The sequence below is a fragment of the Netta rufina genome (genome assembly GCF_964035555.1).
Source record: "Netta rufina genome assembly, chromosome: 23".
NCBI lineage: Eukaryota > Metazoa > Chordata > Aves > Anseriformes > Anatidae > Netta > Netta rufina.
The window spans coordinates 1917403-1985802 of NC_140147.1; the positions used below are offsets into that span (position 1 = coordinate 1917403).

At 61.3% G+C, this 68400-nt stretch overlaps 5 protein-coding genes across 5 annotated transcripts; 3 read left to right on the plus strand and 2 right to left on the minus strand.

Moving 5' to 3' along the window:
- Positions 1-20518: 20518 nt before the first annotated feature.
- LOC311218097 (gap junction beta-5 protein-like) lies at positions 20519-21745 on the plus strand (the record flags this gene model as incomplete). The annotated part of the gene is made up of 1 exon (XM_084300584.1): positions 20519-21745. One exon carries the CDS (start codon positions 20519-20521, stop codon positions 21743-21745), a length of 1227 nt encoding a protein of 408 aa, XP_084156710.1.
- Positions 21746-28994: 7249 nt separating this feature from the next.
- On the plus strand, positions 28995-29801 carry GJB3 (gap junction protein beta 3; the record flags this gene model as incomplete). The annotated part of the gene is made up of 1 exon (XM_084300585.1): positions 28995-29801. The coding sequence occupies one exon, from the start codon at positions 28995-28997 to the stop codon at positions 29799-29801; it is 807 nt and encodes a 268-aa protein (XP_084156711.1).
- Positions 29802-33061: 3260 nt separating this feature from the next.
- On the plus strand, positions 33062-35979 carry GJA4 (gap junction protein alpha 4). Its single transcript, XM_084300838.1, has 2 exons — positions 33062-33096; positions 34000-35979. The coding sequence occupies exon 2, from the start codon at positions 34021-34023 to the stop codon at positions 35047-35049; it is 1029 nt and encodes a 342-aa protein (XP_084156964.1). The 5' UTR covers positions 33062-33096; positions 34000-34020; the 3' UTR covers positions 35050-35979.
- Positions 35980-41532: 5553 nt separating this feature from the next.
- SMIM12 (small integral membrane protein 12) lies at positions 41533-42751 on the minus strand. Its single transcript, XM_084300625.1, has one exon. The coding sequence runs from the start codon at positions 42494-42496 to the stop codon at positions 42215-42217; it is 282 nt and encodes a 93-aa protein (XP_084156751.1). The 5' UTR covers positions 42497-42751; the 3' UTR covers positions 41533-42214.
- Positions 42752-45740: 2989 nt separating this feature from the next.
- Positions 45741-52468, minus strand: DLGAP3 (DLG associated protein 3; the record flags this gene model as incomplete). The annotated part of the gene is made up of 10 exons (XM_084300537.1): positions 45741-45959; positions 46341-46484; positions 46593-46684; positions 46916-47340; positions 48062-48147; positions 48398-48738; positions 49235-49469; positions 49614-49680; positions 50421-50626; positions 51446-52468. The coding sequence occupies 10 exons, from the start codon at positions 52466-52468 to the stop codon at positions 45741-45743; spliced, it is 2838 nt and encodes a 945-aa protein (XP_084156663.1).
- Positions 52469-68400: the final 15932 nt, after the last annotated feature.

Sequence of the window (68400 nt, forward strand, 5' to 3'; positions counted from 1 at the left end):
TCTCCAAAGCTGGGGAATTTCTTTGGTGCCCAGTGGAAGCATTGGGGGTGCAGAGCGCATCTGGCACCACACCAGGTGGTGGTGGTGGTGGGGACACATCCCACCAGGATGAAGGCAGCATCGCTGCCAGCACGTGGTTGCCATGGCGATTTGTTTCTGCAGAGGCCCGAGCGGGCGATTATTGTTATTTATTATTTTAATCTGGCCCCAGTCCCTGCTGCTGGAGGTGGACTGGGATGCTTGCCCACTCGGGAGGGCGGAGGGTGATGTCCACACCAGTTCTTTGGTCCGGGAGGGTTGGAGAGGGCCTGCACCCACCGTGCAGCCCAGGAAAGAGGGTCCCGGTTTGGGGCACCCCATGCCCCTGCCTCCCAGGGACGGGGACCAGGCTGGGCTGGGACCTCGTGGTGCAGGATGCTGAGGTTGTCTTGCCCATCAGCTGAGCACAGGGGAGCTGGTGGCTGTCCCCTCCCTGCTCCCACAAAGCAGCACCACAGCTCTGCCGCCTGCCCCGTCCCTTTGCCTCTCTCCTCTTCCCATTTTCTTCTCAACCTTTCCAAGTTGAAGTTTTTAATTAACCGCTGCTGAACTTTATCTGACAAAAGCAAGTCCTGGGGATGGGGCTCTGGGTGGACGAGCTGCATTTCCCTTCTGTAAAGCCAGGATGAGCCCTTCTCCTTCGGGCAGCACAAAGGCCCTGTGACGGGGAGCGGGGCAGTGATGCCAGCCTGGCCTCTGGGTGCTCCGGGGACCCCTGTGTGCCGTGCCAGCACTGCCCAGCACAGAGAGGTGCAGGAGGGAAGTCAGGACTGCCTCCATCGGTGATTCAGGCTATGACATTATTTGTCTGCGTGCGTGGGACTGCTTCTGCCTGCAGCTGCTGCTCGGTCAGCTCAGAAGCAGCACGCAGCTGGTGGAGCGCGTTGCTCCTGCCGCTGTTCCTGCCCGGGCAGCAGAGCGCTCACAGGCAGCACGATGCATTCAGAGGCATGGGCACACGAAGCCCTGGATGCTTCAGTGTCATTGCATGCTTACCTCAGCACCTGGAGGATGCCCCCAGATTTGTCCTCACACAGATGCACGCAGGGCACGCGTGTGCCTGGTGGTGGGGTCCCAGCAAAGCCCACGGGCTGCTCCCGTGCTGAAAACCTCACCAAGTCCCGCGCTGCGCAGGGATCGGAGACCCCGGTGACAGCCCAAGGCCACGGGGAAGGTCACGGCAGACCTCGGAATTGAGATTTCATCTTCTCGAGCCGTTCGATGCTTTGCTCTCAAAGCCATCCTTCATCCTTCCTAAGGGAAGGCGCCGCCTCGCCCAGCGGCGCGCGGAGCTTTTCATACCCGCGGTATCAATCTCCACGAGGGAAGCACTTTTATATTGAAGATCTGATGGAGGAATAAATTCCCATAGAAGTAGGAAGCAGAAGCTAATAGGCTCTTTCACAATAAAAGAATAGATCTGCTGACAAAGGCATTGCCAGGGCATCAAAATAAACTGTATTTTTTGCAAAGGCAAGGGCTCCTCCAGGGCTCCTTCACCTCTGCAGGCAGCTCAGCCACAGGCAGCCCCTGGAGGCTGGGACCTGGCTCCTGATCCCAACCAGGGGTTACCCCAAGCTTTCACCCACGCGGAGCCATCCCATGCGTGGTGCATCTCGGCTCAGTTACCTTTGCTCCTAAGCTTTGGTCTGGTTTAATTTCTGATTTCTTTTATCCCGGCGCATTCCTCTGATTCCCTTTGCTGGCTTTCACTTTGCTTCTTTTTTTTTTTTTTTTTTTTTTTTTCGGGGGGTTGTTTCGCTTTTTTTTTTTTGAGGGCATTGTTTGCCCTGATTCTTGATCCCCAGCAGCACCCTCCTGCACCAGGTATGGGGTCCCGGTGCCCCTCTGTGCCCCTTCCCAGCTGGGGCTTTGCCTCGGGCACCACACCTGGGCTGTCCCAGCTCGAGCCTTGGGCCATGGCCCCTGTTCCCCTCCCTCTGCCCCAGACAGACCCCGTTTCCCCAGTCCCACTGCTCCCAAACTCAGGGCACTTCTCCCAGCGCCTCCTGTGCATGGCGCTGCTGCAGCAGCATCAGCATCGCCCCGGCGTGGGGAGCCATCTGCCCGTGGGGCCGGTGCCTGGTGCCCAGCTCTCTTCTTCATTTCCCCTTTTGAAAAAATACGCCTTAATTTGTCTTTTCAATCAATTGATTTTCCAGTTAAAACTGCTCTCTGCCTGCCCTTGATTCACACCCTCCAGGAAAATAAGCCCTATAAAAGAAATGGATACCCCCATTGCTTAAGAGACTAAAATTTACTGAAGACTTATGCGCTCCAGTCCCCAAAGGGGGCGAGAGGAAATGATTTGTTCAATTAATTATAAATGTTTTAATTTAAATGGCTAATGTAGAAGATAGTCAGATATAAAACAGCAAACTAGTGAAGTGTTTTATGGGTCCTTAAAGACCACTAAATGCTTGTTCTGATTCTGCTAAGATCACTCAAATGACTTTTCTTCCTGCGCTCAGGGTAGGGTGCAGGGGGAGGCAGAGGGGGAGGCGCGAAGGGGAGAGATTTCCTCTTGTATTTTACATACCTCCAGGCAAGTTGTGATCAATGTTCACCGATTCATTTCTTTGAAGCTGGAATTTGCCTTTGAAAAACAGAAATGTGTCCTGTACAGTGAAGAGGTGAAAAAAAGAGAACAAAGCACGAGCAATCGTGCTGGGTCAAGGTCGGTGCCTTGCAGCAGGAGTAGCCCCGCACCTGCTGCATCCCTGGTGTCCTCCCTGATGCCTCCCATAGCCCCAGCTGCAAAAAACAGTGCTGCCTTTAATTGCAAAGTGCAGATAATTCACATGTCTTTGCCTGCTGCTCCTCCACTGGTGTAAACCAGCGAGGCCCTACGTGTCTCACCAGGAGTGTGCCAGTTTGTACAGGAAGCCTCCCCAACCTGCCCTCTGTCTTGTCAGAAGCTATCGGCTGCAGAAACGTGGAATTATGAGGCTTATTGTGGGAAGAAATACTGCCTGAAAGAAGGAATCCCCAAAGGGGAGTTTTCTGAGGGCATGGGAGGGAGAAGGAGCGTGTCTGTGTGCACGTGTGTCTGTGTAGGAGCAGGACAGGCACAGGGAACCTCGCGGTGCTGCCACTGATTCTCCTTCGTGGTTCCTATTTTGGTGCTGGAAAGGAGCAGACATGGACTGGGAGGAAGCAAACTGGCTGCTCACCAAGCACATCGTCTCCATTTGTTTCTCCTTCCTCCTCTCCTTCTTCAAACTGCCCTGCCCTGAAAAGCATTTTCCTGGAGTTCGCAGCGTGTTGACCCCTGAAGCTTCGGAGCTATTACCAACTAAACGGCTTCGCTTTCCATGCCTCAGCAAAATCCCCTGCATCCAGCACAACCCATCTCCTCCCAGGCCGCACGAAAACAATTACAGCAGCAAAAGCTTTATACAGCTGTAATTAGGTGTCCTTGCCATGCAGCAGCAGGCTGTGCCCTGGGAAGGTCTGGGCTTTGGCTGCTGCTCTTTGGCGAGGAGCGGCTCCGGGTGGGTGCTCATCCGAGTGGGCATCGAGCCCTCCCTGCACCTCGTGCAGTACTGCCCTTGGCATTAAGGATAGAAGATGGGGCATCTAGAAGAAGGCTGGGGTGGGAAAAGAGACCTGTCCTTGAGCAGAGACCGCGGCATCGGGGGGGAGCTGGGGCTGAAAGGTGGGAGAGACGAGAGGTGGCAGGAAAGCGAAGGGAAATGGAGCAGTTACGTTTTATTGAGTGAAATGCAAAAAGTGGGAACGAGCACTGAGAAGCAAATGGGATTTGAGAAATTATTACTTTGGAGATTATTAAAATGGAAATGTTTGTGGCAGAGCGCGGAAATTGGTCTCTAAAAGCGATGCTCCCTTGAACCCGAGTGTCCTTGCGGGTAAGGGACTGATCCCCCCGTGCTTCGGCTGTGTGTGTAGATTTATTCACACTTAGGTCAGTGTTTGGGGTCTTCCCATTAAAAGCACCCTGAAATCCTGTTGGGGTGACATATTTTTCTCTTGCTGAGCATCACGATGAGCAGGGGGAGCTGCCCGGTGCCAAGGGTGCCGGTGGGACCGATTCGCCTGCAGAGTGCAGATGTGGGGCTGCTCAGAGCACGGGGGAGCTGCGACCCGTCTTGTTAGAAAGCAGAACGCCTCTCACAAATGGATTTCCAATTTCCCGTCCACCTGCTTAGCTGAGACAGATTTCTTGCTTTATAATTACTTTTTGGGTACTTACAGGATCCGGTATCCAGGCAACTTGATGCCTCCTAAATCCTCTTGCAAATCTGTTTGTTGGTTTGTTTGCGGGTTTGTTTTTTTTTCTGTTGATTTTAAGGTGATGGAAAAACATCAGCCATATTCTTAAAGCTTTTTTTCCCTGCTGCTTTCCTTCCCCAAGCCTCCTGGCTGGGCACCATGTCACGTCAATGTCTCGGGGCTGGGGTTCATGGTGTGGCAGCCCCATCAGGGCAGGGAGCTGAGCTCTTGCCTGGGCGCACTCAGCCCCGTTTCCAGTAAGGCTCCAGCCAAACCCAGCTCCTGTTAGCACTGCATCTTGGTGGCCAAGCAGCATCCTAAGGCAATGACCAGTGGGAATTCAGCTCTTGGGGGCTCGGCAGCTCTGGGTGTGCAGAAACCTGGGTGAAAGCCACCTGGGAGCCTGTGGCTCGCTGCCGGCACGCTACCAGAAAGCCCAGGCAAAGCCCGTGATTAAACCTGTCCCTGCTCAATAAACCATTTGGGCACATGCCCAAGACTGCTTCATTTCAGGTTTTGGGTTGTGTTTTTTTTCGGTGCCCTTCTGGACCAGGGCCCGTTTTTAGGTGCTTTCATTAAAAGGGACGGGTTTAATCAGGCAGGCAGGCTCCTCAGCACAGCTCCTCTTACCTTCCCGTGGGAGCTGGACACTGCTGGCCATGCATGGGCTGTCCCATGGGGCAGAGAGCTGTGGCCCCAGGAGATGTCGGGCATCACCCCGTAGCTTTGCTCAGCGCTTTTAGGGAGAAGCGGGAGGCATCAGCAGCACCTTCATGGAGAGGGGTCACCCCGGCACCGCTCTCAGCAGATGCAGGGCTGCACAGAGACCGAGCATCTGACCTTCCCCTCCTCCTGTTTATTTAAATGTTCATGGACAAATGAAGGAGGAAGAGGGGAGGGGAGGAACAGCAGCATTTGCTGTTGTTTACAGGCCCCAGCAGCCTCTTCATTACCATGCAGAGAGCAGGGGCGAGTCAACGCACCTCACTAAAGGTTACGCATCGAGACGCATTCGAAGGCTCCGACCTCTGTTGTGCAAAGTGTAATTTAATTAACTTTTGCCTGACTGTTCAAACGCTGGAATAATTTGGAAATCTGCATGTGGGTCGCCTCCCAGGTGCTTGCTGGATGCCCGTCCTGCCTGGCTCGGAGCCTCGGGGGAATTTTCTTTGTCCCTGTCCCCTCCGGCAGGCCAGGTGTCCTGCGGCACAACGCACCCAGGCTCCGAGCTCTCGCTCGTGGCCATGGTGGCAACAATTAGGCCATCAATCAATAAACTAATTCTCCCATTTACAGTCATTAGGGACTGTGGATCTAAGCATCTGCTTTTGCTAATGAGTTTAAAAGTTGGCTAAATATGGCAGGCCTGCTCTCGTGGAGAGGGAACAACAGGAGCTCGATGCGGAATTGGACTCTGGTGAACATGACATCAATTTTAATTAGCGAGCTTCCACGGTTTCCTAACTAAGCCAACGTACAGAGGGAAAGGGGCTGCGGGGCAGAGGGAAAGTGCCCCACAGGTACCCCTGCTGCTGCGTGCCCACCTCTGTCTTAAGGCAAAGAAAAAGCAGAAGCGAGGAGCCGTGCACCTAAATCTTTTCACTTATGACTTATGCTCCTAACTTTGACAAGTCCTTATATAACCGAAATTAAGCTTCAGCTGTATTAAATCTTCAGTGAGTTAGGCCTGCAGTTATCCTATTCCCTTGAAGATTTAATGAGTGTCCCCGTGCGCCTGAGCCGCCAGCGCCCCGGGCCCGCTCCTCTCAGCGCCTCCCGGCCTGGGGTCACCCCGTGATCCTTCAGGCTGGCTCTTCTTAGGTGGGAGCAAAAAGCAGAGGTGAAATTAAACTTCTCATAGCTCGTCAGTTTTGTGCCTGTTTTATATGATTTACCAGCTGCTGAGATGCCCCCAGGCCGCCCAGCTGGAGTTCCGGCAGCGCACGCAGCACAACGCGTCCCGTTTCCACCGACGAGCGTTTTCTGCTGAGAAAGGTGCTGGGCACCCGGGGGTCCTGGTGCTGGCTGCAGCCACACAGGCGTGCTCAGAGCTGAGTCCTGTTATCTGCCCAAAACAATGCTCTTCTTCCTCTGGGCAGGCTAACAGCATCCATCATGAAAGCAAAGCTAGTTTGGAAAGGTAATTATGCAAAGGCAAGTGTATTTTTAAGACAATGAGGAGCATTTGGAGCAGCAGTGCTGGCAGCTCACCCGCTCACAGCAATGTGTCTCCCCACAATTTGAGGGTGTGAGCTGCTCCGTGCCCTGCCTGCGTGTGCCATCCCCGCGCCGTGCCCTGTGCCCAGCCGTGCCATGAAGCATCCAGCCCAGGAATGTTCTCCGGGGTCTTGCCAGGCAGGGGATGAAAGACTGCTCCGTGCAGAGCTGAGCCCCTGGTCCTCTCAAAGCAGCGCCGTTATTTTCCTGATAGATCTATTTCTGCAGCACATCAGACATCACGTTTTCAGGAATCTCATGTTTCTCGGCGCGGGTTAAAACAGCAGATAAAAGGAGCCATTTGAAAAGTCCTTTCTCCTTTTCTTGTGCGCTCTTCGGTGAGTCAGATTGAGGCATTACCAGCTGTCAGAGGTGTTTTAAGGCCTGGCCTTCTCTGGATAAAAGCAAAGTCCAGGCAGAGGCTTTGGCTTTCAGTGAAGATTTCTGTTCCTGAGCTGTTCCCCCAGCGTGTTCCCATGTCTGTGCCCCGCGTTGTGCCAGCCGATGGGGATGAGGAGAAGGAACGGGCAGCCCAGTGCTGAGTGTGCTTTTGTTTTAGCTCCTCCAAGGATGTTTTGGCGAGTTGAAAAGGGCAAAAATCAGCCTTGTTTCATAAGGTGATTTTTTTTTTCAGTACCTGTAGTAATTTGCTGAACCTGAAAGGTCTTGGCACGGCTGAGGATAATTGCTGCACGTAGGGCACGGCTCCTGGCGCTGCTCCGTGACAGATGTGTGCAGCTGGTGGGGAGAGCAGGATGCAGGAATTCACATTAATTGCCTGGAAAGGTCAGAGCTGGTTGGGGGCTGGGGTATCCAGGCTGGGACCCCCAGAAAACAGCCTTGAAAGGGTGAACAAGCACGGCACGTGGAGAAGGCTGGGTGCTGGGTAGAGCTGCCGCAAGCCTCCTTAGCCAGCACTCTTGATGCTCTTTTTAATACATATATTAAAAGGGTGATAATAAGCAAATCCGTCAGTTATGCAAATGAGTGGCAATTGCATCTTGAAGAGCATCCCACAGTTTAATTACATCATAATTGCAATGTAACACTTTAATTACCATATGCATTACAAAATCATGAGCACTGTTTTTAATCTCTTCGCTAATATTTCAAATCAAACAGATTGCACGGGGCCCGCGCCGCAATCCTGCAAACAGCGGCACCGGCACCGGCCCCGCGCAGCAGCAGCAGCCTCACGGTGCCCTGGTGGTGGCCAGGAGGCTGCTGCCAGCAGGGCAGAGCTCTTGGCAGGTGGCTGGGTGAGCGCAGAGCCGAGCTGCAGCCCCCTTGGGACCCCTTTGGGTCTGCGGGAGGCAGCGCCGGGGCTGCGCACACCGGTGCTGTCCTCTAGTCTGGGAGCCCAGCACGGCACCTGCTGCACTGGAGGAGCGAGGACGCATCCATGCCAGGCTCTGTGGTGGTAGGCAAGACAGCAAATACGTGGTCGCTCGTTAGAAAGCCAGAATATTTTAAAAATGCTGCAGGATATTCGCTGGAGCCACTTGGCTGGGCGCGCCCTGGAGCCACACGGGTCCCCCCCATGCCCAGGGATGGCCGAGTGAGGTGGCTGCTCTGGGAAAGAGCTGGGGGGTTGAAAATGGCCTTTTTGGAAGAGGCGGTTTGATGAAACGCTGCCCTTGATCTTTGCTTCCCCTCGCAGCTCAGGAAAATGAATTTCGCATTCTCCTTCTCACCCCCGAGAGGGAAACAATAATGCTTTCTGGAACACAGCTTTAGCTGAAGACTTGTGGATTTGATTTAAACCAGTTTATTTCATAAATATTCCAAGTTTGCATGCTTCCCTTTTTCCTCCCATCCAGCTCCTTTCTTTCCCCCATAAAGGGACATCCAGTAAGTGACTTAAGAAAAATAACAGGCGGGCTTAACCAACGGACTGAAATTCATTCCTGGAGACTCCAGAGAGGACTGCTGGTACGCAGCGATGTGTGCGATCGAGTGATGGATGGATGGAGAAGAGCAGACAGGGGAGGTAAAACCACCGCTGTCGTTGTGGCCATGCCTTGGCTCCTTCAGCCCCAGCTTTCACCAGGCTGGGCGGTTTGGGGCTCCCCGTGCGTGGCCAAATTCCTGCTCCTTGGTACCAGCAGCCCCATGCTGCCTGCAGGCAGCTGCTGTGGTGTTTGCAAAAGGACAGCACCGACCCCTCGTCCCCTTCTTCTGCAGAGGGGCTGCGATCCGGGCAGGATTTGCAGCACTGACTCTGCTCCCTTCCCTGGCACACGGATCGGGGCTAAAGCCACCGCCGAGCCCTTCGCATCGCCGCCGCTTTTGCTGCGGATCTCTGGTGCGCTTTGCCGTGAGCTGGCAGTGATTTAAAATCATCCTGGGCTAATCCATATAAACTCTTTTAATCGCGGATTTAATCTCTTAAGCACGCAGTAATTAAATTACGTGCCAGCCAGAGCCACACCAACGTAACGCGTGAGGTTTGTGGCCCCGGGGGCAGTGGGGAGAGCTTCGGGAAGGAGCCCTGTGACATCTGGGTGGCCATTCCTGAGGCCTTAACCATCATTTCCTTGGTAGTGTTTCCCTGTTTGCTTTTCCCACTGCTTTGAGCTGCAGGGAGGGGTTGAGCTCCCAGACAGCTGAGGAGGGCTGGGCACCCAGCTCCAGCAGCATCGCCCCGGGCAGGAGCAGGGGCTGGCCAAGCTCCAGCAGGTTCCTTCCTCATGGTGGAGGCACAGCTCTCACTTTCCTTGTTCACAGACTCTGAAGGAAGAGGAAACGCAAGGGAGGAGAAGAAAAAGCCCCAGCACCAGCTAAGGGCTGGGGCAGGACCTGGAGCACAGCCCCGTGTCCTGCGTTACTCTCAGCAAACTGGAGCCAGAGAGCTGCCGAGCTCCCGGACAACTTGTGATCATCTGCGCCTCTCCTTTGCTCCGCTGCAGCCGTCCTCTTTCACCCAGCTGGACAGAGCCGTGCGTTTTAATGGGCTGGCATTAACGGAGGGAAGCGCTGTGACACGAGCAGCACATTAAGAGATTAAACTTTGTGGTGGGAAGGGGGAAGCGGAGATGAACTGCTGGGTGGAGAGATGACTGGCTTCGGGATTGTGACAATTACCGTACTTAATATTTTTTAACATTAAGAGCCAAATAGGGGCGTATATTTAATTCATTAAAACAGTGTGAAGTAGCTCCCTCCATCCCAACGCAGTTAATCGGTGCTCTATAGAGAAGTATCAGGGAATAAGTGTCTCCTAATGAAAGGGTCCCTGTAAGGTCAGCCTGCCGCTTGTTAGCTAATCGGAGACTTATTTGTTTTGCAAATTGCTCTCCCATTTTGAACCGCTGTGCAGTAATTTCCATGGCGGGGAAGCAGGAGAGAGTTCACGGGGCTGTTCTTGAAGCCCTCAATCTGTCACTGGGAGGAGGATAAAAATAGCCAGGAAAAGAAAAGGAGCAGGCTGCTGGGGCCGTGCCAGGCGTCCAGCCCTGCGCTGCGCAGCCGGGGACGTCGGGAGGCGGCGGTGGCACCGTCCTGCACGTGCCCAGGTCCCCTGCTCCTGCCATCCCACGATGAAAACCACATTTTTTCTGCACTGAAAACCACATTAACTGCAGTTTTACAGATGGAAGAAACCAAAATGCTGAGAGCAGCAGGCTCTGATGGAGGCCACTATGTGGGGAGGCCACCGCACGCCTGGGGACAGCTCAGACTGCAGTGGGTCGGAGTCATGCCACGATGTCCTGCATCATCTGTCCTATCCGTGTGTGTAAGGATGCAGTTATTTCACCCATGTGCACATGGAGATGAGCCAGATGTCACGGTGTCCCTTCATTTCACCATCCCGAGCCTTCCCCTGGTGAATGCAGCACCGAGCTTCCTCCCTGCTCCTTGGACATGGGCATTGCTTTGGGGAAAGAGGGAAGAAACCCCATTTTTTCAAGCAAAAATACAGAGTGATGCATAAATTGGGCTTTCATCCTTTCCTCAGCAGTCCACCAGCTCCAGTTCAGCAGTCCCCCCCTCTCCAGGCTGTGTGCGGCAGATGCCCAGCAACCTTTATTTCCCAATGTCATAGGTAAAAAATAGCCTTTGCTTTAATTTCCCCCTAATGTAATGTAGAGTAAGGGAACCTTCCAATGAGGCAGATTTTTATTTTTTTTTCTCTCAAATGTCATGGAAATGGAAGAATTTCAACAACTGTATTTGTGCGCAGGAGAGGTGGAAGCAGGTTAAGTGTCCAAGGCTGCACTGATCACAGCAAGATGGTGCGAGCCACCCTGCTCTCCACGGGCCCGTTTCCCCTTCAGCATCTCCCCTGGAGGCTGAAGCATCCCCAGCATGCCACGAGCTGGGTGTCCACAGGCTCTAAAACCCTAAAGGGAAAGAGGCGAGTGAGAGGATGGAGCACACAGTCCCTGGTGCCAGGGAGAGACCGGCGCTGGCTCCCCAAACACAGCGCATCCATCAGCAGGAGAGCAGAGCCTCGCTCAGGGGTCAGCACCGAGAAGATACCAGGGAATGAAGCCAGCAATGAACTTTTACTGGGTTTGTGTTTCTCTGCAGGAACCTTTGGGACTGCTTCTGGGATGGGTCCTGCACCCACCGACGCGGTGGGGATTGGCTGCGCCCACCCAGTTCTTCCTCCTGTCCGAAATTAGCGGTGGTCACATTGAGTTTGTGCGGTGCTGGGATCTGGTTAATTCCTGCAGGTTTGTAAGGACTGGAGACAGCCAAGCCTGAGACGGAGCCTTCTGGTCGCAGACGGGAGGAGTGAGCACCACCAGGTGAGGTTGGTTGCTTCCAGGTTTTCGTGGGTCCCAGCTCTGCTCGCTTGGCTTTGTCGGTACCGAAGGACAGCAGGCGGCAGCCCCGGGGGACATCATGGCACCGTAACCCACGGGGTCTCACTTCTCTCACAAGGACTAGAGCCTGGGGCAGAGTTGCCTGAGGACTAAAGGGACTCAGTCTCTCTCAGGAGAACAAATTGGGGGAGATTTTTAAACCCCAATGACCAAAATTTCCTCCCAGAACCCCTCTTCCTCGAGCACAACCTCCGGTGCCAACACAGACACATCTCCACTGCCCGCGGCCATCTGAGGGGATTTGTGATTCCCACACCAAGCGTGAACCAAGGCTGATCTTCCTCGGCGTGTGAGACCTGCCACGACTCCACACCTGCCCGTACAATTCCAGGCTCCCCGAACCTGAAATCCACCACGGCGGGGTCGTGCCCCGCAGCTGCACCACCATGCCCGCGCGACGCCGGGGCTGCCGGCATCAAGGGCAGGCGGAGGAAAGGCTTCGCCTTGATCCGGAGGGATAAGAATAGCGAGCGGCAGGCGGCGGCCGGTGGGGTGCAGATGAAAGGCGGCCGGCTCGCATTCTTCCCACGGCCGGGGCGAGCTGCCCCCGCTTTCTTCCAGCCGTAATTGCCTGCCAATGAGTGTCGCACTCCACCAAAGCCCAGGGCACGGCGAGGCCAAGGCTCCGGGCTCTCCGTCAATGAGCGGGGAGGCGGGGAGGACGCTTTGATCCCGCTCTTCTTCCTCCGAGGCACCGAGGAGTTGCGAGGCTGCGAGGAACGCGGCGCTTGGTACTCCGGCTTTTTGGGGACCGGCTGCTGCTCTGCCGTTTTGGGAGGGCTCTGGGCAGTGTGGTGCTGGGTGGTGGTGCTTAGCCAGCCGCTCTCGCAGGAGGCACTGCCCCAAATCACAAAGCCAACGTCCCCGAGCACGTTGCAGCCCCCAGCCGCGTGGCTCTTTGTGATGGCAGTCACCGATAACGCTGCGAGGGCTGAGCTACTCCGTGTGCAGGCGGTAATTAGATCAGTAATTAGGGATGGCTCGGAGCTGCTGGCTCCGTGTCTGCTTTGAACCCTTCTCCAGGCTGCTGGGCACCAGGAGGCAGGGCAGCAGGGCTGGCGGAGCAGACGGTGCTGGACGTCCTGGCTCTGGTGGTGCGAGTCCTCCAGGAGCTAGGCACAGCACAGCCATAACTGCTCACATCTGCAGACCATCCTGGTGGCATTTCTCAAATTAAACTCAGCTTTAAGAGCATCCTTGGAAGGGCTGAGTGGCTTCTGGTGGCTTCTGCTCACAGACATCCTGGATTATTGGGGCCCTGCGAGGCGTTGTGGTGCCCTAGCACCGAGATTTCCAAAACCAGCAGCTGTGGCAGGGTGCCGTGGCCTCTGACTTCCCTGTGTTGCTTTTTTTCAGGTGCTTTTCTGCCTTTGCTTTCATTAATTTGCCACACACACAGCATAAGGAGGCTCGAAGCTTCATCTCCAGCTGCGGCAATCCAATACTTGCCCAGCAGAACCCACCTGGAGAGCGTGCTCCGACGGCCAGCAAATTGTGGAGAAATTCACTGCATCCTTCAGAGCAAGAAATTATCCTGGAGTGGAAGTTATGGCTCTGGCAGCCTTACAGATACAGAAAAAAAATCCGAAATATAAAGGGTGGTTAAGGCAGGAGATTTAACGGGTGCACTAAAAAACTGTGAGCAGGAAACACCTCAATCTGGGAGAACTTCAGCTGTGCCTTTTCCCTTTACGTGAAGGTGACCTGGCAGCGGTGTCCGAAGGAGATGAAAGGCAAAACCTACAGCCACGGGGTTTGGAAGAGCCAACAAGTGCCAGAAAAGGCAAGGGAGCAAGGAGAAGGGGCCTGAAATGTCGGGAAGAGAGTGGGAGCAGGCAGGGGAGGAGGCAGACACTCAAGACCCCTCCAAAGGGCATTTACCGGAGTGAAAATGCGTAAATGTTCCCCAGAAATGCCAGGCTGGGGAATGAGCTCTGCAGGTTTTCTCCTGTTTTTAGGAAATGCCAATATGGGATGGGAATTTGGGGAGGGTCTCAGAGGCAAAAGGTCAGCTTGGACAAATTTCTCAGCCCGAACTAAAATCGGAAAGGGGCAAACCAGTTTGCTCGCCGATTTGCCAGGCAAAGCCGCTCCAGCTTCAGATGGCGGCTAATTAAAGTGCTGACATTTTCAGACACAACGATGCAAAGTCTCTTGCTGCAAGCCAAGTCTGGGCCCTTTTCAGAGTTCAGTTCATCAATTTGCTGCCCAGAGGGCCCGGGAGCGGCACGAGCAAGCCAAGCAGGCTGAGAGGGATTTTTGGTCTGGTTTTCCTAGGGTGCGAGCAAGCTTTTAGCCTTTGGAAGAATGCTGCAACGCTCCCCAGCACCTCTCACCTGTGCGAGCAGAGCAAGGTGAAGCCTGGCCGTGCTGCTTTGAAGCAGCCTCATTTCCAGAAGGCTGGGGGGGCTTTTGGGGGGATCTGAAGGCAGCGGGGGGCTGCGAGCGGTGCCGTGCCATCTGCCTGCTGACACCGCGGAGGGGAGACGCGGGCTGCGAGCACGGGGCTGGCTGGAAGAGAGCGAGCTGCAATCAAGAGACATATTGTGGCTGTTTGACTTCCTGCGCGATGCATAATTTAGGAGACAAAATGCAAAAGTCAGCTCGGCTCAGCGGGGATTCGGGAGTTGATTTGGGGGAGTGTAGGAGAGGAGACGCCGTCCCTGTGATCGCTCGGTGCGGGAGGAGGCTGACAGGTGATGGGGAGCAGTTGGAAGAGGGAAGATCCTGGCTCATCCTGGTGCTTTTAGGCAGGCTCCAGCTCCGGCTGGCGATGTCGGCTCACGGGGCACTGCTGCCAGTTGGCTTTTTGGTGCTGGGACGTTCAGCATTTCCCCAGGCTGTTCCCAGGAGGGGCCCCTCCTGCGGTGGCCTCGGGGATGCTGCAGAGAGATGAATAAATGGTGATGTACTCAATAAACAGCCAGGCGAGGGGGAGGGGAAGGCACGGGGCGCACCTGGAGCTTGGTGGGCTGCTGTGGAGGGGGGATTGATCGGGGCAGGGTGGTCAACAGCTGGAATGAAAGAGCAGGATGGCTGCAAGCACTGCCCCGTGGCAAAATGCTGGCACAGGGATGGGAGCACTGGGATGCCCTGGTGGGGGCATTTCAAGGCAAATCATCCCATGAGCAGCCTGCCCCGGCTGCAGGAGAAAAGCTTTCCGCTCCACGTGATGGAGCTGCAGCTTCAGTGGTCAGCAGGGCAGGGACGGGCCAGCAGCAGCTTTGGGCTTTGAGCTTGCTTTAAAGCCCCGCTCCTCCTCGCCGTGGTTCAGGCAGGGCACCTGGGTTTATGTGAACCGAGCAGAGCCCGAGAGCAGCAGCTTCCAGAAAGCCTCCTCCAAACCCAGCACCAGCCCTTCACCTTCCTGCAGCACAAATTTGGGAGGTGAAAGGAGGTTCCCAGGGCGAGCCAGACCTGACTTGGTGCTGCGGTGCTCCTGGAGCAGAGATGTCGGGGGCAAAATTCCCCCAGGACAGGCAGCTGCAGCGCTCCTGCTGCGGCCAGGGGCAGCTGAGCTGCAGGGAGCCGTGAGCGGCCGTGCAAGGTCCAGCCTGCAGCTCCTCAGAAAATAAATAACCCCACGCCAAGCTCTGCGTGAGCTCGGCTCAGAGGCCACGCGCCGTGAGCTCCCGCAGCGCTGCTTGGCCGCCGCGCTCCTCCCCGGGGCTGCAGCGCAAGGTTGGAGCGAGGGCTGAAGGTGAGCTCGCGTCCTCGCCCAGGCACAGACATTTTCTGCTCCGTCATCCTGAGTTTTCTGCTCTGCTTTGCCAGATTATTCCAGGGGAAGCCGGGGAAGGTGCGGGCGCCGCACGGCGCGTTCTTCCAATGCCATCTAGTGTCTGGCCGCAGCCCCGGCCAGCTGCGTGGTGGCACCAACCCTTATTTATGGCAGAAGGAGCTTTGAGGGCCAACGGGCTGCTCCGGGTGGTTATTAAAAGCAGTACCTGCAGCCTGGATAACTAACTGGTGGGTGCACAGGTTGGGTTTGATTATTTTTTTTTTCCTATCGCTTCCGTTTTGCAATAAAAGCTCACCCCAGCAGGATGGATGGCGAGGATCCGACGGCGTGCCTGGGGTGATTAAAGCCTCACAGCCTTCCACCGTTTGTGTTGTAGCCCCAACATCACCTGGGGCTTAATCACTCAGGAAAGTGCTGTCATGCCTTATCGTCACCATATTGGGAGCACGACCTCCTTCCCATTTAGCTGCCATTTCCAAATAATACGACTTGCCAGGGGACAGGCATGACTCAGGAGGCTGGTAATAGGATATAAAGACTTTGACCTGTGGGTTGGCCATTCGGACGCTGCCAAGGTCAGCAGCAAGGGCAAAGATGTTGTTCACACGACGATTATTTTGCCAAACGGCCCAATACACAAATAACCCGGCCCCTTTGCGACAACCAGCAGGGTCTGAAGGCTGGGTTATTCGTGTTTTGAAAGCATCCCTGGATGCCCACCCCTCTCTACCTGAGTTTTAGGATCCAATAACTGCCCGTGGCCCTGAGCTTCGCTTGCCATCACTGCAGGGACCTGTCTGGACAGACTGGGAGCTCGTAGATCTGCCCTGGCAGGGGCGATGTGCCCCGGCAGCATCCCCCTCTGTGCCCCTGATGTGCTTCCAGCACACAGCAAGCTTCCACAGGACAGCATTCCTCAGCACCCTGCTGGCCTCGTGCCCTTCTCTCCATCAGCTGCAGTGATTTAGGGCAGCACTGACCTCACTTCCATCTTCAGCCACCAGTGACCATGCGAATTTATCTCTTTGGTAGCAAACCGCCTCACCCAGTCCGTTTGATTCCGTGATTAATTAAGCTCTCACTAGAGATGAGGTTGCTCCCTCCAAACACGCTTATAAATATTAGCAGGCGAAGGGGGCCTGGCCGTGTGAGATGGCTGCAACCAGGCCGTGCCGTGGAGAGGTTGCCAGGGCACAACTGCTGCAGAAATGGGGCTGCTGCAAACCCTCTGCTTACCGAACCTCAGCGCCTTCGTGCTGCAGCTCATTAGCACACTGCCCTCACCCCACTGCTCCTCCAGCCAGGTCTTTAATTGCCGTCAGCCTCATTAGCAGTGCCACCTCCTCACCATTCCCTTTAATCGTGGGCTCCCTCCTTCCCCAGCCCCTGGAGCGCTGCGTGGAGCGCGTTGGGTGAGAACCTCCCAGGGCCCTCTGGGATCCATTAAAACGGGGCTGAAGCCCTATTGCCACTGCTTTGGGGTTCCCACTGGGGTTCCCAGGTGGCCCTGGGCTTTTTGCAAGGATCTTAAGGTGTACCCAGCAAGCCGAGGTCCTGACCACCCATGGGAGCCCCAGGGTAGGTGAAAGCCTCCTGCAGGGCAGCACTGGGGGCAGCAGCAGCAGGGCTGGGCTAGGCACAGAGCGCCTCGCCGCTCGCTTCGGCTGCACCAGCTCTGGATGCTCACCGGCTTTCCCAAGGGTTTAGGCAACATCCAGCCAGCTCCACGTGTTTGCCTTTCACTAATCTGTTTGCTTTTTTTTAATTGTCTGCAAACAAGGTGCCGCCTTCTTTGCATAACAAACGCATCGGGTGATGCCACCCCGTGCACCCAGTGACCCCGCTCGCAGGCTGGTGTGGGACCGTGCCCATTTCTGCTCTCAGGACCTGGGTTTCCTCAAGAAGTCCCCATTTTCCATCATTTCTCCCCACCTGCCTCTCCCCACCATGCTGACGGACGGCTGCCAGGGTCCAGAGAGCACCACGAGCTCAGAGCCCAGCGCCGCTTACACTCCATAATTTCACCCCCAGCCTGTTTTGCTGGATTTATCCAGCATCAATAATGGGATTCTGCCCTACTCAAAAGCATCTGCGTGCACCAGCGCTGAAAGCAGAAGCGATTCCCACTGAGTTGGTGTGTAAAAGCCTTTGCAATCATCTCGTGCTGCAGACCTGAAGGACGGTTTAAATACAAGGCTCTTTAATAAGATGAAAACAGCCTTTCCCCACCGGTACTCTGCCTGCTTTTTCATGCTGTGGGAATCCTCTGGTGAATGCCGGGCCAGCTGCTGGTGTGCTGAGGGGTTTCCCTGGTGTCCCACCGTGTCCTGCACCATCAGCACAGCACCGGAGAGGGGGCAGCAGCTCTGTGCCAGCCCCCAGCCCACCCAGGAGCAGCTGCTGGCTGCAGGTATTTGGGCTGTATCCCCCCAGACTTCCCTAGCTTGGCTTCTTAAAAAAATAAAAATAATAAAATAAAATAAAATAAAATAAAATAAAATAAAATAAAATAAAATAAAATAAAATAAAATAAAATAAAATAAAATAAAATAAAATATAAAATAAAATAAAATATCACAGGTGGTTTCAGATGGGTAAAAGTGAAGCAGGGGGCTCAGGACCCACCTTTTCTGGGTGCCCTGTGGAGTCCCTGGGGTTCGGGGACCTTGCCAAACAGGAGGTGCTTGCCCTTCACAGCACCATCGCCAAATGCTTTTCCTTCCTTGAATATCATTTCTAATCCAGGCAAAACAGCTCCCAAAACTGTGCTGGCAGCACCGGTGCTGCTTGCTTAGGGGGAAAGGAGCTCCGGCGGCCTCACCTATGGCAGAGGACAGCGCCGTGCCTCGGTGTGTGCAGCAGGAGGATGGGCAGAACCGCTCACCCACCGCCTCGCAGAGCTCCCTCCGCCGTGTGATTCATGTCAGGAGCTCGTTGGGTGGCTGCGGGATGAATGACGCTATATAAATGCAAAGCGTTGTTAATATTTCATGCGGTAGTGAAAGTGCACAACTGGGGCTCGTTCCTGCAAGACGAAGTGCTGCCGTCGGCGTGCCACCTCCCCGGCCCCGAGCTGCTTTCCTCCAGCAGAGGGTGCAGCCTGGGGCAGCTCCGTGCCCGTAAAAAACAAATCTGCAGCAAACTGGAGTGGGAGAGGCAGCTGTGGGATGCCACCATCCCTAATGGGCATCCTTCTGTCCTGTTTGGGGACGATGCAACAGTCCCATCCCTTCCCTGCTTCCACAGGACATCCACCTGACGTGGCTGCCCAAAAGAGAGGGTTTTAACCCAGAAAACAGCAAGCTGTGAGAGTCCCTTTGGATACCTGCAAGCCTGGGGCAGGGGGTCTCTGCTGGGTGCTGTGGGATGAGGGGGCTGCCCCGGGATCCCACTCCCAGGGGGGCTGGGAGCCCCCTTCCCATCACAGCCACTGCACCAGCGGGTTAAAAAAAAAAAAAAAAAAGTAAAATAAGAAAAAAAAGGGGCTTGTTTGATTTGAAACTGCAGAACTCTTCCCTGGAGCCATCGGCAAACAGTGGTAATTTACTTTACAGCTGTTTAGATTTGTTTCTCTCATTTTTTTTTGTAAAACCCAGCGGAATTGTAAATGAAACGTGTGTTTGCTCCTCAGATGACTCGGGCTCTACGTGAGCTCTCGCACCCCACACAGCAGCAGCCGCTCCCTGGACCCTCACCCACCCGATCCCTGCGCCTGCGGTGCCCCAGGGGGGGTCAGGCCTTAGAAATTGGCTCCTGTGGGAGGGGGTCCCCGTCCCGGGAGGGTCCTGGGCTCTGGGATGGGGGTGACAGGAAGGGGACTTGCACCGTCTTGCAGCACAGGTATGGGGAGCGTGGAGAAGGTGGTTAATTAATTCCCAGCGAAATAATCAGCTGCCACCTACTCATCAGAAGGCAGGGAGGGAAAAAACGCTCTTATTAAAGCGTTGGCACAGTGCAAAGTCTGAGTAAAAGGGGATTACGAAGGGTGGGGTTTGGCTCCCGGGGCTTTGGCCACGTCACCCCCCTGGGGGTCCAAGCAAGTGAAGATGGGGACGGGGAAGTGACACCCAGGCTGCCACCGGGTTGGGGGACCCTGGTGTCCCCAGGGCAGCCGGGGACAGGTGTCCCCAAGCCCCTGCCCTTCCCCGTGGTGGTGCAGGATTGGGTCCCACGCAGCGGGGCAGTGCTTGGCCTGACGGGACATGCAGGGATCTGCCTCGAAGGGCGAGGAGGAGATTCCCTTCCCCCGGGAATCTCCTCCTCACTCCCAGGAGCCCCAGGGTGACTCACGCGGCACCTCGGCACCGGGCGATGCGCTCCTGCCGCGGGCGAGCACCGAGCGAGCGGCGGCCTGGCCTCTGCTGGGACATCCCCAGGTAAGGGACAGCCCCAGGGGCTGGGGGATGCCCTCCCCTGCAGCAGCCCCCATCTCTGGCAGGCAGGGTGGGCTGGGGGGGGTCTCCCACCCTGGGTGCGCACGGCTGAGCTCGATGTGCCGCAGGGCGACCGGCGCTCCCTGGGCTGCTGCCGCGAGCTTGCACAGGAAAGGTGAAAGCTGGATTTTGTGTCCCCAGTCCTGAGTCCGAGCCTCCCTGGCTCTGTTCAACCCCGTGGATCAAGGCAGCGAGCTCCAGGTACGTGCATGGGATCGTGTTGGGGGGTCCCCACCTTATGGGCCAGCCCCACAAGCACGGGTATTGGGTGACATGGGCTGTGCAGAGCAGCAGGATCCGTGTGGCACTGCCAGCAAGGGCGAATCCTGTTATTTTATTGATAGAGAAGTTGTGTAAGGAGACTTGGTGCCAAACAGCCCCAGGAGACCTGCTTGGCCAGAGACCCACTCCATGTGCAGCGGGTTTATCAGGGTCGATGCAAGCCAGGGTCAAACTGTTTGGGGTCCTGGGGCTCCTATGGACTGAGATTATCTGAGCTGATGAAATTCGGTGAGAGTGCAGGGTTGGTGCTGGGCTGGTGCTGTGCTGCAGGGCGGGGGGAGCGGAGGAGCTGTCAGATTCCAGCGATGGGAGAGGACGACGTGGCGGTGCGGTGCTGCCGGGTGAGTCACGCCCTGGCCTGCTCCTGTTTGTTGTGCCGAGCCCGGCAACGTAAGAAAAAAGAAATAACAAATAGCTGGGCAGCCAGGCGAGAGATGGGGAGGATGGCATGGGACGGGAGGAGCTGAGCTGGGTATGGACCATGGAGAGATGTGGCTAAAGGACTTTTCATGGTCCCCAAGTCCCTACAGATGGGGACAGAGCCCTGCAGGGGGATTCCTCAGCCTTAGGTCAGTGCTGGGCATGTTTCGGTGTCTTGGGGCACATTTTGGTGCCTTGGTGCATGTTTTGGTGCCTTGGGGCATGCAGCTGCTCAAATGGGGACGTCCTGCTGCTTTTAGGGACAGCCACTGTCACCGTGTCCTCTCTCTTCCTAGATTAGCTAACAGGACCAGGGGACCATGAACTGGGGGGTATTCGAGGGGCTCCTCAGCGGGGTCAACAAGTACTCCACGGCCTTCGGCCGCATCTGGCTCTCCCTCGTCTTCATCTTCCGCCTGCTGGTCTACGTGGTGGCGGCCGAGCGCGTCTGGAGCGACGACCACAAGGACTTCGACTGCAACACGCGGCAGCCCGGCTGCACCAACGTCTGCTTCGACCACTTCTTCCCCGTCTCACACATCCGCCTCTGGGCCCTGCAGCTCATCCTGGTGACCTGTCCCTCCCTGCTGGTCATCATGCACGTGGCCTACCGCGAGGCCAAGCAGCAAAGGCGCCACGCCACCGCGGGGAGCGACTACCGCTGCCTCTACCCCAACCCCGGCAAGAAACGGGGTGGGCTGTGGTGGACCTACCTGCTCAGCCTCATCTTCAAGGCCGGCGTGGACATAATCTTCCTCTACATCTTCTACCGCTTGTACAGGAACTACACCCTGCCCTCCCTGGTGAAGTGCGAGCTGCGCCCGTGCCCCAACATCGTGGACTGCTTCATCTCTCGGCCCACCGAGAAGAACATCTTCACCATCTTCATGGTGGTCACCACCTGCATCTGCATCGCGCTCAGCCTGGTCGAGGCCACCTACCTGATCGGCAAGCGGTGCTGTGAGTGCCTCCAGGCCCGCAGCGGGGAGAGCTGCCAGCACAGCCGGGACTGCGCGCTGTCCTGCGCCGAGCCTGAGGACACAGAGGGGCAGGGTTTCCCCCCGGTGGACTGCAAGCCCCCCACGACCTCCATCCCCACAGCCTCCATCCCCAAAACCTCCATCCTCAAAACCCCCATCCCCACAGCCCCCATCCCCACGACCTCCATCTCCACAACCTCCATCTCCACAACCTCCATCCCCACAGACTCCATCCCCAAAACCTCCATCCCCACCGCCCCCATTCCCATGACCTCCATCCCCACAGCCCCCATCCCCACAGCCTCTGTCCCCACGACCTCCATCCCCACGACCTCCATCCCCACAGCCTCCGTCCCCACGACCTCCGTCCCCATGACCTCCATCCCCACAGCCCCCATTCCCACAGCCCCCACCCCCACAGCCTCCGTCCCCACTACCTCTATCTCCACAACCTCCATCCCCACGACCTCCATCTCCACAACTTCCATCCCCACAGCCCCCATCCCCACAACCTCCGTCCCCACAGCCTCCGTCCCCAAGCCCGAGCAGGAGCAGGTTCCTCCCTAGGGCTGCCCATAGCCACGTGCCTGCCCCAGCCTCTGCTCCTCCAGGAGGGACCCTTCAAAGTCCTGGTCGTGGGACTGCACCATGGAGCTGGGGTCAGCCTCTTCCCTCCAAGGGGCAAGGCGCTTTGCATTATTCTGATGAATTTAGGGTAAAAGGAGGTGCTGCAGGACGTGTGGGTGCTCTCTGAGAGCCAGCAGGTGCTACGAGGTGAGGGACGAGCAGCTCCATGGCAGCTGGGAGCCAGCACCGAGCGCTGAGCCTGAGCTTGTCCCAGCTGGGGCTGGCATAGCCAATCCTGAGTGTATCCCTGCAGTGAATAAAACTTTCTGTCTCTACATGACAGTCAAATTGGTGGTTTTCCTGCTTTTGGGGCACAAAACTGCATGGGAGATCTTGTGCTGAGAGGGGAGCAAGGACCGTGTCACCCCCTGAAACACACTGACCCCACTGCCAGCAAAGGGCTCGTCCTCGTGTCCAGGACCCAGATGCGGGCCACAGCACTGAGCAAGGTGGACAGCTTCTTTACCTCCCTCTAATCACAGTCCCTATAAAAAATTAATAAATTCTTGATGACCAAGTGGGACAAGAGCGTGTGCTTGGCAAGGCAGCGTGGGGCAAGGAGCTGGGTGGGGAGAGCCCGCTGTGGGCTGCTGGCTCTTTCTGCAAAGCCAGAGAAAAACACCCGAGCGAAACAGGCAAATAAAGGAGAGGAAAAACACCCCAGCCATTGATTAAACAATAACATTAAATGGCAGAATATGATCTCGTTTATTGCTGTAATATGTCGCGTTCTGCCGTGACTCAGGCTGCTCTGCAATTTCTAAGGCCATCAACAGTAACTGAACATTAGCTGGAATGAATAATTAACAATAATTTCATGGCGAATGCACTCATAAGTAACATTAACATCGAACAAGCAGCTCGATCTGTTACTGGTTTCGCTGTATTTAGAGGGTGCAATTATTATTTTTGCCATGTGCACAGAAAGCCCCGGTGCTCGCTGTGTTTGCTGCCGAGAAAAGGCACGGGGGGGATGCCAGCACCCGGCCCTTCAGAGCGGGTCTTTGCTCGGCAGCCCCCCCTTAGCAGCTCCTGCACTTTGCAGCACCTCTGAGCCCCTGACCCTGGTCTTGTCTGAGCCCCGAAACCGATCTCACCCGAGCCCCTGCCTCTGCAAAGCTGAGCCCCAGTGTGCCGGGGGGATGTGGAGGGACCCCCATGGCCAGGAGCCACAGAGGGCCACCAGCCTGGCCACACACAGGGTGGGGAAGCATGGGGGGGGCTCTGCCACCAGCCTGGGACCCCCTGAGCACCCAGCAGCTCCTTGCACCAACAGCGGTGAGTTTGGAGACCCTTGGGGTAATGAATGCAGTGAGTACAGGTGGGTTTCTTCCACCTCTTTTAAGGGAATTTGTTCTGATCTCTGGCTTCCCTCTGCCCTCTCTCCTTGCTGGATCATCCATCGGAAAATTTTCCTTCAGTGTCAGAGGACTGAAGCCGTTCTTTGTGTGAGAGCCCTCGCCTCTCATTTGAAGAGCTGGGGCTGGGCTGTTTGTTTTCACGCAGGGCTGACTGCTGCTGATCGAGGCTGTCGTCCAACGGCAAAACCCAGAGGTGTTCCCCAGCTGGAAGCGATAATCGCTGCAGGAATGGGACGCATCCAGCTCAGCCCAGCTCCAAACACCCCTGCCCCACTTCCAGACATCACAGACGAGACCTGACCGTCCGGGTGCCACTTGCTGGGCCGCGTTATCTCGCCCCGAGCAAGCGTTGCGGCAGCTCTGCAAAGCTCCGGGTGCCTTGCGCCATCCAGAATTAGGCTCAGCAGTGGCTGGCATCAGCCAGGCTACCAGCACAGGCACTGATCTTGTTATCTCAGGTGTGTTTCTACACCAAAGGGAGCCGAAATCACGCTGCAGGAGCTGGGGACTGTGGCACCTCGGTGGGGCACAGAGCGCGTGGCGATGGGCAGGACCCATGTTGGTGGCACGATAAATAAGCTGGGGGATGTTAGAATAAAAGCTGAGTGTTTTCTACCCTTTGCATCATCATCCGGGGGACTGGCTTTGCTTGGGAGGGATGCCCAGAAGTCCCATGATTTTTTTGGGGAGGGAAGATTTAAAACAAAAGCTTTGCTAACCCCAGCTGAACCAGAAACACAGAGGGGCTCACACGCCCCGCGGTGCCAGGCAGGGCAGCCCGTCCTTCCCATCAGGGTCGTGTTTCTTCACGGTCTGAAATCCTCCTGCTTGCTGGGAATTGAGGAGAAATAGTCTGATTTATGGCCAAATTGCTGGAGTGAGCGGCCGCCCCGCTCCCACGCTCCCGGTGACTCCCGCGCCCCCAGCACCCGTGGGGAAGGTCGGGGCCCCAGGGATGTGACCGGGGCATGGATCAAAAACCGGGCCAGGTCCCAGCCCTGGCAGGCAACCGAACGCTTCCATCTCGCAAATTCAAGACCCTTTCAAAGAGACCTTGAGGGTTTTTTCCGACGGCATTCGGAGGCTGCGTGCTCCGCCGCTCGATTATTTCCTTTATGGAGGACCCGAGGTCAGGCCACGGGAAGTCACTGGGGGTTTCAGCGTTCACGTGTGGCACCGACGGGGACACACAGGGAGGATGGGGCACTTGGGGACCCTCCCAGGGATGCCAATGGATCTGGGCAGACTCCAAGGGCCCCACTCCAGCTTGGGCATGATTCACAGGGAGATCTCGGACACAAGGAGGGGAAGGGAACCCTCCTGCAGGGACTAGAAGCAATGCTGCTGCTCAGACCATGGCAAAGCCTGGCCACGGATGGGAGACTTGCTCACAGCAGGGCCGCCCAAATACCCGGCTGAGCGCTGCAAAACACGATGTGTTTTCCTTCCCCACCCAAGTGCCGTGGGGGAAATCTTCTGTCTGTGTCAAAAGGCGCTGAACTTTCTCACTGTAGCACATCACCGGCCAGGCTGGGAGCCCCGGGGCATGCAGCCCCTCCTGAAATACCCAAATTGCAGCCGAGGGGCTGCTGGGGTCTATGGGGTCTGGGGGAGGGAGGCAGGGGTTGCCCCAGGAAGGCACCAGACCTGCTGGGTGGCTCTCAGCTCCTTGCTTCTTCCGTCTCTCAGGCCACAGCCCCCAAATTCCTGCCCCGGCTTGTGGCTCGCTACAAAATAGCTCAAATTCCTGATCCTGCCGATAGGTGCCCAGGGCTGGGTGGGTTCCTGGCTGCTCCAGGAAAAGTGGGGAAACGGGTGCCTGCGGCTGCCCCTCTGGGCTGTGCGCCCCCAGACTCCCACCTAGCACCCCAGTGCCATTTCCCCTCTGCCTTTGGAAGAAGAGGGAAAAAATAAAGGAAGGGCTCAGGGCTGCGGATTTGGCACAGGGACTGCAGGCAGGTGCCGTGGTGCTGCAGCTCTGCAGGCGCAGGAGTGAGCCAACAGGACGGGGAGAGGTGCCCTGGAACCCCACTGGGGTTTTTTAGGGGTTCCCTGGCCTCCTGCTCCCCACCATGTCCCCAGCCTCCCCTCCTCCTCCAGCTTTGTTTCACCTCCTGGTGCAAAAAAAATGCTGCAGGGCTCTGGCATCTCAGGGAGCAGCTCCTTATCTGCCATGAGTGCCCTGAGCAAACCTCTCAGAGCATCAAGCACCCGCGGGGCTCCATCGCCACAGGGTGCTCAGCCCGGGGCGTGCCAGAGCGATGCCAGCAGGAGCCTTGGGCCAGCCACAAGGCCAGGTAAAAAGCAGATGAGAGGAAACACATTCCTGCCCGGGCCACATTAGCAGAGATGTGAAATGGGGCTGCTCAGTGGGGAGAGGTGCAGTGGGGACGCTCGGTGGCACTTGGCTGCCTGGACATGGAGGTCTGGCCTCCTAGGAGCCCCCCGGTGCTGAGTTCCCCTTAGGGACATGTCCCAGGTCCCCGAAGGATGGGACGGGTCGTGGTCAGCAGGGCAGGGTCTCTCTGCAGCCGGTCGCTGCCCTCGGGTTTGTGCCAGCTTTTGGGAAAGGTCCCGGCTGGCAGCACGTGGAGCAGGGCGGTGGCCGTAGGATGCCGTAGGTGGGAGATACCGATGTTCTCGGTATTAGTAAGGCAAAAGCGTTTTAAAAATAGGTTAGAGTTGCATAATTTGTGATTCTTAGCAACCGCTGCTGTTACCCCACTCACAGCGGGTGTGGCTGGGGCCAGGATACGGTGAGAGCCTGGTGCTGGCTCCCAGCCCCCTGCTCAATGCGGGACTGCTGCGGGTTCGCTGTGCTCAGAGCCCCCAGGGAAGGGGCATCGCCTGGAAGGAGCCACGGGTGTCACCGGGGGAGGAATCCGGCCCTGTCACTCTCTCTGCAGGATTTGACCTGCCTTTGTTGTTCAACCTGAGCGTGTGTGTGCATGTGCGCAGACAATCAGCTCCGCGGAGCTGTTTGCCAGACTCACCCAGGTGCTAGGAGCAGAACAACTCACCCGTCTCCTCCCGACACACACGCTCAGCGCTGCGGAGGAGACCCGAGCACGCAGGGAGGCTGCAGAACACGCAACCAGGAAAGGGTTTCCCCGCTCCAAAAGGAAGTCCTGCTCTCTCTGGCCACGTACCCGCAGGGCAGGTACCTCTACCATAGCCGGGGAGGAGGTTTTGGGGGGACATGAACCTATCCATGCTAAGGGAGTGCGGATGGGAGGTGTGTTACAGCTGTGGCTGGGGATGCAGTGATGTGGTGGCTCAAGATGGGGACTCTGAGCCATGCCAAGACCCCACAAGCAGTTCTGGGGACCCTGCCCCACGGGGCTGTGCATGGTGCTGCACCCACAGCCGAGCGCATGCACCCAGGGGAGCGATGCAAGGGGGCACGGCACCCTACGGAGCAGCAAAGGCCACCCCATCCCTGCTTCTCCATCCTGCCGCCTACCCCGGGGACCGAAAGGTGCAGAGCCCCTCTCCGATGCATTCGCACCCCAGGCAGAAGCCAGGCACTTTCGGGCCCAACGCCCTGCACCCACGCGGGGCAGCACCCGGCGGTGACGCAGCGGGCAGGCACGCAGCGGCGCTGGGTGCTGCCGAGGGAGCCGGGCTCTGGGGGAGGCAAACCAGGACATCGGGCAGAGCCCAGCACACCTGGAGAGCAGCCCCTGCTCCTCCTGGCCTCCAGCCAGCGCCGGCCGAGCCGTGGGGCTTGCACAACACTCAGCACCACGCCCCGCGGGGCTCAGCTCCCTGCCCTCTCCCTCCTGCCCCTTGCTGCGGACCCATGGCTGGAGCTGGCACCGGGCTGAGCCGGGAAGGTGGGTGCTGGGTGGGTGGGTGCTGGGTGGGTGGGTGCCGGGCGGTGTCACCCATGGAGCCCCAGGAATTTGGGGAATTTGCAGGTGGCCATCTAGGGGGCTGGCGACAGGGCTCTGGTCCTCGTGGGGTGTGCAGGGGTGACGGGCTCCAGTTTGCGCTCGGCAGCTTTTGGGTGCGGAGGGGAAAGTGACAGCTCCCTGCTCCTGGTCTTACAGCTGATGTGGAGGAAGGGCTGGGCTTGCCCCCACCCCGGTGGTGTGTGCTGCTGGGGGTGGAGGCTCTGCGGGGCTTAGACGTGGTGCTGAGGTATGCAGGGATGAGCAGAAGCACTGCCCTGCTGCAGGACCCCCGGCACAGCACCGTGCACCCCAGGCCGTGCTCCTTGGGGCGTCCCAGCACCAGCAGCACAGGTTGGCCACGCACACCCTCAGGGCTGGGCTCTCGGCAGCCCCACGGGCTCCGGGCAGCACTCGAGGCTCTAATCCTTCCCCACAGCCCCAGGACACCGTGCCACGCTGTGCAGCCCTGCCTGGATGTAAGAGAGCGGCGAGGGGACCCCAAACACCCGGCTGTGATCGCGCCACCAGCCATGCCCCGAGCTGGGCAGTTCCTGACCCCCAGCCCCCGGTAAGCGGGGAAGGAGCCGGATTCTCTTGCAGGTACGTCTCGGAGGGTGCTGGGTTGGCAAGGGCAGCGCTTCTTTGGGGTGTGGAGTGTGGAAATGTTGGGAAGGTGATACTGGGAAACGTCTCTACTGGAGCCATGGCTCCTGCAGGGCTGAGCTTGTCCCTGTGCCAGCCACACAGGCAGCGGCTGTTGCCAATCCCTGGGGGCTACCGTGGCTCGCAGCAGTGGGGCTGACCCCAGTAGGGCTGGCAGGGGACCCAGGGCAGCCCCAGGCTCTGCCATGGAGCCATTTCAGCCAGCACAGAGCCTCAGGGCTGCCGGCAGTGCCATCAGGCCCCTGCCTGTCCCAGGAGTGGGGTGACAGCCAGGCTGACATACGTAGGCTCTCGCTTTCAGCAGCTTTGCTCCCTCCCAGGCTTGGGTTCCCTTGCACATCACCTACGAGAAGAAAACTCACGTGTCCTGCCGTCCCCAGCAGCTGCTGCTGCTTTCCCTTGGGGCTCTCAGCTTTAGCAGGGCGCAGCAGCCGTTTAGCCCAATTCCCCCAGGTGGAAACTGGCCTGAGTAGGGCTGAGATCAGCAGGGTCAGAGCCTGACATCCCCTTGGGAAGGGCTGTGCCTCCCTGCTGTGCCCCATGGGGAGCCCTGCCAGCTCAGCCCCTCTCCTGCCAGGGAGCTTCCCCCGCTAAGTGACTAACGGCACCCGTGGGGCTCCCCGAAGCCTCCCCTCCTTCATACCAGGGCTCTGATGTGTCTCAGGCACACGCAGTGACGTGCCCTGGGTGATCACCCACATCACTCGGTGTCTGGGTGTCCCACAGCCAGGACAGGGGCTGGCAAGGCTCTGCAGGGCTGGTGCAGCGAAGGACATTGTGGATGGGGGTTGGAAATGCAAGGCAGGGTCCCCTCCTGCCCCCATCCCGAGGGATCTGCCAGCTCACGGGGCTGCTTTCTACTTAAGGCTTTATATCGCTGAAACACCCAGCACCACACACAGCCCCGTCATCCTCCAAGGGCACGGCCTCTCCTTATTTATCCTGGCCCATTCCGGGGGATTTTGTTGCCAATTTATACCAACACACGCAATTGGGGTCAGCGGGTGGCAGGGACTTTACCAGGCTGAGCATTTCTTACGGCAAAGCCTCTATCAGAGGGAAGTGCAGAGAGCTTGAGTCACATCTGAGCATCACCGTGAGACCGTGGGGTCGGCCACGAGTACACGAGTGGGGTCGTGCAACATCTACGGTAATGGATGGGGGAGAATTTGGGAGGTCAGTGGGGTTACGAGGGTCCGGGCCCTGCTGCGTCCTCCACCTGCTCTTTCTCCAGGTTCCTGACCCTGGCTGCCACCAGCACCGGTCCCCATGGATTGGAAAACGCTGCAGGCTCTCCTCAGTGGGGTCAACAAGTACTCCACGGCCTTCGGCCGCATCTGGCTCTCTGTGGTCTTCGTCTTCCGCGTGCTGGTCTACGTGGTGGCGGCCGAGCGCGTCTGGGGGGACGAGCAGAAGGACTTTGACTGCAACACGCGGCAGCCCGGCTGCACCAACGTCTGCTACGACCACTTCTTCCCCATCTCCCACATCCGCCTGTGGGCCCTGCAGCTCATCTTCGTCACTTGTCCCTCCCTGCTGGTCATCATGCACGTGGCCTACCGGGAGGACCGGGAGAAGAAGAACCGGGAGAAGAACGGGGAGAACTGCCCCAAGCTTTACAGCAACACGGGCAAGAAGCACGGCGGGCTGTGGTGGACCTACCTGCTGAGCCTCTTCTTCAAGCTTGTCATAGAGGTCCTCTTCCTCTACCTCCTGCACAAGATGTGGGACAGCTTCGACCTGCCGCGGCTGGTCAAGTGCTCCAACCTGGAGCCCTGCCCCAACACTGTGGACTGCTACATCGCTCGGCCCACAGAGAAGAGAGTCTTCACCTATTTCATGGTCGGGGCCTCCTCCATCTGCATTGTCCTCACCGTCTGTGAGATCTTCTACCTCATCTTCAAGCGGGTCGTGCAGAGGGTGCGCAAGTGGAAGAAGGCCACCAAGCGCTCCGTCAGCTACAGCAAGGCCTCCACCTGCCAGTGCCACCTCAAGATGGAGGAGAAGGAAAACAAGTCCCAGAATAGGTGTGTGGCAGCCCTGCGGGCCTCGGCTCCCAACCTGACCTCCATCTGAGGGGGTTGTGGAAGGGGAAGAGGGAGGGAGAAGTGTCCTGATGTCTGCTGGGGGTGACGGGTGGCCACCAGCAATGCCACCACCAGACTTTACAGCTTGGTGGCTCTGTAGGGGAGGGTGGCACGTCCATGGGATCTCTCCTGCTCAGTGGCCCCATGGGAACAGGACTGGTGTGAGGCCATTGGGGGCACAGGGCAGGTACTCAGATGGGCACAGGAGGAGCTGGGACACACAGTGACATGGGCAGTGGATGAGGGGTTCCCTGTCACCCACTGGACAGGACAGACACCACCAGGACTCATGACCATAGATGCCCCAGCAGCGAGGGTATGCATGGTGGTGGCCGGGTGCCTGCTGCCCTCGGGCACACCTGAGAGTGTCTGTTTTTTCCACAGAGGAGAGGAGCTCTGATCTCCCCTGCTCCAGCCAGCTCGCCTTCCCTTGGACCATGAGTTTTTCAAGCCTACACATTTCCCAAACCCTGGAGATTTGACCATTTTTGAAAAGTGACTGACCCCAAGAAGGTTCCCCAAGAGAGGAGCATGGGGTGCCGAGAAGATGCAGGTAAGGTGAGGGCAGCCCCTGAGCTCTGCTGGCTGCACACAGCAGTGCTGCAGGGCTCGGACACCACGCCGACACATGGACATGGGCCACGAGCTCCAAAAAACAGCCCCCAAGCTGTCCCCAGTGGGGACGAAGACTTTGCACTGGGAGGACACAGGAGACTGGGGCCAGCAGCGGGGAGCAGCCGGGGGCTCCCGTGTCCAAGAGCTTCTCTTGGGTCTTCCCATGGTGACAGTCCTGGCTTGCTGTGCCTCACATACACACAGTCCCAAGAGCTGTTCCATCCATCCTCCTTTTTTTTTGTACCAAGAAACCAAGAAAACCCTGGGCTCAGCTCCACGGCCAGAGCCTGCATCCTCCAGCAGCAGTAGGGCTGTCCCCGCTCGCTGCCTCCTTCGTGCTGCCAGCGTGAAGCTGCGAGCCTTGCTGGGAGCTCTCGGCGCACCCGAAGAAATCCCCGACGGGCAGGGCTCCGGGCTGCTGCCAACTGCTCATTCAGCCCCGTTTGCCTTTACCGGGGCAGGAGCAGCTTCCCTCTCTCTGCTCATGCAAGAGCCCTGCTGACGTCCTGCCCAAGTGGCTTTTCTGGCTCTGCTGCTTCCCTCGGTGCCTTTGTACCCAGCCCTCAGCTCGATAGATGTGTCACTCACGGCATTAGCTGTGTGAATCCAACGCTGTTTGTGGACATTGGGATCTGCTCTGCGTGCTGGAGGTTGCAGGGGGGGAGAGGTGAGGGCTGAAGAAATGGATTTGCAGAGCTTCCCCGTGGCCAGGGCTGGTGGCCTGGTGGCTGCCTGCTCCCCCAGCTCATCTTGTCACACCTTGTTACACTCAAATTCACCAGAACTGCATGCCGGCCCCCAAGGAAATCAAGGAGGGATCAGCATCAATTATTTACTAAACCTCGATAAATATTAAAATAAATAGCAATGATTTCTGCTTAATCTCTCCTTAAGCAGCTCTGTGCGGAGGGGCTGCTGGTGTTTCTCAGCCCCAGCTCCACAAACGTCTTGTGGCGTGTGCCACCACGGCTGGGGCTCGTGCTGCTGGCAGGGTGACGTGTCTCCGTGCTGGGACACGGGGCAAGTGCCCCCAGCACAGGCTGCTCGATGCTGTGTCACTTTTGGCACCTGCGGTGCCAGCCTTGGGCACGGGGTGCCCAGCACCAGAGGATGGGTGCTCTGAGAGAATGGATGGTGTGGGGTGTGTGACTGGGAGGCACAGGAACCAGTTGTGGGGTCTGTTTTGGGGCGTCCTCCCTGCGGCTGGCGTGGCTGAAGCACGTGCTGGGCACGGTCCTGACAGTGGGTAAAGCAACGTGGGAGCCGGTGCACCCAGAGGTGGCGGCAGCTCCATTTCCTCGGTGGTTCTGGAGCAACCAGAGGGGATCATTTCCTCCCACTGGGGGCTGGCAGGGTGCGGAGCGTCCCCGGGGACAGGAGCCAAGCAGGGACACGTCACAGCAGGGGCAGTGGGATGGGGTTAGCGGTAAACCTGGCGGGCTGGCTGGGCTTCAGAGCACCCCGGTGCCACGGGGCAGCACGTGGGTGTTCCCCGAGGCAGGGCAATTATGTCCTATTAAACATAACGATGCTGTTCCTGCTCCACCGCCCTCTGCTCAGACCTGTCTGCAGGAGGAAATGCCACGTCCCGCAGCAGCTCCCTGGCCTAGTTTCCGCTGGCATTGCCCAAGCCCAAATCCTGCCACCTCTGGCTGGCCCCGTGCAGCCTGTGGTGACCGCGCCAGCCCATCGCTGCTAGTGAGGGAGCACAAATGGGGTCCCCAGACCCACAGGACATCAATCAGTGCATAAAATTCCAGCTTCCACTCGCTGCTTTCCTGAAGCAGAGGCTCCACGCCAGCCCCACTCGGGTCCCCTTGCTCGGAACAAAGTCCCCGCTGCCACTCCAGGGGCTCCCCGGCCACCCGCCGTCCCCATCCCCACACCGGTGCCACCACATCCCCCAGCTCCAGCCCCGCTCCGCACCCTGGATGCCCCATCCCAAATCCTCCATCGAGCCCAACCTTTGCCTAAAACCCGTGCACCCTCCCTGGGTTTGCTCAGCACCAGGCAGGAGCTCGCTGAACCTCGGGGCTGGAGCTGCGGCGTGGCTCCAGCACCACCCAGTGCCCACGCAGAGCACGGCCCCAGTGCCCCACGGAGCCAAATCCCTCGGACACGGCCCCCCCCCCGGACACCCCTCGGCTTTGAGCATCCCCAGGGGTCCCCCGGCCCCGCGCCCTGCGCCCTCCGCCGCCTCCCGGTGCTGCCCCCGGGGGGATGCTCAGAGCCCAGCCGGGCACAGGGCACTCGCCCTCCCCGCTCCCCCCCCCCAGGATTTTGGGGGCACAACGGGGCTGGGGACACCCTGGCACGGCCGATCCCACCGCCCACCTCTCCCCCTACCCCCGCTGAGACAGCCGGACCCCCGCTTTGCCCCCCTCAGGTTTTGGCTCTCCACGACCACGGGGAGGTTTTCGCTCCCCCCCCAACCTCTTCTCCCCCCTGAAGCTCCCCAGGGAGGTGCTGGCGGTTCCCCCCCCCCCAAAAAAAAAAAATCCTGCTCCCCCGTCCCGGCCCCGCTGCCCACACCTGCGGCTCTGCGCTAAGCCCCGGCCCCCAGTTTCCTGCCCGTGCTCCTCCTCCGGCTCCCCCCGGTCCCCCCCCGGCCCTACACGGCCACAACCGCCCGGTCCCGGGACAGGCGGGACGCGCGCGGAGCTGCGAGGGTGAGCGGGTGGGTGCCTGGGGGGTACGTGGGTGAGCGGCCCCCCCCGAGCCCCCGACCCCCTCCCCGGGCGCTGCACCCCATTTAGGGTCACCCTTCCCTTCCCACCCGCTCCCTGCTTTGGGGTCTGGGGTCACTCCCTCTCTGCTTGCAGCCCCTTTTCTGCTTGGCTTCCCCCGGTGCCACCCGGGGGGATGTCCCTTTAACTGCCCAGCTGGCATCTCTGGGTGCTTAATTGGCAGGGGTTAATTAGGAGTCAGCGCTGGGGCCTCTTCCTCTCTCCCAGCTGGGCTGTAGGGCTGGGCTCCTGTGGGGCGATGAGGGACGGGCTGGCTGGTGGCCGGGGGTGACACTGGGACAACCAGGGGTCCCAGAGTGGGGCTGGGTCTGTGCACGGTGAGTGGTTTTGGGGTGCTCGGGCTGGTGGGTATGGGGGGAGCGATTTGGGGCTGGGGTGCATCACCCCATAGAAAGGGAGCTGGGTGGGGGCTGTTCCCTAGGTCTGAGGGGCAGCCCCCTGGGTGGTGGGGTGGCTGCTGTACCCCAGGGGTTCGTGTTCCTGACCCTACAGCTGTGCTGCTTGCTGGCTTTTAGCAGAAGGCTGTAGGGCAGCGAGGGATCCCCTGGTCCCTTGTGCAGCAGGGGGAGGTGAGATTAGGGACACCAGGGCTGGTGCAGCCCCGTGGAGGTGTCCCAGTGCCCCTCCTGGGAGGAGAAATCCTACTGGGCTCCTCCCTGTGGTGTGCCCCGTGTGGGATGCTCTGTAGTGGGCTGGCCGGGACACTGAGGAGTGGCTGTGTCCCAAGATCCCAAGAAAGCTTTGGGTTTGTGCAGCCTGAGCTGCCCAGTGTGAAAAAGGAGATTTTTAACTTTTTTCCCCCCCTCCTGTCCCTTCTTCCGCCAGAAGCACGAGGCTCCCTAGAAGATGGGTGACTGGGGGTTCCTGGAGAAGCTGCTGGACCAAGTCCAGGAGCACTCGACGGTGATCGGGAAGATCTGGCTCACCGTGCTCTTCATCTTCCGCATCCTCATCCTGGGCTTGGCCGGCGAGTCCGTGTGGGGGGACGAGCAGTCGGATTTCGTGTGTAACACCAAGCAGCCCGGCTGCACCAACGTCTGCTACGACAAAGCCTTCCCCATCTCCCACATCCGCTACTGGGTGCTCCAGTTCCTCTTCGTCAGCACCCCGACCCTCATCTACCTCGGCCACGTCGTTTATCTGTCCCGAAAGGAGGAGAAGCTGAAGCAGCAGGAGAGCGAGCTGCGGGCAATCCACAGCAAGGACCCAAAAATCGAGCAGGCTCTGGCAGCCGTGGAGAAGAAGATGTCCAAGATCTACGTGACCGAGGACGGGCGGCTCAAGATCCAAGGGGCGCTGATGTGGACGTACATCGTCAGCGTCATCTGCAAGAGCATCTTCGAGGCCGGCTTCCTTGTGGGGCAGTGGTACCTCTACGGCTTCTCCATGGTGCCCCGCTACGTGTGCAAGAGGGACCCCTGCCCGCACCAGGTCGACTGCTTCATCTCCCGCCCCACCGAGAAGAGCATCTTCATCATCTTCATGCTGGTGATGGGCCTGATCTCCTTGGTCCTCAACCTCCTGGAGCTCTTCCACCTGTGCTGCAAGCACCTCTTCAGCACCATCAAGAAGGTTTCGGTGCCGGCCGGCCCCAGCCGGGACACCTTTGCCGACGACCTGGTGTCGGGTCCGTACCCACCCAAGCACTACCCGTTCCTGCCCGTGGCCGACAGCCACACGCCGCCCTTCCAGGCCTACAACAAGCTCTCCAGCGAGCAGAACTGGGCCAACTTCCACAACGAGGAGAACCTGGCTCTCGGCGGCCCCAGGCCCCTCTCGGACCCCTACGTCCCCAAAATTCCCGAAGCCCCAGCCCTGGAGGAGAAGCTGTGCAGCCGGCCCGGGAGCTCAGCCTCCAAAAAGCAGTACGTGTAGTGCCGGGCTGGCCCCGGCGGGCTGGGGACCACCCGTTTTCCCCCAGCTGAGCCCTGCTCCGGAGGATGTGGCTGCCCACCTTTGGGACCTGATGCTCACGAACTCAGCCGGGTGCTCCCCGGCCCCGGAGCAGAGCCTCTGCTCTCTGTTTTCCCCATGTAGGCTGCGAGGAAGGAAACCACGCGGAAATTTTCGGGCTGTGCTGGGACGGCGCGTCCCGGGTGGAGGGGCCAGCTCCTGCCGTGGGAAAGGGAGCAAATCCCTGGGGATGGGATGAGATGGGGGCCACGGGCTGCCCCCAGGGCTGTTCCTTGGGGTCTCCTGCCCCTAAACTGCCCCGTGGGACTCGACGGACCCCCTGCCAGTGCGGGAGTGAGTGCACAGCCGTGGGAAGCCGCTCGTGCTGGCCGTCAGCCGTGTCCTCTTCCTGTGACCCCTGGCAGAAATCTGGAGCTGCCAGTGCCTTGTGGGGGGGTTTTGCTGCAGGAGCTGCCCCCGTCCCCATGGACCTCGGTGGGATTAACCCCGTGCAGCTCCGTGTTTTCACCCTGCGCACCCCAGGAGCGTGAACCCCCCCCGTGTCCTGTCCCCGGACCCTTTCCCACGTGATGTCTCTAAGTTATTTTTAACCCGCTGGCCCCAGCGTGGAGCTTTCTGCCTGACGGGTGCAGGGGAGCCGCGTCCAGCCCGGTGGAACTGGGGGAGGAATAATTAGCCTGGCAGTCGCTGCTTTGGGGGGGGGGGGTTCCTGTTTTAATTACTTTGCACTAGTCATCTCCTGCTGTGGGCTGGCGGGGGCAGAGGGGCTGAGCGCTTGTCCCGGCTCTCCCAGCCTGACAAAGCTGTGACACGAGCAGGTGCTGCGGGCTCCTGCCCCTCCTGGTGCTCAGGACCAGGATGTGGGCGCAGGACGTGGGCATCGCTCCTCTGTTCTCTTTCCTTTTTCCCCCCTCCTGCCCGGCTCGGAGTGTTGCGTTTTGCTGAATAAAGTTGGATGAATGAAAACCTGGAGAGTGCTGTGCCTGTGCTTGGTGGCTGGGGCAGGGATGCTGCTGTCCCCAGGATAACGGGATGGGGGTGAGGATGTGCCAGGTGAGCTCTGCTGATTGCTCATCACTGAGAGCCAAAACCTTCCCTGCTACATCACCCTGAGCCTCTGTGTGGTTTATCACGGGGCAGTGCAGGTTCTGGGTGAAGCAGAAGGGTTTTGGGTGGCCCAATTCGGAGCTTAACCCCATAGCAAAGGCCTCTCGCCCCCCTGCCCCAGCTCTGCTGCAGATAAACCTCGCTGAGGCTGCGGGGCTGCTGAATAATAGGTGGAAATGAGCTGCAGATAAAGGCACGCAACGTGCGCTGGGGCTGTGTTTAGTTTCCCTGGCCAAGTAAGCCCAGGGCAGAGCCTGCTTTCTGCTGAGGGCCTCTTCAGAGAGGGTGGGACAGACTAAAAATACCCTGGAGTAAATGAAATATGGGTGATACGGGGAGATATCGCTGCCATCGGCCACCAGAGGAAGCGGAGAGGGAGGCACCCTGCCCTGCTGCGCCCAGCTGGGGCTGTGCCCAAGCCTCTCCCTGGCTTCCCACCCCACACTGGGATGGGGGCACATCCCCAGAGGGTACCAAAACCCCAGCCTTGGGGTGCCAAAATCCTAGGCACGCTTCTCCCTGCACCCTCCATCCCGACACCAGGGCAGACCCCCAAATGGGGACCTTCCCATGTGGGGACCCCCTGGGCTGGCTCCCACCAGGCATCAGCAGAGCCACGAAACCCCGCAGCTCCCCGTGCTCAGCAGGGAGGAAATGCCAGTGTGAAAGGTAACGGCGCAGCCGTGCTGCAGCCCCGCAGCCTGTTTACCCGCCGGGCAGCCTCTGTTTTCTCCCCTCGCCTGTCCCGGGCTGATATTTTTGTTGGCACCGGGAGCGCAGCTCGCTTTTCCAAACAACCCCGCAAGGTGGAAAACAAGACGGCCGCGAGCCCCCTTGCCTGGAGGCAGCAGCCAGCGGGGCAGCTCGTGCCTGGCCGTGGGGGCTGCAACAACACGGCCCCGCACGCCGCTATTGTTCCCGTGTTGGGACGGGGGCAGCCGCGGTGACCCCGCGCCGCCGGGACCTGCCCTCGGCGCACGCCAACAACAACAGCCAGGGCTCACCTGCACCGCGGGGCCAGGGCGGCCACGGGGCCGGGGTAGGCACGAGACCCCCCCGAAGGTGGGCAGGCGGCCCTAAGGCAAATAAAAGTTTGGAGCTGATAAGAGCGCTGGCTGGCCCGGAGGAGCCCTTTCGCAGAGCCCGGGGACAGATAGCGGCGGGACGGACGCGCGCGGCCTTTCTCACACCTCCGCGCTGCCTCCTGAGTAAACAGGCTCCTCCGGTCCCTTTCTGGGAACTGCACTCGCTGGCCCAAAGCCCGTGCCATGGTGCTGAGCCCTGCAGGGGTAAGGGCAGGTGGGGGGCAGTGGGTGAGCAGCTCCCCGTGGGCACCCCTGGTGTGGCCGCTTTTTTAGGGTGCTCGCACCCAGCACCTCCCCTGGGGCTGCTGCCACTAGGATGGGTGTTGGTTTTTCCAAGCTGCCTTTGTACCCTCACCTAGGAGCCTGGGGGTTATCCCAATCCGAGGCTGGAGGGATTTTCAGAGGTGCAACCTCAAGAACTAACAGAGGGAGACCTGCCCGTGCCGTGCCCGACGTGCACGCTTTGCTCCATGGGCGCAGGCAGCAGCGTGGGGCTGTTTCTGCACACACTGAAAGAAAAGAGAGTGCCCAGAGAGCGATGTGAGGTGCTCAAGGACAGGAGACGGGGAGAGGGGACTGGCAGCAGGACGTGCACCTGAACTGACCTCCAACAACCTGAAGCTTGGGGTGCACAGACATGGGTATCCCTCGGGCACGTGGCCACGCACCTCCCAGTGCCGGGCCACTCAGAGCACCTCCTAATCCAGGAATAATTTAGGGGCAGCTTTCCAGCTCTGGGGACCCCAGTTCCTGCTGGGGCCATTGCACCAATGCCAGCCCCAGCCCCCAGAAGCACTGTACCTGTGACAGCCCCAGGAGCACGGGTTTGCAGGGAGCGTCCTGCCCTCTGCTTGGGGCCAGGCTGGGTTTCCCCGCACAGCCCAGCCTCGGACCGGGGAGAGGAGCAGTGTGAGGGCTGCCACAGCACGTCCCGCTGCAAGGATCTGCCTGAGGAGCTGGCTGAGCACCAAGGAGTTTATTTTTAAGCTTTCCCAGCATAGAGAAAAGATCAAGCTTCTAAATCCGACTTGCTCACAGGAAGAGCGGCGGCGGCGGGAGCAAAATTGCAGCTGGGAAGGGAGGAAGGGCAGAGGCTGGGCAAGGTGATGCCAACTGGGGCCACAGCACAGCACCCCCGGCCCATGGGGACCTGGAGATGGTCAGGGCAGGAGCAATCGGGCCTCGGGGGTGCTCAGTGGGGGCTCAGCTCAGCTGGGAGCACCCTCCTGAAGCACCCTGGAGCCCCAGCGCCCACCACGGAGGCAGCACCAAAGCCGGGCACCATCCTGCCCTTGTCGGCCCCGCCACCAACAATGCACAATGAAAGCAAAGCAGCCCCCAGACCCACTCCCTTCCTTCCCCTGGCGCGGGGCTATATTTAGCCCTCCACGCATGGGCATGGCAGACAATGCGGCCCCCTCACCCCGTGTGAGAACCGCGGGCGAGAGGAAATGCATTCGACAGCCCCAGCGAGTTCAGGCATCCTGACATTGTCCCTTCCCTCTGGCCACCTCCTGGTGCTCAAACAGCAGCACCAGCACGGCTGGCAGCACCCAGACCCCGTGCCCACCCCGGGATGGGGTCCGGGATCCAGCCCCGAGCTGTGGGCACACAAAGAGGTGACACAGAGAGGGTTGTGTCCACCAGAGCTGTCCCAGGCCAGGGCTCTGGGGAGGCAGCTTGATTTAAACCAGAGCTGCGCCTCTCCAAAAGCACTTCAGAGCTTTTGCTGGCTGTAAGAAAAGAGCCGGCAGTGGCAATTTGTGGGACTGTGGGCCCTGCAGTGAGCTGGGATGCTGGGAAAGGACAAAAACAGAGCCTGGGAACACAGCCTGGGCTTACTGGGACAGAGAGCAGCCGTCCCCAGGTGCTGCGGGGACACGCCGGGGAGGGACAAGCCATTTGCTAGCCAATGCCCCTGGGGAGAGCACACCTCTGAATCTCGGGGCTGCCGGCACGTCCCGGGTGCCCTGGGGTGACAGTGCTGCTCCAGGACGGGACACAGCAGTGAGAGTCCCTGAGGGCTCCCTCTTGTCCTGTCTCATCCCACAAAGCCACACGGCTCACTCAGGGCCTTGCTGGACGGGGAGCGAGGTGCTGAGCACCCCCCGTGCCACCGCACGGTCACGGTGTCCCCAGCCCCATGCAGCTGGCGCATCCCCGCGCTGATCTAAGCGGACATCCGCTGCGGCTGCCCAGGTGTTGAGCTGTGCCGAGCAGCTGGGGGGGGGCTCTGGGGTCCCCTTTCTCCCCCCTCTGCCTGCACACACAGCTGGGGAGCAGCGTGGGGAGGGCAGGAGAGCTGCCTGGCTCCCCGTCTGCATCCTGCCTCCGGAAAACACAACCTGCTCCTTGCTGCCAATGGACCCCCGGGAGCAAACACAGCCCTGGCCAAGCTCAGCTGCTCTCGGAGCTGATGGGGAGGAAAATGTGGACCAGGCAGGGACAGGGAGCCCCAAACCAGCCGGTGCCATTCCTGCCGGGTACGTGGTATCCTGGCAGCTGCTGGCTATTTTGGCAGTGGTATTTTGGCAGCCAGGCTGCTGCCACACAACTCCCTGAATTCAGACTCCTGGGCTGCTGACGGCGCAGCATCCTCCCGCAAAGCTCCAGCCCCTGGTCCACAGCAGCGCCTTGCACGTGAGCGGCTGTGCACGAGCTCCCGTGGCCAACTTTTGCCGTAATGGTTTATTCAACAACGCTTCCTCTCACTCCTAGAGAGCCCCTGTGTCTGCCTGCCCCGTCCCTCGGTGCTCGCCGGCTCCTATTCTTGTCCAGCGAGCGCTTCCCGGGCAGCACATTGTTGGGATTCAATGGGAGGAAGGGTGGGTGTGCGGTACCGAGAATTTAGGAGAGCTGGGGCACCTTCCCAAACCGCGGCTGCTCTTGGGGAAGCCCCAGCACCTACGGGGAGGCTGTGGCTCGTCCCCACTGCAGAAACCAGCTGGAAATGTGGAAGCACTGGCAAGGCAGCATGGTGGGCGCAGGGAGCAGCAGAGGTTGGGGCTGCCCAGCCGGGGTCCTCGGTACCTGCAGAGCCGCTGTTGGGGGGGCCCCGTCCTCTCCCAGCATTGTTTCAGCGAGCTGAGTGGGCTCGGGAAAGGAAACGGGCCAGCGAGGCCCCAACAAAGCTCGATTGTGCCCTGCGGAGCTGAGCCTGAGAACGGGCAGATCAATCGGCTATAAACAGCCGAGGGAGCCGCGCTGTCGCGGGGTGAACAAAGGGATTTCGGAAGAAGTTTCCGAGCTGGTCCCAGCTGGGAGGGGGGCGAGGGGACCGTTCCCACCCCTGAGCGCAGCAGGGCCCAGCATCACCCCAGCAGGGCTGGGAAATGCAGAGGCCAAGGGCTGCTGAGTGAGGGGACAGCGATGCATTTGAACCCCAGAACGGGGTGGCAGCAGGGCACGGGGCAGGTTTGGGGCAGCCCCAAATCCTCCTGCACCTTCTGGTCCGGGTAGCACTGAGCACTTGTCAACCAGGCAGCAGACACCCAGCTCCTCCCGGCTCTGCCTCAGCTCCCTCGCAAACAGCTCCGGCCACGAGTTCCTGGCGGCGAGCTCGGCCAGGGGGCAGCGAGCCAGCCCCGAGGAGAGCGGGTCCGGAGGTAAACAGCCGGGGAGCGCAGGCAGTAAAGCTGTCAGCGGGGCAGGCCGGAGCACGGCAAAACGCTGAACTGGCTGCTGACATCAGGGCTTTGCGCGAGACACAACAGATTTATCGGCCTCGGGAGGGGAAGGCCAGGCTGGGGCAGCGAGCGAGGCCTCGCTGCGGGACCAGGGAAAAAACAAAGCCGGGAGGGAGCGATAACCTCATCGAGGGCCCCGCAGCACGGAGGGGCAGCACGGGGGCTTGGTGGCACCGTGCTGGGAAGGCTCCTGAGGCTCGAGGGGACACCGCCAGCCCCGTGCTGGCTGCAGGTCCCCAGTGCTCGCTCCCCAGCACAGCACGTTCCTCCCCCTTGTCCCTCGGGCCCCCACCCAGCGCTGCCACCACCCTTCTGGTCTAGATAAGGAGGCTGAGGGGAAGCAGAGACGTGACCGGGGGAGCCAGGAGGGAGGCACAGCAGCAGCGTGGGCTGGTGTTTTGGTGCCCTCCCCTCCTTCCTGCCCACCACCCCTCCCTGGCTGTGCCAGGCACAGCCCAGCTACAGCCAGGACATCTCTTTATAGAAGGGGGTTTTCTGAAAACACCGGGATCTGAGGCAGGGTTTTGGCCTGGTGGCGATGCAGAAGAAGACACAGAGGCCCAGGACTCACAGAAGTTTAATCTGGCTAAGTACAGGGCAAGGGAGCTCCTCGTCCTCTACACATCTGAGCTTCACGTCGGGTGCAGCGCCAGGACGCCCACCTCCCCTGGCCCCCTTTCCTGCTGCAAAGTCCTGCGGAGAAGAGCTCCCAGATCTCCTTCAATGCTCAAGCTCGTGGTGACAGCTCGGTGCCGCGGTCTCTAGCAAGCCAGTCTGGGTTCACAAAGAGCACGGAGAGCTGGAGGCAGGACGGCAGGCCCTCCTCGCCCCCCATAGTCCGCCCCCGACCCCACGTCACTCAGGTCCAAGTCTCCTTCTGAAAGCAATTCCCTTCTGTTTTCATGCCCACGAAGAAACCGAACCGAAAGCGACGTGGGTGGAACCGGGCCAGGAGGGTTTCGTGCATCAGGGACCAGGCCAGGCCGAGGGCTGCCGGGCTCCACACCTCCAAAGCATCCCCCCCATCCCTGCAGGCGATGTGGGATGGGGGTCTGGCAGACCCCAAGCCCACCGAGGAGCCCAGGGAGGGTGAAATGCAGCGGTGGGGGCTGAAGTGCAGGTGCAGGGGGGCCGGTGGAAGCTGTGCAGGTGACAGAGAAACCCCCCAAGCACCACACTTGAGGGACGCGTCCCCCATCCAGCCGGGGGTCCTCAGCGAGCCCCCCACGGTGGGGACGAACACCTCCGTTAACTCTTCTCGGGTCGGTTCCTGTTGAGCACCGCCCGGGGGGCGAACTCCAGCTTGTCCTTGAGGCTCACCACCTTGGTGAGGTCCTGGCCGGCGATCTCCTGCAGCTTGCGGTCCTCGCGCCGCTCGGCGATGCTCTTCTCCTCTTCCTCGGGGGGCGGCGGGGGGCGGCCGCGGAGGAGTCGCTCGAGGTGGTAACCCACGGCCCCCACCACGAAAGCCACCGGGAAGGTGACGGAGGGCGCGTGGGTGCGCAGGGCCGTCCACAGCACGGACCACATGGCGACACGGGGCACGGGGCACGGCGCCTGGCACCACGGACACGAAGCTCCCCACCGAAACCCCCCCAAAATAAACCCAAAACCACCACGGCGCTACCCTTAAACACCACCTCCCCCCCCCACCTTGGACACCACCTCCCGGGGAGCTCCCGTTTAGAACCGCACCGAGCCCCAACCGGACCCGATCGCGACCCAACGACCACCGGGACCCCCCCAAACGGTGTCCCCCGGGGTCGGGTAACCGGGACCGGGGCCCCTCTCGGCAGGGCCCGGCCGCCGCCACCTCCCCTTCCGCTGCCGGAGGAGCGGGGCCCGGCGGGGCCGTGCTGCCCCCCGGCGGCCTCCCGAGGAGCCGCGGCTCTGGAGGAGCGGCCGGGGAGGGCCGGGAAGGGCTGAGGGGAGGGTTTAGGGGGTCGCCATGGCCGGCCCGTGAGGGGAGATGTGTTAAAGGAGGCTCGGGGGCAGCGCTGTGCTGGTCCCACAAGCTCAGGGGGATCTGCTCGTGCCTCAGACAGAGCCCGGCTCGCAGCCCGCAGACCCTAATCGTGACCCGCGGGCTGCTCTTCCACACTGTGGGCACCTCTCACACCCTACAGACACCTCTAGTAACCCACAAACCCCTCTCCCACCCCACAGACCCCTCTCATACCCATCAAACCCTTCTCCCACCCTAAAGGCCCCTCTCCCTTTCCGTGGACTCCTTCCCTACAGACCCCTCTCACATCCCACAGACCCCTCTCACACCTTGCAGACCCCTCTCATTCTCCACAGATCCTTCTCCCACCCCACAAACCCCTCTCCTGCTCCAAGGAGCCTTCTCCCACCCCATGGACCCCTTTTCTTCACCACAGACCCTTCTTGCGCTCCACAAACCCCTCTCCCACTCCATGGACCCCTCTCTTTCCCCACAGACCCCTCTCCCACCCCACAGACCATTCTCCCACTCCACAGACCCCTGTCTCACCCCACAAACCCCTCTCCCACCCTATAGACCCCTCTCCCATTCCATGGACCCCTCTCCCACCCCACAGACCCTTCTCACACCCTACAGATCCCTCTCCCACCCCACAGACCCCTCTTGCACCCCACAGACCACTCTCCCACTCCATGGACCCCCCTCCCACCCCACAGACCCTTCTCACACCTTATGGACCCCTCTCGCACCCTATAGACTCCTCTCCCACCCCACAACCCCCCCCCACAGCCACCCCACAGCCACCACGGGCACACAGACGGGGGAAAGGCGAGCCGGGCACCAGCCACGTCCCCGCGGGGAAGGTGGCCGCTGGCCCCGGAGTAACCAAAGTGGTCTTTTATTAATTCCGGCGGTTTTGTTACAATAAAAACAGAGCCACGTGTCACGGTCACTGTACAGTGCTGGCAGGGCCGGGGGGAGGCTCGGGGGGGCTCGGGGGCGTCCCTTTGCAGGCACATTGCTAAAAGCTACGGCGTGGAGGGTTGAGGGGGGCTCCGTCCCGGGGTAGACCCCCCCCCTTTTGTCACTAGCGTGTCCCTTGCAAGCTGCAGCCTGGCTTCTACCACCCTTATAGTGGCTTCTGTGTCCCCTGTCCCCCCCCCCCAGTAAGTGACACCCAGGGCTTTAGCACCGTCTTCCCCCCAGGGTACAAAGCAGCCCCCCCAAAAGCAGCGCCCTGCCGCCGAGCCACCCACACCCCACCCCGCTGCAGGGTGGGGGGCACAAGCTGAGCCTTACCCCACCCCAAAATCCTGTGGGGTTGCCCCAGGCCAAGGATGGCCACAGATTTTGGGAGGTGCCTGGCACCCTTGGGAGCTCGTGGGCAGGGTGCTGGCGTGGGTGGTGTCCTCCCCTCCTGCCACCCACCAGAAGGGGAGAAGGGGGCTCGGGGGGGGCAGCCCTTGAAGGGGTCACAGTGCAGGCAGGCGTCCTTTTGGGGCAGGGGCTTTGGGAGCGGGCAGCGAGGGCCGTGCCCCTTGGCAGCTGCTCTCTGAGGGCTGGCAGCGTGGATACACCGCGTCCCTGCCTTCTGCGGGCTGTGCTCGGGGTGGGGACACCACGAACGTGCCCAGGGATGGGGACAGATGCAGCAGCATCCCTGAATTCCCCCCCGGGAAGCTGCTCTCGGGGATCTCCCGGCTCTGCACACAGAGGAAACAGAGCTGGAGCATGAGGGCTGTACCCCAGGATGTCCCCTGTCCCCACGGGGCACCGGGGACATGATAACCCCATTTGGGGTGTCCCATCCCCGCCGAGCACCGGTGGCTTGGGGAGAAGGGGGGCACCCTGCAGGGAATTTCCATCAACCCCACACCGACAGCCCTGTCCCCGTGTGATGGGGACGCCGAGGCCAGCCCCGGCCGGCAGCTCAGTGCCCGGCGTGCCCGCTGTGGTGTCCCCAAACCAGGGCACTGCACGGCACCGGGGGAGTCCTGCGTGAGCGTGGGGAAGTCTCCCCGACACTACCACCTCGCTCGCACGCCCTGCACCAGCTCAGGGAGCCGAGGGGGAGCCGTCTGCCCTGTCCCCGAGGTGCTCCCAAGTGTGTGGGCAGACAGATGGACGGACAGACAGGGGAATAGGGCAGGACGCCGGTGCTGATGCGAGGGGAGCGGGGCTGGCGGGGGGGGGGGGGGTTCTGCTGATCTGATCCGTCCCGCCCGCCAGGACACAGCTCTGGTCGTGTGTAGTTTCTGTTTTATTCCTTAGGTTATATTTATATACGTGTATAGGTCAGGGACCCCTGGGTTCCCCACGCACCGGGGCAGGAGGCGGGGAGCGGAGCGGGGGCTCCGGCTGGGCACGGGGCTGGGGGGCTCGGGGGGGGGCCCGTCCCCACGGCCGCGGGATTGCACTGAGTTACAGAGAGGCTGGGGGGGGGCCTGCCTGCAGCCCCCTCCCCTCCCACCCAGCAGGGCTGGCGGCTGGGGTCACCTCTCCTTTGAACGGGACAGGGACCGAGGGGGGCCGAGGGACAGAAGAGCTGAGACACGGCCCCAAAAAGGGCAGGGGGGAAGGAAGAGCCCTGGACCCTGGCAGAGGCGGGCAGGGGCATGCGGGCGGGGTGGGAGGGAGGGGGGCTACGGGATGGGGCCGAACCGGGTTGGTGTTCATTCACCGTCGGATCCATGAAACGTCTAGGATAGAAAAAGAGAGAAGCTGTGAGTGGGCCAAGCGCTGCCCCCAGGGTGTCCCCGCGGTCCCCCGATCACAGTGAGCGATGGACGCGCCGTCCAGTCCGGGTAGAAAAGCCGAGGCTCCCCCCTGTCACAGCCGGGTCTGCGCCTCGGGGATGTAGATCTCGATGCTGTCCGCGCTCTCGGTGGCCGAGTTTTGGCGGAAGGAGGCGGCGCGTTTGGCTGCCAGGAGCCGCTTGCGAGCCTCCTGCCGCTGCCGGTCCACCGAGTCCAGCGAGCGCTCCTTCACCGGGTGCACCTTGGAGCGCGGCGGCTTCTTTGGTATCGGGGGAGGCACCTTCTTCTCCTCCTACACGGACAACGGGGAAGGCTCAGGGTGGGCGCGGGGACGGCTTTTTGTCCCCTTTATCCCCCCCTGCACGCGATGGAGAGGTGAGATGAGGCCACGTGTCCCTTCCTACATCTCCGTGGGGCTGCGTGCCCGCAGCGTGCACGTGCACAGGATTGTGCCTGGCCCTTTGCAGGCAGCGCTGCCCAGAATCCGGCTGCAACATCGCTGCAACAAGGAATGGCCTCGTTTTTTTTCCTGTTCTTTGTTTTTCAAGTGGTTGCTGAAAGCACCCGCTGGTGCTTTCTGCCGGCGGCAGCAGCGGTTTGGCCACAGATGCGTTGGGGGAAGGAGAAGGGAGGGACGCGCAGCAGCACCAGCCCCGTGCCCCCCTGCCCTTACCTTGGGCTCGATGATCTTCCACCCGTTGGCCTTGAGCTGCTGGAGCTCCGCGAACTTCATGCTGACGTCCTCGATGGAGAGCTGCAGCAGGTCCCAGAAGCCAGCCAGGTCTTGGAAGGTGGGAACTGGGAAGGCGTTGGGATCCTGCGGGGACAAAAAGGGCCACGTCATCCCACAGAGCATCGGCTCTGCTGCCCCCCAGCCCACCAGGCTGAGCCTCAGCCTGCCCCAGGAGGGTGGACGGGCACTCACCATGTTCTGCTGGCAGAGTCGGTAAAACTGCTGCACTTTCTGGGACATGAGGAGCTGGGCACTGCCCACGGCGCTCCGGATCTTCTCCAGGACTAAGGCAGGGCACAGGAGAAAGCAGACGGTCAGTTCTCCCACGGGGACATGAGAATCCCTTCCCCATCGCTTGGCAAGGACCCTGCTCCATCATTTGGGGTCCCCAAATCCTGACCCCAACCTCTTCAGCCAAGTGGCATCACAGGGGGGATGCCCCAAGGTGCTCTACAGGTGAGAACCGTGCCAATGCAGCCCTAGGGGACCCCGACCCCATAAACAGCCCCACTCACTCTCCTCCGGCAGGTCGTAGTCCTCAGCCTCCCGCTCCATCTGCTGGCACCAGCCCTCCATCTTCTCCACCTCGGCCTGCAGCAGTTTGATGAACCACTCGCCGTCGCGGTGGCACGGGGAGGCACGGCCGGAGTCGGGGAGGCTGCGGGAACCCCGCTCCACCCAGGCGTCGCGGCGGGGCACCTCCACCGCGTCGTACTGCATCTGGTAGTCCTCCCGGTACGCCCACTGGCCCTGCGTGTGCACCGTCTTGTACACCGCATACTGCCGGCCGGATTCGGGCTCCGAGGAGTGCCGCTGGAAGGGGCGCCCGAACTGCAGGGCTTTGTCCTCGGTGGCCACGGCCAGGCCGGCGAAACCCTCCAGCTCCAGGTCCGCCTGCACGCCCGCCGTCACGCTGTTGGAGCGCTTGAAGCGAGCTCGCCTGGGGGGAGAGAGGGCGCGTGGGGACCCTTAGGGTGCATACACCAAGGATTCTGAGGGTCCCGAGCCAGCCAGGATGTTCCTGCCACCCCTGTCCCCCCGTTAGTGCCATCGTGGGTGTGTGTGGGGTGAGGGCGGCTCGCAGGTGGGGCTGGAGATGCACGCTATCTGCGGGGACAGCCCTGAGCGGCTGCATCTTGCCAGGCCCTCATTTCCTGTGCTCTTAGCCCGTTTCCATGGCTACCAGTGCTGGACGGTGCTGGAGGATGCCGAGGAGCATGCAGCGGGGTGGGTGGGCACGGACCCAGAGCTGGCTTCCTGCGGGCTGTGCAGGTTCACAGGCTGTGAGGCTCACAGCACTCCCACCCCGGGCAAAAAAATCACATTTTTTTTTTGCAGAAAAACGCAGAGGTTTCACCTGGGTTCCAAGCCCAGGGCTGAATCCCAGCAAAGGAGCCCCCAGCACACTGTGGGAGCAGGAGAGCCCCTTCCCCGGGCTGTCCCTTTGCAGCAATGGGGTGTGAGTGCGAAGGCGAGATCCTGCCTGGGATGGGGATGGTGCTGAGCCCTGGGGGCATCAGCTGGGAGGAGAGAGGGAGAAGATGCTGCGGGCAGGAACCGGGGGGACAAAAAGCTTTGTAACTGGGGAAAGCCACAGCCAGGAGAGCTTGGCAGGGTTTGGCACAGTGCTCGGGGCACGGCACGGCCTGGCCCCTCGGTACCTTTTGTCTTCCTCCACCTGCACCCCGATGGAGTGGAACTCCCTCTGGCTCCGGCTCTCCGTGTCCGAGTCAGAGATGGCCTCAACCTGCCGGGGACAGAGGGGAAATGAGCAGGAGGGCAGCCCCACACCTCGGGCACTTCGGTGTGCAGCACCAGGAGGAGAAGGATGCACCCTTGGGTGAACAAGGGCGAGCTGGTGGGCACAGGGGTGGCGTTAGGGCCACCGTGGGGCCACCAGCAGCCAGGGGAGGTGCAGCAGCCACTCAGCATCACCCGCACGGCTTGGGCAGATTTGGGACGAGGGGCTCAAACCCGGAGAGAGGAGAGAAGCCCACCTGGACGCCGATGGAGGGACGCCACTTCCTCTGCCGAGCCAAGCTCCGCAGCTCCTCCCGGCCGGGGATGGCCTTGATGATGAGCGTGGAGGGTTTGGGGGCGGCGCGGGGCTGGACGGGCGGCAGGTCGAGGGACACGGCCGTCACCTTGGAGCTCTCCAGGCTCTCGGCCGAGTTGCAGCGGGCCGCGGCGTCTTTGGACCAGGCGGGGCTGCGGGCGACCTCGCCGGGCAGGTAGCTCTCGTGGGCAGATTCGGTGCTGCTCTGCGCCGTGACGGAGATGAGGGGCTTGGCTTTGGTTCCTGGAGGGATGGGAGGTGGAGCTTTTCTGTAACTGAAAGCTGTTGTGGGAGAGGCGCAGGATGAAAAGGCGCGTGAAAACACAGACACTTTCTCATTTCCGACCGCGAGCGAGGGTCCCGGGGAGCGGCGCCCACCTCCTCCCGCAGCGAAGGGCCCACGGCCCGGCTGGGTTTGCACCTCGGCTGGCACAGACCAGCAGGACGCAGACACCAGCTCGGGCCAGCATTTCGGGACCCCAAGTGGCCATTTGGCCAGCTTATCCCCAAAAAGGGATGGGAACCTTCCCCAACCCGTGCTGGATAAATTACCGCAGCATGCAGAAAGAAGGGGGAAAGAAGAAGGGTGAAGGACAGCAGATGGGTGCTGGGGACACACAGCAGACCCTAAAAGAGGGGCTGAGCCATGAGCAGGATGCTCGCACCCCATGCCGGGGGCTGCACGGGGGGCAAAAGGGGAGCAGCAGCCCTGGGGCGCGCAGGTTGGGGAGACGCGGGGACCCTCGCGCTGCGGTGCCCTGCCACCCCCGGGACTCACAGGTGCTGGGCTTCAGGATGCTGCTGGTGATGGGCGGCCCCGGGGGGGCCGACATGGAGAAGAGCGAGAGGCAGTCGTCGTCCTGGGAGCAGCCCGCCTGGATGGCCCGCAGGTAGCTGTGGCTCCGCATGCGGAAGCAGCCGGGCAGATCCAGTGCCTCCACCGCCTGCGACTCCACCTCGCCGAAAACGGACTCGCACACGGCCTCGAACTGGTGGTTGAGCTCGTCGTTGATCTGGGGAGAGCGGCGGGTGATGCTTGGGGTGGCGAGGGGTTGGACGGAGCCCGGCGGGGCAGGAGATGCTCGGGGGAGCATCTGCAGCATCCGCCCTCGGTCCCCACCTTGGGGACACGTCCCAGCCGGGACAGGGGGCCCTACCTGGCCGGTGGTGAAGGAGCGCCCGTAGCCCTGTCCCCGAGGGAGCATTCGAGGTGGCGTGCCGCAGCTGGGACAGTTACAGATATATGAATCAGAATAGTGCCTACTTGCAAACCTAATGAGAGACAGTGGGAATAGAAGGGATCGCACCACAAGCAACACATTCCAGCCGAGCGTTTGGAAATGCAGCCGCAGCAACGCCCCCGCAGGCCACCACTTGCCCCCCGAGCTCTTGTGAAGACCCCTTCCCACCTCCCCAACCTCCCAGGGCGGGCTGGGGGCTTCCCAGCTCCTGCCAGAGGTCGAGGCTGGATGCAGGTCTCCAAAATCATGCTACACCACGCCTGCCTGGTGCTTTGCTCTCTGGCACAGAGATGCTCAGAGTGGGGTCCCCGTGGCAGTCCCCCCCAGGTGGAGCTGCCCCTGGCACGGTGTCGCTGTGCGTGGCTGTGGGCTCTGGGCACAAGCGGTGGCAGCAGCACATGCAAGGTCCCCGCTGCAGCTCTGCACCCATGCACGCAGCGAGAAGCTGCAGCGAGCTCTCCTGGCAGCCTTGCAAAATCGGGGGGGTCCCCAGCAGGGCATCCTCACCACCCCAAAAAGCCATCCCGGAACCCCACCGGTACAGAGCCACCAGGAGAGGCGCAATTCCGCGCGACAGGCAGCAGGGACAGGGACAAGGACCCAGCCCGTTTTCCCCCTGGATCTGGATATTTTGCAGCCGCCTTGCGGTTTCACCTCTTCTCCCAGCCTTCGCACATGGCTGCGGCCCAGGATCCCTCCCCAGAGCCCGGCACCAGCCCTTACTTGCTCCTGGCCTGGTCGGCGCTGGAGGAGCGGCGGTAGCTGTCCCGCCGCGTGGCCGCCCGGGGCGGTATTTTGGCGCTGGCGTCCGAGTCGGCGCTGTCCTCGTCGCCCATGGCCTTGATGTAGCTGCCGCTGCGCATCCTCCGGCAGGGGATCTCCCCGTCCTTGCCCACCGCCGGGTACCCGCTCCACTCATCCTGCGGCACCTGGGGCAGGAGGCGAGCGTGGGCGCGCGCGGTGCCACGAGCCAGCCCGAGCCCGGCGTGCGGCGTGTGCGGCACCGCTCCTCTGCCCTCCCTGCCCCAAATCCCGGAGGGCTGCTCCTTCCTGGCAGCCCCGGCTGCGTTCCCTGCTTGCCCCGTGTGGGATTGTTTCCCAAAACTTGCTCCCACCTCGCAGCCCCCCCAGCAGGCACGGCTGGGCCAAATCCCCCCCATGCCAGCGCGGCCAGCCGGCTGGTGGCCGTGCCGCCGGCACCACGGGGTCCTTACCAGGCTGCGGTGGCAGGATGGTGTCCCTGGGCCATGCGGGGAGGGCGATGGGGCCGGCACCCTGCCCTGATCCCCCCGCCGCCGCCCGCCCTCGGATTGCCACTCACTGTCTCCTTCCCCCGGGAAAGGGAGCGAAGAGTTAATTAGCTTTTAATTGGAAGGGGGGTGACCTAGAAGGGAGCCTGGTGACGTGACGGGCCAGGCGGTGGCACTGGGCCAGGCACTAGAGGGATAAAAGCCCAGATGAGGGAGAGGGCACAGGGCTGCCAGGAGCCTGTGCAGGCAGCGCTGCTTCGACCCCAACCCAGAGGACTACGGGGCAAGAGACCGCAGAGGGGCTCTGCGAGGAGACCCTCAAGGACACGGGACAGCCGCAGCAGGACAGGATGGAGCTGTGCTGGGGACAGGGAGCAGAGCTGGCATTGCATGGCCCCACACCGCCAGGGCTGGCCAGGATGGAAGGACCCAGCCCCAGCTCATCCCACAGCATCACCAGCCGTGGTCCCGTGGGGCAGCCCTGCCCGGCCCCCTCACCTGCAGGTACTGGTAGGCTCTGTCTTTGGCCTTTGCCTCCTGAAGCATCAAGGTTTTCTCCGTGCCGCCGGCGCTGGGGTAGGCTTCGCGGGCTTGGCTGACAGTCATGGTGTGCCAGGCACTCCTCTTGAGCGTCTGGCCGTCCAGAGACATGGACATGCCGGCGCAGGCCAGGCATTTTCCTTCCCCACCGCTCTTTAGACTCTTCAAGGTCAAGTCTCTGAAGGCACTTTCGGGAGCGTCCACGCAGTACTGGGTGCCCTGGTCCACGGCGTGCCGGCCGGACACCATGTAGCTGCTGTCGCTGTCCAGGTTGTCGTCGGAGCTCCACCAGCCCATCATCTTGGACCGGTGCCGGGAGTCCACCTTGCGGTCCTTGCTCTTGCTGCGCTTGCCGTGGCGGGACTGGTGGTGGTGGTGGTGGTGGTGGTGGTGGTGGTGGTGGTAGCCGTCCCCGCGGCCGTCCATCTTGGTGCCGTTGTAGTCCCGCTTGGCCGGCGCCTCCAGGGAGTGCGACTTGGCGAAGAGCTTCTGGACGGAGTGGACGAGGTGGCGGATGCGGCTGGGGCTCTCGCTGCGCGGCTCGGCGCCGCCGGCCCGCGGGTACTGCAGGGTGTGGAAGCCGTCGTGGTGCAGCGGCAGCTGCTTCTCGAACTGGTCCAGCAGCGTCGGCGGCAGGCGGTTGATCTTGCCGGCGGGGTGGGCGGTCGCCATGCATTCGTCGCAGGAGTCGTAGGGCTGCTGCTGCGCGTGGTGCATCCTCGGGAAGGTGCTGCTGGCGCTGCCGGAGGGCGGCTCGCTCAAAGCACCGCCCGGGCACTCGCCGGTCGCTCCGGGGCTCCGAGCCGGGCAGAAGGGATGCTCCAGGGAACAGGGCTCGCTGGGGCTGAGGAGGTACGGCTGCCGGCCCTCGGGGCCGTGCGCGACGTAGTCCGCGGGATGCTCGCAGTCCTCTGGGATGCAGCGGCAGCGGTGGCCGGTGGAGTGCTGTGCCTGGCTACGCTCCCCATGGTAGCCCTTCATGGTGTCAGCACCCGCCCCGTAGCCTCGGCATCCTGCAGGGTTTTCCCTGCGGGCTCACCTGCGGGGACAGGCATGGGCACACCATCACAATCCCCTCCACCATCCCAAAACCCCCGTTCTTGTACAGGTGAAGTGTTTGGGCTGCGCTGTGTGAACAAACTGAGGTGGGGAGGAAGCTCCTGGGGCAGGATCTGGCCCCAGCTGAGCCCCTAAAATCCCACCTGGGGTGCTGGGGACCTGGACAACCCGGGGCATGGGCAGGCACCAGTGCCAAGCACGTACGGGGCTGCGGGGCTGCCCGGGTGGCTGCCAAAACGTGGGGATTTCTAAGGAGAAGCAGCAGCCGGCTACGAAGCATTCAAAGCAGATAGCTTGCAGACGGTGAGGGAGGACATTTCGACATCATCAGAAACTTGTTTTCTTCCCCGACACCAAATATTATGAAGTGTTTTTCCATTAGGAAAACGGTTCTGGCTGAGTTTTCCAGCCGTCGCGATTCACAGAGCCGCTAATGAGCTGGAGCGGGGAGCGGGACCGTGGGGGGGGGGGGCTGCCACGGCGCTGACATCTCCATCCAGCCCATCCTCACACCCAGCCACCCCCCCTCATTGACAGCAGCCCCCTCGACACCTCGTGTTCCCCCAGTGCCTCCATCCTGTGCCACCACGTGCCCGGGCAGCGCCACCACGCTCGTGTCGCTCTTGTTTAACCATTTCCTTAAGCAAGAGCCTCGCATCAGCCCTGCTGCTACCAAAGTGCCTCTGCCTGGTGGCTCCGGGGCTGGCTCTGTCCCCACCATGTCCCCAGCTGCGCCACGGGGCCGTGGGGATGCCCAGCCCTATAAGCACCCCAGGGGGGTTTGTCTTCCTACAGCCCCTCCAAGGCCCTGCCTTGGGTATGACTCTAAATGAGGAAAGTGCTTATTCTCCAGCGTAGCTTGGCTAATTAACAGGCATCAATTAATGCTTGTTATCATATTTAGCGAGGGCGACTTGGGCACTTTGTCTCTGGGATCAGAGTCTGACAAGGTGGCTTCGCACGGAGCCGGATCAGCCCCTGGCCACGGTGACGCGTCTGGGGACAGCCCCCAGGGGACGCAGCGGGGATGAGCAGCCCTGGGGGCCACATCCAGCCCGGGTAGAGCTTGGGAACGGAGCTGTTGGATGAGGAGCTGGGGGGGGGAAGGATGAGAGGATGAGGGACCCCCAGGATGGACAAAGATGTGCAGGGACGGAGGGGGAGAGCTCTGGGAGGGGACAGGGACTTGACGCCTCCAAGCACAGCACGGTGTGGGGGAGCTGCCAGCGTTGGCAGCAGCTGGGGAGCGTGCCCCCCCAAAAAGCCTCTTCCTTTGCCTTTTTTCTCAGCTTCAAGGCTGGATCACTCAGTCCCGCTCATCATCCTCCCTCCCTCGTAATCCCGCTCCTGCTCTAACGAGGCTCGCTAATTGCTGCCTCTTAAGACGAAGGAAGCTGCAGCCTGGTACAAAAAAAAAAAAAAAAAAAAAAAAAAAAAAAACAGAAATGCCTCTGCCCTCCCGGGGGAGCTGTGGTGACACGGGCAGTCAGCAGCAGGACGGATGGACAGACGGACGGACGGACGGATGGATGGCTGGATGGATGGAGGGATGGATGGAGGGATGGATCGTGGTGACCACAGGCTCCCTCCCAGCCCCAGCTCTGCCTCCGCAGGCTGAGCTATCATCTCCTTCTCCCAGAGGGAAGTGCTCAGCTGATCCAAATATTGCCACCACATCAGGCAGAAGGAGTCACAACAGCCGAGCAGCCCGTTATTAGGAGCCGGGCGGGCTTTTGTGCTCGGGAATGGGAGGAATTAAACAAAGCCAGAGCTCCGGCGAGGCAGCACCGCGGCTCCCCCACGGCTGCTGGCAGCGGGATGGGGACGGGAGCGCTCCTGGGGGGCTCTGCATGGGCAGCGTGGTTGGGGGGGTCCCCTTCAGAGACCCGTGGGAGCCCTCCTGTCCCTCATGTCCCACAAAATCACAGACTGGAAAAGGGGGAAGAAACCCAGCACCGGCTGAATTTCGTGCCATTTAACACCAGGGTAATTACCACCATTGGGAACCTACCACCCACACAATTATGTGCTAGGATAAACTGGAAGAGCATAATTACCATTACAAATAACTCACTTCTTGCCTTTATTGCATCCAAAGCCCGGAGAAACTCACAGCAGCAATCCCCTCGCCACCGACTTTTGCTTCTGCGGCTCTCCTGCCCACCCCAGGATTGGGGGGGGGAGGACTGAGGCTCATAACCCCAGGGTGCTGCAGGGCTCACCCAAACCCATCTCCCTGCTTCATTTCCCACAGGGGCCTTTGGTAGAGGTGATTTTGCTTCCTTAAACCGCCTGGGGAGACCTCAGCCTCAGCAGCAGGTACCTGGTGCAGCCCCGGCACCCCCCGACACCCCAGTGCCACCCAGCACCCCTGGACACGCGATGGAGAGCAAACAGGATTGCAAACCCTGCTGCAAAACCTGGGTCTGGTGCGATGTTACAGCACAAAACGAGGCTTTGCAAGGTTTCCAGGTCACACCCAGAGAGGCAGGACCCGGCTGTGCACTCACCGCCCGGCGCTCAGGGGGATGCTGTCCTCATGGCCCGGCCGCTGGCTCCTCCGCGCAGGGTGTCCCGGGGGCACCAGGGTCTGCAGGGAGAGGAAGCAGAGGGAGGAAGAGCAAGAGTGGTTGTCCCCAAAAAAGAGCCTGACCCAAATCCCTGTGGATTTTGAGCAATGCCTCCTTCCCTCCTCCGACCGAGGCAGTCCCATGGCCAGCGCAGCCCCGCACGTGTTTCGCCCGGCTACGCCCCAAAACCATCCCCAGCCACATCCTCTTATGCAATTCCCTGCCAGCGGGCGCCGGAGCCGGCCCAGCGGCTGCCTCGCCGTTGACTTTGATTTGCTCTGGATCCGGCCATATGCTCCACAAAGGCTCCTCCTGCCACCTCGGCTTTCCAGCGCGAGCAAAGTGATTTTTTACAGCCGCTCGCCCGGCGGAGGCGCGCAGCGAGGATGGCGCGAGCCCGGTCCATTCTGCTTTGCAAATTAGCGACAAGTTTGGCAGCGCGGTTCCTGCTGGGGATCTTTATGGCTCGTGATGAAAGCAAGAGAGAACAAACACGCAGCTTGAGCTCCCGGCACCGCGTGCGAGCTGGAGTCTGGAAAAAAAATAAAAAAATATGGTCTTCCCGCTTAGGAGCTGAGCAAATTTGATCTACAGTCGCTGGATGAAAATAAATACGGGATACCGCCAGGTCGGTTCCACTGTGCTTTTAATCTATTTACTTTTTCCCAACTAGTTGTAAGCGAGAAGGATTGTAGAAAGCAAACATTTTATTTTATTACTAATTACTCTGTTATTTTATTAGGCTGTATTAGTAAAATTTACTCAGCCTGAAAAAAAAAAAAAAATGGGGGCTTAGTAAAGGAATCACCTAATTTAGTACATAATTCTGCGTCGAGTAATTATTTTCTTAAAAGTTGAATTAGCTGAAAGCAGCTCATGGATATTTCATTAGTTGTGTCAGGCAGGAAAGAGATAGTGTAATTAGTCAGAAGTTCGTCATTCCTGTAAGTAATTACTTTTCAGGGAAGGGTGAGGGCAGCCCCGTTTGGCTGCGCGCTCGCTGGATGGAGACCACCAGGGGCCGGGGGAACCTCCCCAAAACCACGGGGAGGATGAGTGGAAGCACCATGCTCCCCTGGAGGAGCCAGCTACGGGATCATCCCCTTCCCAAAGCGATCCCTGGTGCTGTCCCCACATCCCGACCCCTCCTGGGGTCCCTCTCCCCTGGCCCTGGCCCCCCACCCTCAGCCCCGTTTGCGCAGAGGATGCCGTGGGTGCCGTGCCAGCGGCAGCGCTCCGAGAGCGCGCTCCCGTGCAATATTTATGATGCAGCAGGCAGGGATGGAGCGCAGCCACGAGCAGGGAAGGTAGGTCAGGAGCTCCTGAGCAGCCGAACGCCGCGGCACCGAGCTCAGGCAGGAGCAGAGAATTCAGGGAGAACAAAGGCGGCTTCGCCCCGAGCAGGGCGCAGAGCGGGGCTTCCAGCGGCGCTAGCGCAGAGGGACGGGACCCAGCCCACGTGCTGCCCCGCCAGGCCTCGGACAGGCAGCCGAAGGAGCCCCAGGAGAAGGCAAAGTGGGACACCAAGCGAGCAGGATGCAAAGATCACAGCCAGCGTGCTCGGTGTGCTCAGGAAATCAAAGGCAGTTACTGAGAGCGGGACAAAAATAGAGGGCTGAGACGGGCCCTGCCGGGGAAGAAACCAAGCAGAAAGAAGGGGCAGAACCCAAGCAGAGGCAGCCTGGGATAAATAAGGGACGAGAATATTTTTTAAAAAGTCATGAAGGACAAATGCCAGCTGAAAAATTCCGAATGTGGGCAGTGCAAGCGAGAGTCACCGAGCCTGCTGAGAGGGGCCAGGGCAGCAGAGCCTCGAGCACCACGGCCGGACACCCTGAGCCAGCTCCCGCTGCCTTCGTGCAGCCCCAGTGCAGCTGCAGGCAGCAGAGCCTGAATTATTCCCCTTCACTGATGCCATTAATCGCAGGAGCTGTTTCAGCCCCGTGCAGGGCCACGAGCAGGACCCGGCAGGGCTCAGCACCGCTGGGGTGACCCCGGCTGGGGACAGCAAGACCCCGCCGTCCCCGGGGAAGGGCACCGAGCGTCGCTCTTCCCATCTGCCCCGCTCCGCACGAGGGGACTCCGAGGACAGGTTGTTTGATGGGAGTAGTTTATTAAGCACATGATTAATTTTGGCACCGGCACCGGCTGCCTGACAGCTCCTTCTCCCAGAGCTGGGGAGAGCGAGCGCGCGAGAGGTACTGCCTCTGCTGATGCAGCGGTTGGTGGGATGAAAAATCCTGCAATGCAGCACTGCTTCTTAATGAGCCATTTGTCTTTGAGTCTTCTTGACTCATTACCATGCCGGGAGAGGGATGGGAGTTGCCCCAAGTCCCCATCTGAGCAATTACTCCTCGAGCAGAGCGAGGAAATACTGCCACACCATGCCCCAGCTGCTGGGGATCCCGCACGGCCGCCAGCACCGGGACTCCCCGCCGCAGCGCCGCTGCCTCCGGCTGCTGCTGCCACCGGTGCCAGGGGGGAGCAGGGCCCGGGGCCCCCACTGCTGCCACAGCCTGGTGCTAGAGCCGATTCCTGGGGGCAGCAGCCGGGCTCTGTCCCGAGCTGGAGCATCCCGGTGCTGCAGAGGCAAAGCCAGCGGAGAGGGGACCCCAGCACCCTGTCCCCGTGGAGCCCCAGCGCGTGGAAGAGCAGCAAAACCCTTCACAAACGGGAAGGTTTGGGGTCATCAGCCACAGCCCAGGAAGAAATTGGGTGGGAAAGAAAGGGGCAGGAGGAAGGGGCTGGTGTGAGCATCCTGCGGTGGGCACGGGGAAGGGATGGGCAGGGTCATGGGGCCACCTCCTGCTCCCCGATGGGGCAGTCAGGGAAGCTCGGAGCTGGATTAACGCACAGCACCAGTGGCCGCAGGGTGCTGGGAGGAGCGAGTAATTAGGGATGAGTGAATAATTAGGACAGGGGCAGCTGGGAAGGAAACGCACCTGGGCAGCAAAGCGCTGCGTGCCGGCGCCCTCCCCAGCAAACCCCTTCCCCAACCTCCCCGCCACCCGAGCAGGATTTGTGTCCCCACGGGGGCTGCCACCGCCCCCCGGTGTCACCGCTGAGCAGCTGGCGCGGGGCTCAGTGTACCCCAACGCGTGCCCATTGCCGGTGATGCCCACGGGCAGCTCCCCTCACACGCACACCCAGCATCTGGCTGCACTGCCCGGGGCAGAAACAGCCGGCACACCACCCCCGCTGCCCCCACAGCAGCTCGGCAGAGGTGACACCAGGGTCCCAGCGGGATGGAGAGCCAACAGCACCTCTGGAAGCGCCCCATGGAGCCTTTCCAGGCACCTGGGATGTGGCAGCCCCAGCGGGGACCTCACGGCTGCTGCCAGCTGTGCCACAGCCCCCGAGCTTGCGGCGGTGCCGGACAAACCCCTTGTCCCCACTCCCAGCCATCAACGTTCCCATTTCACCCTCCACATCCCCGCCGCAGCCGGCTCCGTTCCCACCACGGGGAAGTGCTGAAGCGCCGCGGCTGCTCCAAAAGCCACTTAGCTCCCGGCCCCGCGGTGTAATGACTTAAGCCTGGGATCGTTGCAAAGCTGCTTTCGGGAGCTCAGGGCACGCGGCCATGCCGAAAGGCTCTGAGAGGCCACCAGCGCTGCTCTGCGCCCTGAATTCCCCCCCTCCATGCCACCCCATGCCTGGAACTCAAACGCCGCCCAGTAAAACCAGTTCCCTTCGCAGCGCCAGCCCCGTTTGGCCTCTCTCCCTGCAGCAGGCCACCTTTTAGCAAGGAGACTCCGGGCACGGTGCCACGGCAGAGCCCCTGGTCCCCACCAGGAGGGATGCCCAAAGCCACCTAGCCCCCCCTGCCAGGCTGCAGCCCCCAATCCCGGGGCCAAGGGCTGGGAACGGGCACCAGGAGCCCACGGAGCAGAGCTCGCCAGTGGAGGACCCAAACTGCCGCTTTAATCGATGGGCTTAATTTGCAAAGCTGATGAAAAGCTAAATATTTAACTACATAATTCGGCACCGTGCTCTCGGCGTGGGCCCAGAGCGTGCGGGTGAGGGGGACGCAAGGGCACAGCGGGGCTGGGGACACTGTCGGGACCCCGTTGGCACCGGTGTCCCCATCACACAGGGCACGGGGGTGGCACAGCCCCTTGTCCCCAGGCTGGGCAGTGCCATGGGTGCTCTGCTGGAGGCATCCCGGGTCCTGCTCCCCACCTGCCCCCCGAGCATCCCACGGGAGCCACACGGAAAGGGGGAGCACGGCCCCAAGACAGGGAGCTGCAAAGGGCAGCAGGACGGGCCCCCGCAGAGATTACACCCCTGATAGTCCTGCTACAAGAGCTTAGAGATAAAAGAGATTTGCAGGATTTACCAGCAATACAAATTGAATTTTTAATTTTAGCTGCGGGGGACGAGCCGGGGCTCAGCCCCAGCGGCGCGCGGAGGGGCGCAGGCGGCAGGCACGGGGCCTCCCGGCCTCCTGGGGACTCGTCTCCAGTGCTCAGGAGAAAAAAATCAGAAAAAGATCATCACCAGGAGCCTGGGGGGGGGCAGGCAGCCCTGTGCTGGTGGGGCCAGACCCCCCCTGCCCCAGCCTGCCCCTAATCCTAGCATCCACTTGCTGACTGCACGGCACAGCCTGGGGATCCCTGGGGATCGTCCCCAGTGCCGTCCATGCACGGCCCCAGTGCCAGAAAAACCCCAGGGGGTGCCCAGGAGGGTCCCTGGCCCCCACTTTCCATCCTGGAGGTGTCACTTGGCTGCCCCCTGCTTTGCCACAGGAGCACAGGCCGATGGGCTGGGGACAGCGGGAAGGGACAACCGGAGCCGAGCACCCTCCGGGAGGGGATGGAGAAGCCCCAAAGGGGACCTGCCCCCCCGCCTGCCTTGGGGACAGCGCTGCACAGGGTCCCCACGGGGTCCCCACAGTGCCACCCAGTCGGGCCCCATCCTGCTTCACCTCCCCTCGGGTGCACGGCACCGGCGCAGGTCCTGCCGCGGGGCGGGCAGGGGGGAGGACGGCGCAAGATGAATGAGGGAGTCGAGAGGCTAATGGCATTGTCTGGAAAGTAGGTCGTGTGCTGAGCAAAAAGATATTTATATCAAAGCTCGGTCCCCCGCAGAAGCTCCCGAGCAAGGCTCAGGCAGCGCCACGAGCCCACGGCCACGGCCTCAGCCCCGTGCGGGTGGCACCCTGCACCCCACGGCACCCCATACCCCGACCCCAAAGCCCCGGCCAGGGGTTGGCACCCGCTGTGGCCCTGGTTGGGATCTCCCGGTGCCCCGGCCGTGCCACTCTCGGGGTGGAAATTATAGAAGTCAAATTATCCTGACCGTGAGGGAGCCGCGGCGGCTCCGTGCCTCTCGCTGACCTTGCTGATGGCTGCGGGCACCACGCGAGGAACCTCTTGGGGTTATTCGTAACGCGGCTTTTGGTAACGTGCCAAAGGTCCCTGGTGCTCCCCAGACGGGCAGACAGCACGGGGAAGGTTGTGGTGGGATCTCGCAGCCCACACACCCCCAACCCGAGGTCTCAGCCTTCCCCAGTCACATCCCTTCCTCCGGATGCCCCACACACAAAGCATCGACCCCAAACCCGGCTCTGCTGTGGGTACCAGCCCTGCTCCACACCAGCTCCCTCGTTCACACCCGCACGCTTCCCATAAACCAAAGGAACCATCCCCGAGCACCTGGCTGGAGCCTACCCAGAGGTTTTTACCCTTTTCCCCTGAATTTCCCCCACCCCGAGGGCTGCGGACACCCCCCCAACCCCCAGCCCACACTCACCTGTCCCCATCCCACACCCGGGCAGCCTCCGGTGTGCGGGGCCGGCGCGGGAGCGGGTTGGTTTCCCATAATAGCTGTGTCGGCTGAATTTACAGCCTCGCTCCAAGTTATTAATAATAATGGCCTCACTCTTAAGTAGGGCTTTTCATCTGTCTCAAAGCCCTTTCCAGAGGACGTCTGCGGCATTATCACCATTTTATTAGCCTTTCGGCGGGCGGGAGAGCGAGGCAGGGAGGGAAGGGGCGGCCGTGCCCCACCACTCGGCCCCATGGGGAGCGGGGACCCCAAAACCACCCCATGAGAAGCGTGGCCAAATAAATGGGGACCGAACAGCCCTCGGTGATTAACACAGGCGGCGAGCCCAGGCCCTGCTGCGTGGATAAATCCACTCGAGGCAGCGATAAACCAAAATCACCTCACCGGTAACCCGCCTGCTCCGGGGGCTGCATGGATAAATCCCGGCCCCACGCCAGCTGGGGTGAAATTCGGGGTGTAAATCCTGGCAGAGGGCACCCCCCTGGACGAGCACCCGCAGCAGGTGCCCAGCCACATCCTGACCCCTTGAAGTTTGGGATTTACAGCAGCCAGGTGGGACCAGGGCCGTCCCCAAGCCACCCCCGTGCGCCCCCGATCCCCGCGCTCCTCCGCTCCTCTCCCCGCCGATCGCGCCGGGCAGATTTATTTCCCTCTAAAAGTGCTTTGATCTGAAGTTATTTTTTGTTTACTGGCAACAAGGTATTGTAAATACATCTTTGCCGATAATTATAGAGTCTGGGTGCACACCTTCATCTCCATAAAATATCAGATGCTACAATTTGCCTGATTTAATGAGATTGGAGGCCGATACGCCGCCGAGGTGAGCTGCAAACTTGGGGAGGGGGAGGAAAACGATTGGAAATGCAAAGAAAAAAAAATGTTTCCCCCACCTCCTCCTCCTCCTCCTCTTGGGGTGCAGCCCCAGGACCCCACAGCCCCCCCTGGCACCCACCCCCTGCACCAGCTCCCCGAGTGGGCTCGGGCTGCGCCGCAGCAGCTTCACGCAGGGATGGGCATTTAGGGCAAACGGAGCTTTTTATGCCATTTTCCTCGTTAAAAAACCTCCAAAAGCTCAGAGGGGCGGTGAGGCCACGCCGTGCACCACGTGGCGGTGGAGGTGCGAGGACAGGACACCGGGGTGGGGGGTGGCTGCTGCTGGCCCCATGCGCCCCAGCGGGGCCGGGCCACATGTGCCAGGGCTATGGGGTGGCTGTGGGGTGGTTGTGGGGTCCCACGCCATGCACCGAGGGCAAGCTGGGGGTCTGGGGGGGCTGTGTTGGAGCAAATGGGGATGGGACCCGGCCTGCAGGAGCTGGGCACCCCTCACCATGGCCGTGCCGTCACCCCCCTGCCGTGCCCCCCTCCGGAGGGGGACCCCCGGGCAGGGGGCTCAGGGTGTCCGGGCGGGGGTCCCCTCCCTGTAGGATGGAGGGGGGCAGCCTGGGAAGCAGCAGGCTCCTCGCCGTATCTAACACCACCGTTTCCACAGCAACCTTAAAGCCCTACAGCTTCCGCCTCGCTAACGAACCCGCACCGGTGACGTTCCCGGGGGACGCCGAGCCCATCACCCTGGCCTTGGGTCACGGCACCCCCTCCCTGAGCCCACCCCAAATCCATCTCCCCCCCCCCAGACCCCGCACCCAGACCCCAGAGATGCGGGGAATTTGGGGGAGCTTTGTGCCCGGCAGGATGGGCACCCCAAAAACAGCCCCGCTGCCATCCAGAGGGCACGGTGACCTACAAACGTCAGGCTGATGGGTTAATTAATTTCCTCCTTCCTCCGGCCGTTATCAGCTGGAAGAGAACATCACCTGAGACTGTTAATTGGGCTAATTATTCCAGGTTCAGATTTTGAATAATTAGTTACTGTTGTCTCCAGCCTTACTTCCACAGCTCTCTAAAATTGGCAGGTGCTTTGCAGGCTCCTGGAACAAGGCGGGTGCCGGAGAGGGCAGGGGGCTGCAGCGGGGTCCCAGAGGGTGACAGCCCTCACTGGGGACAGGAGGAAAGCAGGAGAGAAGGGGAGAGAGGAGAGAAGCGGGGAAATGCCCCCAAATCCCCCAGGCACCCAAGCGTGGGGCCAGGCTGCTGGTGCTGCCTGCTCCATCCTACAGCATATGGGGATGCTGCCCTAACCCAAGCTCCCCCCACTTTAGGAGCTTCCCCCTCACAAACCACTCACAGTAAATTCCCCCGAGGGCTCGCACTGGTCCCCTCCGGGCATCCGAGTGCTCCTCAGCTTGGGTCAGGCTCCCCTGGTAAAATCCCAGCCCTGTGCTTTCAGGAATTGGGATTTCCCCACCAGGTTTCCCACTATTTGACATGGAAACGCTCTCCATCCAGGCAGGAGGGCAGGCACCCACCCTAAAAAGGCCACAGCCATACTGGTGCCTGCCAGTACTGGTGGTACTGGTGCCCATGGGGACGCAGGGACCTCCTGCCACCCCTCCTGGGACGTGGGTGGTGGGTGCCACCGGGTGGCCCAGGCAGGGCAGAGGGGTGAGCCGAGGCAACGCAGCCCCCAGCCTCCCCTACCCCATAACACCACCTCACAGCCTCGTCCCCCGCTATTAATAGCCCTCGCTAGCCTCCCTGGGAGGCCATTTGCATATTTGATTGCAACTCCGAGGCGGGGCAGGGCCCTTCAATCAGCCGCTCCCGCAGCCTCATTTGCATGGGTTGACATTTTGTGCCGGGAGCGCTGACACCGCCACCGGGCGATGGGGACGTGGCTCGGGGGGGGTCCCAGCTCCCCAGCTCATGGTGCAGCCCCCAGCACCCCACATCGGCTGCTCTGCACCCCCCTGGGGGGGTCAAGCACTGGGTAGAGCCCCCGGCACCCCTCTAGCCTCCCCAAAACCCCGTGGAGATGAGGGAGCTTTGGGTACCCGTGTCCCCAGGTGGCCTGCGTCGTCACTTCCCAGCCCGACCCGCACCCCAGCCCTGTCCAACCTGCCCAGCGGGGTAATTATCTGCCCGGCGGGGTAATTACCTGCCCGGCGGGGTAATTAGCAGCGCCGGCAGCAGGGCAGGGTGTGGGGATGTCAGGCACATCGGCGGGTTGGCTGCTCGTCCTGCCAGCCCGTCTGGAGCTGCTGCACATCAAAGGCCGGTGGCAGGCTGGGATGTGAGGGTTGGGACGTCCCCAAGGAGACGGGGCGAGGGGGGGGGTTCCTAAACCTCAGCGCACCCATCCTCATCCTCAGGAGGGACCCAGGGGACACGGGGACAGGCCACAGGTTGGCCACGTGGAGCTGGAGCAGCGGTGGGAGCAGCTGGACCCAGCACGGCCACGGGGTGCCGGGGTGCACAGCACCGCGGGTGGCTTCTGGCCACCACCAGGGCCACCACCACGGCCACCACCAGGCCACCCCACAGCCCCTCTCACAGCCCCAGGCCTGGGAGGCAGCTGCAGGAGGAGCCAGGCAGCCCCAAAGCCCCGGGCACATGGGTGGGAGCCGGTGCCAGCGCTGCCCCAGGCCCTGTCCCAGGCCGCCCTGGCCTCCCCCCGGCTCTTGGCACCACGAGGTGAGCGCTCGGCAAGACAAAACAACCCCGGGGCGAGGCGTGGGATGATGAGGATGATGAGGATGGTGAGGATCAAGGGAGAGTTCCGCCGCTTCCCTCCCTGCTGCCTCAGTTTCCCCTCCCAGAACACACACCGGTGATGCCGGCTCATCACAGGGGGGTTGGTGGCAGGGGACAGCCACGCAGAGGGACCCAGCCGGGCTGCCACCAGCACCGTGCCGAGGAGCGGAGCGCAGCCAGGCAGGGCTGGAGGCACAGATGTCGGCACCGGCTGTGCTGCTCCCCAGCAGCGGGGCCGTCTGGCAGGCAGACAGACCTGGGGCTCCCCGGCTCCAGCAGGGGCTGAGAGCAGCCCCCCGGGGGGGCCCCCATCGCTGGTGCTCACACCGGGGTGCAGCCCTGCCCTCCCCGTGCCACCACGGCGCACTCGCTCCGTCCCCACCAGGAATCTGCTCACTGCCCTGCCATGGAGCAGCAAAATCCCTCTAGAATGCAACTTGTGGGTAAAAATCACCCTCCCCAACCCACCCTATCCCATGGGGGGGCTTGGGGAAGGATCCCCCAGCTCCCCAGCCCCTGCTCTCACAGCCCCAAGCCCTGGGCTCTGATCTCTCCAGCGCTGAGCCACCGCTCCCCCCGCACCCCCGAGCACAGGACGAAACCTCCGGCACGCGCACAGCCCCGCTCCCTCCTGCCCCTCCACCACGACAGGGAACCCCCAGCACTCTGTGTCACAGTACAGGGGGGCCTGGAGCAGGGGGCACTCACCTGCATCCTAACCGAAAGCCCTCACGGAGACCACCGGGTCCCCAGGGGCGAGCGCGGCGCGTCCCCAAGGGCGAGCCCAGCTCGGGCACAGCACCACCCGCTGCCGTGCGCAGCCCCCGGCCCCAGCACGAACAGCACGGGGCTGTGGGGAAGGGAGGAGAGATCTTGGGGCTGGGCTGGGAGCTCCCCATCCCGGCCGGGCGAGCTCCGAGCTGTGCCGGGGCTTGTCTGGGCGAGGGCTGGCCGGGAGCCATACGCTGCACACCGAGACGAGGAGGTGGCTGCCAGCGAGGAGGGCTCGGCCAGGAAAGGGTTAGGACTGGCACCACAGCGGTGAGGGAATCAGCCCCAAAGCGGGGTCCCGCTCAGCCCCCCACCCGGTGCCCCCTTTCTCCTCCCCTGCGCCCCACTCACCCTTCCCCAGCCCCTAAGCCGTGCAGTCGCCCATCCACGCCCGCTGGGAGCCGGAGGACGTCGGAGCGGCGGCGGCCAGCTTCGCTCTCTCCCTGCCAAATCCCCACGGGCTGCCCATGCCCCGGCGCTGTCCCCAAGGGTCACGGCCACCCGAGGCAGTGCGTTGACCACGCTCCCAGCCGCCACCGCCACCTTCCAAGCCGGCGAGAGGCAGCGGCAGAGCCGGCGTCCCCGCTCTCGAGACACACCCCCGCGTCCCCACGCGCTCCAGCCGCCCCCGCGCCCCGGGAAGGGGCTGCCCACGCCGAGCAGCGCCCGCACGCCCCCGCGCCGTGCATGGCTGCGCACGGACGGCCACGCGGCCCCGCCGTGCGCACGCACGGCTGCACAAGGCACGCGGGCACCGCTGCTGCAGCGCTCTCTGCACCTGGACGGCCACGCAGCCGCTCCCGCACCCGCCGTGCGCCCCCCGCGCACGCCCCGGCGCTGCTACCCCGTGCCTCCCCCCACGCAGCCCTCGTCCCCGCCGGCTCCACTGCGCGCCCACGGCTCCCCAAATCCACCCGCACGCACTATGGGGATGGCTCCCCTCTCCCCCAGCCCCTTGGGGTCCTAGGGTGCTCGGAGCAGAAGCGAGCCGGGGAGCACCGAGCCCTGCCTGTGGCCCCGCTGCGCCAATGCCGGCAGCCCCATCACACGAGCACGGCGAGGCCAGCCACAGCCAGGACACGCAGCGTTTCCCCATCGTGTCCCCAAACGGAGGGGTCCCCAGCAGAGCCCCGTAGCCCCCCACAGCTGCAGCAGCGGGGCCAGGGCAGCGGCAGGTCCCCCGCCAGGCATCGCGCCGGCATTCGGTACCTCTCAGTTTCCCGACGCGGCACCCCCGCACTCCCACGGCCAGGCTGTTCTCCAGCTCCGCTCTGCCCACCTCAAACTTCAGCTGATTCCAGCCCAAATGGCTCCTGGCCCCACCAGGAGAGGGGCCAGGCGGGGAGCGCAGCCCCTCTACCTTACCCGGCTCCCCGAGCTGCTGCTCAGGGCCGGGCAGACCCCGGGTGAAGCGCCGAGCACTGGCACCCGCGCCGCAAACATCTGCTCTTCCAGCGGCCTCATGATTCACAGGTTATTAATTGGGGCTTGGCAGCGCCGGGATTTGTGTTTGCATCCCCTGGCTTCGCTCGGAGCCACAACTCGCTGCCGACAAGCTTCGGGTGCCAGAGATGGAGCCAAAAGCAGCAATGCACCGGCCGCAGAGGAGCCGAGCCAGGACGGGCATGCGGGGCCGGGTGCCCAGCCGGGAGCTGGGTGCGGGGAGCAGCACAGAGCCAGAGCCAGCACAACGCCTGCAGCAGCACCCAGGGCTCGCCAGGAGCCCAGCACCACGGGCAGTGGTCCCCAGGGGACCACTGGTGGGGAGGCTGCTGCCTCGGCTCCCACCTGGCTGCTTTTGGCAGCAGCCCTGGGTGCTGCTGGTGCATCCCTGCGAGCTCCCTGCCACGAAGAGCGCTTTGTTTGGGTAGGGTCTCCTGCCTGCTCCCGTGAGCAGGGCTGAGCTGCTCGGGCACCGGCTGCTAGCGAGGCTTCGAGGGAGAACTGCAGAGCAGCTCTCTGCTCGGGCAGCATCAGACAAAGGCTTTGAAAAGCCTCCTCCAAAGAGAGCCAAGAGAAATATGAATTCAGAAGCTGATTAGAAACCATGTCATGGCTCGTTCCAACTCCAGCATTTGGGGAGGAGTGAGCTGGTGGGGGGTGGGGGGGGGTGGGGGGAAACGTGAAAAATTTAATTAGGATTTGGGGAAGGTTTTAGAGGCGCTGACACAGGGAGAGGCTGGAGCACATCTGCTCGTGGGGTGGGGGGACACCAGGTGCCTGGAGCGCCCCCGGCCCTGCGGAAAGGTGGAAAGCACAAATTAATTCTCCTTAATCTGACGGGCACTGGCTCTGCTGCCACGTGCTGCCGCTGCAGCTGGCAGCAAGCGGCCGACCCCGTGAGGCTGAGCCCCCCCTCGGCACCCCACGGCTGACACCGCAGAGCCCCGAGGCCACGCCGATGGGCGCTACGCAGCTCCACGAGCCCGGGCACCTCTCCGCGTGTCCCCGTCCCCTTCCCTTCCTCGCCATCCCCACATCACCTGTGCCGTGGGGTGTAGGAGGGATGCAGGCAGCCGCCTCCATCCACCCATCCCCGGGATCCATCCGACCGCCGGCCACGTGCCCTGGCCCCCCCGGCCCCCCCAGTTTCCCCGGCACAGCTCGGTGCTATTCTTAGCTCCCCGGCTCTGCGCCCTCGCAGGCAGTGGCCCCGTATATTACTATTATTGCCGGCTGCCAATGCCTCGAAGCAGGCAGCCAGGATCGTGGTGGGGCTTCCACACCCCTGTTGACCTGTCATTCGGTCCCTGTTGGGGTTTGGTCTTCAACAGGCTATTTCAGGAAATCCAATTTTATGGTCAGGAGGAGCACAGGGAGCGCGTTCTGAGCCGCATCCAGGCTCCTCGCCTTGCTCGCATCCAGATTTTAGCTTCGCCCGTGATGGAAACGAGGGCCAAGAGTCACCTTTGGCTCCAGATCCCAGTTCGTGGCTCGGTGGGATCCAGGGTTTCAGTTCAGCTGATGGGAGAGACGCGAGCTCCTGCAAAACCTGGAGCTGGAGCCCCCGCCGCCACCGCAGCACCTGGGCGCTGAACCCCAACACGGGGCCTGATCCTGCCAACGCTGCTGGGCAGAGCCCTGGGGACCCCACAGCAGCCACGCGGCTCCTGCTGGTCCTGGCATAGCTCAGCCCCG

Excerpts from the sequence above, each read along its gene's own strand:
- GJA4 (XM_084300838.1), top strand. The coding sequence starts at position 34,021 with ATGGGTGACTGGGGGTTCCTGGAGAAGCTGCTGGACCAAGTCCAGGAG.
- SMIM12 (XM_084300625.1), bottom strand. The coding sequence starts at position 42,496 with ATGTGGTCCGTGCTGTGGACGGCCCTGCGCACCCACGCGCCCTCCGTC.